The sequence below is a fragment of the Papaver somniferum genome, unplaced genomic scaffold (genome assembly GCF_003573695.1).
Source record: "Papaver somniferum cultivar HN1 unplaced genomic scaffold, ASM357369v1 unplaced-scaffold_137, whole genome shotgun sequence".
In the NCBI taxonomy this organism is placed as follows: domain Eukaryota; kingdom Viridiplantae; phylum Streptophyta; class Magnoliopsida; order Ranunculales; family Papaveraceae; genus Papaver; species Papaver somniferum.
The window spans coordinates 16,048,748-16,120,836 of NW_020622934.1; the positions used below are offsets into that span (position 1 = coordinate 16,048,748).

At 37.7% G+C, this 72,089-nt stretch overlaps 2 protein-coding genes and 1 long non-coding RNA gene across 6 annotated transcripts; 1 reads left to right on the plus strand and 2 right to left on the minus strand.

Moving 5' to 3' along the window:
• Window positions 1-7,209: 7,209 nt before the first annotated feature.
• Window positions 7,210-10,177, minus strand: LOC113335032. Of its 3 annotated transcripts, none has more exons than XR_003353137.1 (7): window positions 9,559-10,177; window positions 9,124-9,197; window positions 8,643-8,718; window positions 8,390-8,544; window positions 8,164-8,289; window positions 7,415-7,504; window positions 7,210-7,327 (listed from the first exon to the last, which is right to left on the minus strand). It is a non-coding gene; the product is annotated as an uncharacterized LOC113335032 (long non-coding RNA). The 3 variants fall into 3 exon arrangements; XR_003353136.1 differs by having other exon boundaries at window positions 9,124-9,203; XR_003353138.1 differs by lacking the exon at window positions 9,124-9,197 and having other exon boundaries at window positions 9,559-10,176.
• Window positions 10,178-22,185: 12,008 nt separating this feature from the next.
• On the plus strand, window positions 22,186-23,657 carry LOC113334874 (1,4-dihydroxy-2-naphthoyl-CoA thioesterase 1-like). The gene is made up of 3 exons (XM_026581098.1): window positions 22,186-22,453; window positions 22,547-22,735; window positions 23,277-23,657. Exons 1-3 carry the CDS (start codon window positions 22,277-22,279, stop codon window positions 23,427-23,429), a joined length of 519 nt encoding a protein of 172 aa, XP_026436883.1. The 5' UTR covers window positions 22,186-22,276; the 3' UTR covers window positions 23,430-23,657.
• LOC113334873 lies at window positions 22,367-25,589 on the minus strand. Of its 2 annotated transcripts, none has more exons than XR_003353012.1 (5): window positions 25,203-25,589; window positions 25,068-25,118; window positions 24,831-24,968; window positions 24,585-24,700; window positions 22,367-22,789 (listed from the first exon to the last, which is right to left on the minus strand). XR_003353012.1 is itself a non-coding variant. In XM_026581097.1 (5 exons), exons 1-4 carry the CDS (start codon window positions 25,494-25,496, stop codon window positions 24,598-24,600), a joined length of 582 nt encoding a protein of 193 aa, XP_026436882.1. In that variant the 5' UTR covers window positions 25,497-25,589; the 3' UTR covers window positions 22,367-22,789; window positions 24,585-24,597. The 2 variants fall into 2 exon arrangements, 1 of the variants encoding a protein (XP_026436882.1); XM_026581097.1 differs by having other exon boundaries at window positions 24,835-24,968.
• Between the last annotated feature and the right edge of the window lie 46,500 nt (window positions 25,590-72,089).

The window sequence follows — 72,089 nt, forward strand, 5'->3', positions numbered from 1 at the left end:
GGAGATCAATGTGTCTACTATTCTAGAAATATAAATAAGTCTCTGAATCCACGATTGAACAACACAATTTTTTGAGTAAGCACATTCAAGAATTTCATCAATCAACCAAGAACTTATTTGAACTCAACGATTCGCAGAAAACTTGCAGAAACCCACAACACATCCACAATCCTTGATCATCATTGATCTCACACACTTCTCAGCTTCCCTCCTACAAATCAACCCATCTCCCTCTTTGTGACCGAATTGACTCTGGAACGACCATTGACTTGGTTTAGGACGATCTCTCGAACTCAAAGTACTCAAGTGCAGTGCATCTGTTTGAGGTTAAGCAGTTTTCTCGGTTAAGGAGTCTCATCCGCACGGTCGTCTCTTCACTTTCCTAAAAAACCAGCAAATCGTTTTTCCCCATCAACAACCTTCCATCTTAATACGGAATGTTTACGTTCAAATTTAAATTACTAAGTCGTTGTCGTGTTAGGACTGGTTAACTATTTAGATATGATTTATTTCGAGATTGACAACATTCACGGGTTCTGTAACAATTCTTTACTTTATATACCTTGACCTTATATACTCAAACTAGTTTCAAAAAGTTCATATATGAGGTTCTCAATTTTTCTATCTTCTTAATCTCTCTTTCCTTTTACTATGGTAGACCATATAAATCTCTACAAACATCTACGTGGTCTTTCATTATCTCATCGTTTTGCAAATCACAGTAATGTAGGAACCCTTCCAACCCATCTTGCATTCATTAGATACTTTGGCATTAAAAACAGTATTTTAGCTAGGGTTTTCTCAACTGACATTTTGAAACAGTGGGAAGTAATAGGTGTTTTGAACAACTTTTGAGGAGTTCATCTAGGATTCCAAATAAGAGAAGCAGACCCGAATCCGTTCATCATCACCTTTAGAATAGCAGCAGATTTTCACTGAATTTCAACTAGTGGTCCTTGGTACCCTTTTGGTAATGTCTTAGCCGCTACAACTGCATATCAAGGAATGAGTATTTCTACTAGTAAGGTTAAATATATTTCGTTATGGGCTACAATTTCAAATGCTAAATCTGAACATAAAACACATGAAATGCTCGGTTTAATTGCTAGTAAAACGGGTCAAGTTTCTCGAGTGTGTAGGGGGTTCTGAAACATCTGATTATCTGCCAAGAGTTCTAGTTTGAGTAAACATAGAAAAACCTCTCACTGATCATTTGCTCATCAAAGTAGGAAACTATCCACTAACATCTATCTATTTCAACTACCTAAACCTTCCCTCCAAATTTTTTGCTCATTGCGTACGTTTAGGACACAAATTGGCAACTATGTTATTTTCAATGGTCCTTAGAAGACATCTATGATATCTCTGTTAACTCTCCTTATCCGAGTGATGATATGAACTGGTTAAATGGAGAACTAGTTCAACTTTGGGATCCTAAAGACAACTTCAACAGTTATGGAGAAGCAGTGCCAGTAGACTCATACCTTAACATACCAGGGTACGTGAAACTTTTACTGATATATTTAGGACTTATTTGGATGAAGAATCAGCTTTCCAAACTAGTCAGCAACCTTATGAAGTATTAGGACCATTTATAGTTGATGAACATATGCCTGCAACATCTTCATCTATTTTAGGCAAAAGGACTTTCCCTTTTGACCTTCTTGGACCGGATTCTGAGGATGAATCGCTCCGATCTGCTAACTCGTAAACTTTTCGAATAATCAATGAGTCAGATTATCTGAATCGGTGCCTCAAAATGGGTCTGAGATTTTTGAGGATATACCTAATCCGGTTCAGCTTATTGGGATAGTATCTCCTTCTCTTGTTGGTAGAAGGTTTTCATTTTCATATTTTGAAAATTTTAGGGATTCATTTGAATCCCCAATCTCTGTTTCCTCTTCTACGATCTCTTCTCGTGTACCTGACTCATCTGCTAATCATGGGAATCAAATCTGCATTGCATCTTCTTTCAAAATCCCTTTAACTCAGCCAAAATCTGCTTTTAAAATATCAATTTCAGATTTTTTGTCTTCTTCTTCTTCGGAAAAACATTGCTTTATTCCTTCATTTGATGGACGGGTTTACAAAATCAATCAATATGGGTCAAATATCTTTAAACATGAAGCTCAGTCAAGTGCCTATTTACCTATTCCTTTCCCAGACCTATCCCCTTCAAAGCAACAGGAGGCGACATAGGTACCTCTCATCAAACTTTAATAGTTTAATCTTCAAGCTATTTACTTGCATGTTTTCCTTTCTATAACATAACCTTGTTTTAAATTTCAATTCATACTGTGATTGCTTTAATCTTTTGAGTAATTTAGTTAAATTCAAGTGAATTCTTGTTTGTCTGATTTTTTAGATACACTTAATCTGGTTGCTAGAAGTCTGTTAATCCCTCAACTAATTAGCTTCATAATGAACATACTTGCATGGAATGTGCAAGGATGTAGAAACCCTTTGACTCAAAACCATTTGAATAATCCTATTCGTACGGAAAATCCTGAAATTCTATTCATTTTTGAAACAAAAAATCAAAGACCTTTAGTTAAAAAGTTAGTTTCCTCTTTCCCTAACTACCACATTGTAGATCCAATAGGCATTGCAGGGGGGATAGTAGTAGAATGGATTGATGGTTTTCATTTTGAGATAGTACAATGGAACGTAAACATGATAAATATAATTGTAAATACTTCTTTTGATACGAAACAATGGGGATTAACATGTTTTTATGGTAGTCCATATCCTTCTACAAGGAATATATCTTGGGACTTCTTAGAAAAAATTAGTATACGAATTTCTCAAAGGAATATGCCCTGGATAGTCATAGAAGATTTTAATATGATCTTTAACCAATCAGAAAAATTAAGAGGACTACCCTACAACAAATCCAATAGTGAACACTATACCAAAATCATAGAGAGATCTGGTTTACATGATTTAGGCTATACTGGTAATGATTTTATTTGGGACATTCGTAGAGAAGGTAACCAAAACATACAAAAAAGGCTTGATATAGCAGTTATTAATGCAGATTGGCACACATAATTTCCAAATGCTTCTTTATCTCACATGGTAGAAGTAGGATCAAACCACTGCCCTATTTTACTCACCTTAGACACATATTTCTCCAAATCTGAGTGGGTATTCAAATTTTATGATACTTGGTTTAAAAAACCCTCATGTATTCAAGTGATAAAGGAATCCTGGAACTCCATCTCTCGGAAGAAGAAGCCTCTTCTAGTCTAGTGCAAAATCTTAAAGCAGTAAGAATGAACTTATTGGATTAAAAAAAGAATATTTTTGGGCTACCTTCTAATAAGATTAGTAAACTTCTGAAAGACATTGAAAGACTCAAATTGAATAGGATAACTGAATACTAACAGAAAAAATAAAAGAAAAGTTAAAAGAACTAGAAGTACTATACGATGCTCAGGAATCCATAGCTAAACAACAATCAAGGGATAATATAATTGAAGTAGGTGAAAGAAACACAAAGTACTTTTATACTATTACTCTAAAAAGAAGAAAATAGAATAACATAGAAAGTTTAACAAATAATTAGAATGTAATAACAAAGGATAAAAAAGAAATACATAATATTTTAACCTCTTACTTTCAATATTTTTTTTACGGAATCTTCTTCTGAATCAGTTATAGCAAACCCCATTTTTAATAACATTTCTTCTGTTATCACCTCTGCTGAAAATTTAAATATTCTGCATATCCCTTCTATGGAGGAAATCTTACTAGTTTTGAAAATCATGAATCCCAATAAATCTCCCGGTCCAGATGGTTTCCTAGTAAGTTTCATTTTGCATAATGGGAATTACTGGTAGCACAGGTAATTGAAACAATTCAAAAAAAAAAATTAGAAACAAAAGTATGGACACTGACTTAAACAAAACACACCTCTTCTTGATTCCTAAGACAAAACATCCGAAAAACCCTAGTCAATTCCGACCAATAAGACTTTGTAATACTGTCTACAAAGTCATAGCAAAAATATTAGCCAATAGAATCAAACCATATTTGGAAAAACTTATTTCTCCCTTTCAATCTGCCTTTTTATCATCTAGACAAATATCTGATAATATAATAGTGGCACATGCAATTATTCACTCCTTCAAAAATAAAATGGCTAACACAGGAGGTCTAGGAATTAAAATAGATATGTCAAAGGCCTTTGATAGAGTGGTTGGTTGTCATCCAAGCAAAAATAATTTAAGTTCTTTCATTTCACAATAATGAATAATAGTATAGTTATAAGAACATATTCGTTCTACAGGGAGATATGGGTTGTTATTCGTTTTTGAAAACTTAAGTAACTTGGGGGGAATTTTTGATTTAGGTCTAAAATAATTAAACTAATAATAATAACAAAGAATGAATAAAGAGAATCAATAAGTTAAGAATACTGGTTAAGGGTTGATCATTAATCATAATACATGCACTTCGACTAATAACTGGTGTTGTCACTCAATCATTCATTATCAAGAGTCCTAAACTATCCCATCGAGAGCATACTCCGGTAAATTCCTTATATCATCACATACCATAACAATGAATATGTGAATACTACTCAGTGAACAACCTAATGCAACGTGCTATTATGTTTAATCCTCCAAGAGCCTTAAATCTATGAATTAGACTAACCCATGCAATAGAAATACTACGAGTAAACTATTTAACATAGGTCAAGCTTCTACTTGCAATTACACAAAGGTTTTGAATACAATTGGTAATCACAATATGCTACTTATGACAAGGTTTATCAATAATTACGTACCTCAAAACCCTAGTCTGGCTATAGATATGCATTCATGGTCATTTAGTAGCGCTCCTAAACAAACAATCATACAATCATATGCGATAATAAATCGTAGAACATGACAATAGTAATTTGATTGAGATAACAAAACCAATATATTAATTTAGTAACATGTTTATGATATCCGACTACATCCTTAACCAATATGGAGTGTTTAGCTACTCATGGATTTCTTAAAATCCATGGAAAATAATATAAAGAAAAAGAAAGCAAGTCCTAGGTACAATTGTGATGATCAAATTTAAAATCGCCAAACCCTAGCTCTTACTCTTCTCTTCCGGAAAGTATGATGATAAAAGATAATCCAAAAGATCTCCAATTCTGCCTCATAACCTGTCGCAAGTCTGCCCCTCTCCAATAGGCTACGTCACTTCAGCTAAAAGCCCAGCCCACAAATTGAATTAATCCTGTCAGTGCTCACGGCAAACACAATTTTTCCTGACTCTACCTACGGATGGAAAACCCCTCCGTATCTTCTACTGACTTCACGTATGGCTTGAAAACCAAACTATATTGACACCTGAGAATACCTACGGTTTGAAAGCACCACCGTTCACTCCATTGCAGACTCTCTACATCACTGCCATTAATCACAATCGAACTCCCAATGATCACACCCATCAATCACCACTGCCAATGATGGCAGCAGCGTATTTTCTTCTTTTTCCCTCGATCTTGTCATGACTGCAGTTCCCATCACCAGCTCGAACTCATCACTGCATTACAACTCAGCTCGAGCTCTTCTTCATTATCGAGAATCAATGGCAGCAACAGCTGGAGTACTCACCGATCAGTCATCATTACTCTCAGCTCATCTGCAATCAACCAAACTCCAGCAGTATCACCATCGCGATCAATATCTCCTTCCGTTTGCATTTGAATGCAAGCATACTTTGTCCATCACTCTGTCTCTGTCAACAATCAACAGCTCCACTCACTCCTCTCAGCAAACAACATCATCATTTCTGTCAACTACATTATCACAGACTCCCATTTGATCCGAGACAGCAGCTTTGTATTCTAAAAGTACCATCTCATCAATGCAGCTACCTCGGCTTAGTAACAGAACTACACCAAATTCCCGGATTAGTAATTAACCGTTACTAAAACGAGTTGTAACGGCTCTAGCCTTTTACAAAAATGGGTTTTCCTTTTTTGTAACGACAACGGGACCGTTACGAATTCTGGTTGTAACGGCTTCAGTAACAGCTGTGGGCCGTTCGAAATGACACGTGGTAACAGCTGAGGGCCGTTACTACTTTTTTGTAACAAAGACGTCGTAACATCTTTAAGCCGTTACTACGTGGCAGTTTAGTAACATGTCCAGCCGTTACTACGTGGCAAGTTGAAACAGCTTAAAGCCGTTACGAAGTTTTTTGTAACAGCAAAAAAATTACTGCCAGTCAACCTTGACCTGGTCAAAACCAGTCAATAACGACCAATTTTGACCAGGTCAATATTGACCGGCAGTTCATTGTCGGCCTGAAAGTACGCCGGAATTCCAACTGCATACACTTGACAATATCCATCGTCCACACACAATAGTTTCTTCCATCAATATATTCATAACATCACGTTCAATCAATTCATATCAAAAAAGAACTTAAATTCTCGAAGTACCAAATTATATTTTGTGAAGTATCAGACTCTAACGGAATACATTAAGTTCCAAATCATTTTTACTTGTAAGTTCAGCTCATACACTACATAGTAACTTACTCAAAGCTTGCAGATACTTCCCAAACACTAGTTGCCAAGAATTCTTCATCAAGTTCTTCATAATCCCTCGCTTTAAGTTTATAACGCCCAACCCATACTACATGAAACCAAACCAGAAAATCTATAAGAAAGGCTACCAAATTTATGAAATTTACAAGCATAAAAAACTGAACATCTAGAGAGGTCACGGGATCTCAACATGGTATTTTGCACAAGGCCACAGATTCCACCATCAAATTCCTAACTACCTTCAATATTTCGATAACTGCTACAAGATTGAAAGAAGTTCTATATAAGATGAAATTAAGCATGATTTAGTAAGCGTAATATTATATGTGCCACTAGGCAAACAACTGTACATGTTAATCCATGGATCATCCACTGGCGCAACAAGCAACAGTCAAACTAGAATAAAAAATTGTGTGTGTTGTTTTCCTTTTCCGCATCTCTGTTGACTCGTCCGACTAGCTTCTATACATGTAAACAGTTATGTATCACACAAACGACTACAAGATGCATTTATTATTGGTAGAAAAACATGCTTGCAGTTATGTATCACACATAAGATAAAACAAATAAAATACAATCAACAGTGAACAAAAATCACAAGTGAACAAATAACTATAGTTCTTGGTAGAAAAACATGCTTGCCTTGTTAAGTCCAGGTCCAAGAAGACAATGAATCTGCTTGATAACAGCCTCTGAGGCTAGAAAAGCATGGAACTTCTTTGCAAGCTTCTTGACCAACTACTCAAGTTCAGCTTAGAACTCATCCTGCAAGCAACAAAGATATTTAACTACCACTTTCTGGTTAAAGTTAATTTAAGTCTGAACAAATACAAATAAAATGTAAAAGGTTACCTCATCAAAGTCTGCAGCGGCTCCAATGGGGTTTGACTTCATTGCAGCAGCTCCAACAGTCTCTGTTGTAGGCCATCGACTCACAGGCCTCTGCAACAAATCAGACTCTCATGGTAAGAACACAACGAAGATATAACCCAATGAAAATTTGATAAATCGAACATGATTATTCTAAGGCAGGAATGTACTCAAAAATACTGCAGCACTTCATCCCAGTAGATTAACCTAGGAATTTCACCAGTTAACTGGTTCTGAACCCAATCCCTGATATAGAACCAATCAGCAACTTGAATTGATTTACAACTAATTGGAATGCAGAACGTGCATTCTTCGGTGCAAGATTGCCCAGAAGATTTCCTTTGACCAATCGAATAGCAATACCATTACTGATAACAACCAATACATAAACTTGAATTATATAAATGGTTGACCAACGACTTCGCAAACGAGGTCGGACACATCTATGAGGTTGACCAGACCAAGCCAAATCTCCAATAATCAGAGAACGTCTACTGTCTTATTTATCAGGTGCTGAACATAATTGGAGTTTCATGGTCTGGTAACAGAAAATTTTCCCGCACAAGACAGCTAATCCAAGTACATTAGCCGACCCAATTTCATAGTCATACACACATTTAACGTATCTTAACATGCTTTCTGAGTAAATACCAGTTGTACCATACTTTACACAGACAAATATAAGAAATATTTCAACCATGAACCATCAAATCTAAGACCAAATAATACACCTCAAATAGATTTCGTGTTGCAGGATTGCAAAGTGAGACGCATGTATGTACGTATCAATTTAGATTTGCATCGAGAAAAGTTTTCTGCCCCATTGTACGCTTGGCCTGCTTCTTCTTTTGACGTTGCTATCAGAAAGCACATAGCCATTACACATGTCAGAATAAATTAGACATGAATGTAAAGAAGAAAATTACTAAGTGGAATATAACAGAGTTATGAATTTACCTGATGGTAAGTAGTCCAAAATTACAGAAGATCCTTCCACTCTCTTCCATTTAACCCATTGGGTTCATCAGCAAGACACATTCAGTCTGTGTCATGGGGTGCTTAGTGATTTATTTTCCATTAACTTTTCATGTTCCTATATATTCCACAGGCCTCTGCAACAAATCAGACTCTCATGGTAAGAACATAACGAAGATATAACCCACTGAAAATTTGATAAATCGAACATGATTATTCTAAGGTAGGAATGTACTCAAAAATACTGCAGCACTTCATCCCAGTGGATTAACCTAGGAATTTCACCAGTTAACTGGTTCTGAACCCAATCCCTGATATAGAACCAATCAACAACTTGAAAAACAAAACTTAAGAAATTTGTAAATACAATTAGCACTTCAACAGGGTAAATCTATGGGATTGTAAACCATATGACATACAAAATAGCGTAAAGCAACTTAGACCAATTTACGATATGGAAGTAAAGTAGGGGAAGTAAGTTGTCCTTCCTGCTACAAACACATAAAAGTGCAGTGGACATCCAATGAATAAATCCATTAGCTGTCATTAACCTAATTGATCTAAATAGGACCTATTGATCCTTGCAGTAAATATGACCATGCCAATATAACAATAAGATAACTAAAAAAAATACACTAATGTTAAATTCCTATTGACTGAAGGAATTTTCATTTAAAATAGTAATCTCAATCTTATATCAAGCATGTATTCCTTACCAAGAGGCTCCAAAAAAAACCAAACTTCTCCTCTTGTTTCACCTCAAATTGGTACTCATGAGCGCTCATTGCTGCTATTACTTTCAACCAACGGATATATGCAAAACAAATTAAATTTTTTTTACAAAACCCTGCATTGCAAGAAATTAACTAAAGCACACTCATTATTAAGCAACTACTTAGTCTTCATTAACAGTTTTCGACACAAACTAACCACAATTCTATAAATAAAAAACCTTCAAGATCCAATACAAACAACTTTAATAGCTAAAACCCATCTTTTCTTACTAATTTAGTGATTACAACAACCTATTTAACATCCAAAAAACACATAACAACTTATAACAAGCAGTATACACACAAAAAGATCTTCAAAGATATGATTCACACCCACATTAACTTAAAATCAACGTAATAGAGAAGAAAAAATTATACCAGCAGTAACGAAACATCTGTTGTATTGTATCCTCTTGTGATATCTACCTCAAGGCTTCTTCTCTTGTGAGTTCTCCTCTAAGTTTTCCAGCACAATTCACAAACAACCAGTTATTAGATCCACACACACATCAAAAAATGGTGTAGAATTGAGATTGAAACCGAGAGGTGAGTGAAATTAAAATCACAAACAACCAGTTATTAGTTTCCCTGAAGATCTTATTGAGAAGCCCTATATATCTGAATATGGAGGTGTCTGAAATTAAAAAAAAAATTACTTAGGGTTTACAACTGAAATTAAAATTTAAAGAAGATTTACTTAGGATTCTTAATCGAAATTGAAATCTAAGCTAATGAAGAATAACAAAGTTTCTCGTGAAATCATCTCTCAATTAACAGCAACAAAAGCATAACAACAAAATTTGATTTAGGGTTTTATTTCTTCACCATCTTCGCTAGATTTAAAGGAAAATCAACTTTTAACTTTCCTCAACCTCATAACAGCGAATCTTGTGATCGATTTTGTCTGAGAAAACAAAGAAGAGGATGGAGAAGATTTTGAAGAAGAAGCTGCGTCGGGAGCTTTTGGAAATGGAAAAAGAAGAAGAAGATAAGGAAAGTAGAGAGTTATGGTTATACGCATGTCGGGATATTATGCCACCTTGGCATGGGAGGAAACATCCTTTAAGAGCATCCACAGTGGGCGAGTATAACCAAAAATTTGGGATGAGATCGTAACACAGTGGGACGGAGTAAAGATCAAATCCCAACCAAAGATCAAAATCCAGACCAAATATGGTCGCGACCAAATCCCAAATTCTAATATAGTCAGACGTAAATTTAAAGTACGCTTGTTAACGGGCGGAGATTTAAATTAAGCCCGATGAAAATTCAAATTAAATAAAAAAGAAAAAGAATGAGGCGGACTTTTAAAGTCCGCCTGATGAAAGTTACCAAAAATGGGGCGGACTTTTAAAGTCCGCATGATGAAATTTTAATGGGGCGGACTTTTAAAGTCCGCCTGATGAAAGTTACAAAAAATGGGGCGGACTTTTAAAGTCCGCCTGATGAAATTTTACGAAAAAAAAATGGGGAGGACTTTTAAAGTCCGCCTGACGAAATTTTAATCATGTACCGTTGCGTCACAACACGGACTAAACCCAAAATTTGGTCTTTTTTTTGATCTTTGGTTTTGATCGCACCACTGCAGTTGCTCTAAATAAAACTATGTTGGGAGGAAAAAAAACCCAAGTGTGACCACCCTTGTGTTACCAAGCGTGTAACTGGCACGCCTATAAAACATTGTAACGGCTTAACCCTGTTACGAATTCTTAAAAATAGTAACGGCTTCGGGTCTGTTACAAATTTTTTGTAACTGGAATTTTGTAACGGACACAAAGCCGTTACGAATTCCTGTTACGAATCCCGAAATTTGGTGTAGTGATACCTCCTATCTTCCTTGTCCGTGTAACTCAAATTTAGATACATTCCAACAGTTATGATCACCGTTCTTCATCATAAAAACTACTCCGGCAGACACATCTTCGCAAACCAATACATCCTTCCCTCACTAACAGCTTCGAAAACTTATTTCGTTCCTGTGAACCCAACCACTAATCGAGAAAATACTTCAGACTCATCCATTCGATAACCACAGTGCCATTAACTCCATGCTGTTTCCCTGATCGTGAAATGAAAATAATAACGAGTCGTGTACTGGAAGAAGGTAGTGAACTGTGGCAGTCTCGAGTAAATAAGGCCGGTGCCTTTAGCAGTTCTGTGTTGTCTCTTTTCGACGACTTGATTCGCTTCCAATGCTCGTAACTTCTTCATACAAGGTCGGAATGACCCCATTCTTTCGTCGTTGGCTTCGTCTTTTCGTTTTTCTCAACATGATGAGAAGAAATATCTGATTTGGACGAATTCCACTTCCTTTTGGTTAAGATAACCCCAAATACCTAAGAAACTCAGAACAAACAAAATCAAAGCATACTGATATAAAAACTACCAATAAAGCGAAGCATTTGAGTACCTAACTAGTGCAAATATTGCACCTATCATAGAGTAAATTGGAATTTCCTACTAACTGCCCTAAAAATTTTTGGATTTAATACCGAGGTCCGCCAACTTATAGAACAATGTATATCCAAAACTTTTAATTCTAATCTGTTAAATTGAACTCCTGGAAAGTCTTTTCAGCCTTCTATAGGTCTTCGCCAAGGAGACCCTCTATCTCCATACTTATTCATAATTTTATGGAAATATTTTCAAGACTCCCCCTCTTTCAGGAGCAAAATTTTTGATTGCATGGTGTAAAGATAACATCCAGAATTGAACCAATCTCCCATTTGTTCTTTGCTGATGATTGTTTGCTCTTTGTGAAAGCTGATACAATTGCAACTTGTAGTAAAGCTTCAGGTCAGCTAATAAATTTTGAAAAGTCAGGTGTTTTCTTTAGTAGGAAAGTGAAACCAAAACACCAAATAATAAAGTATAAAATGTTAAAAATAAAATATATAAATCTTAAGGACCCTTATCTAGGAGCGCCTCTCTTCGTGGAAAGGTCAAAGATTAAAACCTTTGCACCTATCCTGGAAAGAGTGGAATCTAAATCTAAAGGGTGGAAAGGATTATTTCTTTCTCAACTAAGTAGGTCAGTTCTGAACAGAGCTGTATTTTTTGCATCCCATCTTATCAAATGGGGTGTTTTCTTCTGCCAAAACAGATAACTAATAAGATAAATGCCATTCAAAGAGATTTTTGGTGGGGAAAAGATGTCGGAGGAAAAGGTTTCTACCCAAAAGCGTTGCCTTCCCTTTGTAAACCAATTCTTAGAGGTGAATTGGGGTTTAGAGATGCACGCAAGTCTAATCTTGCAATGCTGGAAAAATTTTCTTTGAGAATGATGACGGAACCTAATGCACTTTGGGTGAGAACCATGGGCTCAAAGTATTTTAGGAACAATTCCCTTTTTAGGACTAAACACTCAGCAAGGGGTTATTATACTTGGAGAGGAATTAGACAAGGCTTAAAACTAGTTCAAATATAGTATATGGGAAGTTGGTAATGGACAAGACATTCATATTTGGAAGGATAATTGGATACCAGAACTAGGGAAAACTATTCAAAACCTTTGTAACTCTAGTAGTAGTCACTTAACAAGAGTCTCAGACTTGATTAACATAGAAACTTGTTTGTGGAATCTTTCTTTGCTCACTTCTATCTTTCCAGCTGATATTGTGCAAAAAAAAATAGTCAAATAAACCTCTTCAAGGATAATGAACAAAATCTTAGAAAATACCAACTCCATTGGACCCTAAATAGATCAGGAGAGTTTACAGTAAAATCCATGTATGAGAAATTGAATGAAAGTGGTCTAGATATTGTTAGCTTATCTTTTCCAGAGTATTTCTGGAAATCTTTGTGAAAACTCAATATCTCAGAGAGAATTAAACTTTTTTATGGAAATGTGTACAACAAGCTTTGCCAACTAATGTTAAGCTCACTGGTAAGGTTAAAGATGTGACCCCTCACTGCACTATGTGTAGAGTAGAAATAGAAACAACATAACATCTTCTTTTCCATAGTCCTTTTGCTAAGGAAGTACGGAATAATGCTCCTAATCATGTTACTCTAAATTTAGATACCTCAGGAAAATCTTAAATCTCTGTAAAAGATGGATTGATAATCCTAGAACTGATATTATCTATTAAATTGCTTCTTACTAAAATGTGATTTATTTGGAAGGAGAGATGTGATAGAGTGCTAGAAGATAGATCTAAGTCTGCTAAGAACCTAGCTTTAAAAATACAAATACATGTTGAATTTTGGTCTACTAGGAAAAGAAAAACTACTAAATCTAAACATTTTGAAAGGAAGAAACTAGCTTCAAGTAAAGACAATCTAAAGATCAATGTAGACGCAACCTGTATCTAAGATGTATTACCATCTACTTATGCTTTAATCTTGAGGAATGATGCAGGAGAATATGAATGAGGAAGAGCAGTGAAATCAACAGGGTCAGGTCCACAAGAGGCATAAGCTATGGGAGTACTGCAGGAGGCTATTTGGCCCAAGGAAAAGAAGATTCAAAACTTTAGTATTAACGGAGATTGTGAAACTATCTTCAACTACATCCATGGAAAAAATGCAAACATCTCGTGGCGTGCTAAAGCCTGTCTTAATGAAGCAAACAAAATAGTTCATGTTTTCACCAATTTTTTGGGTTTCTTCTTTGTTCCTAGACTAGGAAATCAAGTTGCGGATATTTTGGCAAAGTCTGTGAGGCCTTTAAATTCAACTGTTGAATGGGAATACTCCCCGCCTGTTTGTAATTTAAGGCAACTTTTAGTAGATAAATCTAATATTGGGGACTCTCACAATCCCAGATTAGATGGCTCTACTACTTTTATAACCATGGATCTTTCTGAGTCTTAATCTTTTAATGAAATTTCTTATTTACAAAAAAGAAAGATGCAGCAAGCCGACAATAGATATGACACGACAGGTAAAATCGAATTGCACATATACACCATTTAAAAGAAAAAAATTAATTACTGGATAAAGAGTACTTTTACAAGAAACTAGTTGGAATCCTAACAAGATGAACTCCAACAATGTACTACATTAGTTGAACATGTTGCTATGCTATCCTATCAGCGAGCCTCATGAGAAAGCAGCCAAAGGAGACGAAATGGATATGTGGCTGATTATGTCGAGCTATCCCTACCTTTCATGTAAAATTTTGTAATATTGCGCCATCTGAGACTCGACCCTGATACCTCTGGAGCGCATCAAATATGTTAGGAACGTGGATGACCAGTTGAGCTAGCTACCCATTTTAGAATTTAGAATTTCTCAAATTTAACCGGTCGAACATGTTTAAAAATTTTCTTTAAAAAAACATTCTTAATATGTCAGACTCAGACTAACTAAGAAGCACAAAGAAAATTTTGGAATCACAATTAGCATCAGTATTATGGGTGTCTTATCCAACAATACTGAAGGTGATGCTTACCAATATACTAATTTTTCTCTCATTGGGATGTCTTTTTCAGAAAACTGTGTCGGACCAAGAACCTAAAAAGACTACATAAGTGGAGAACAAAGAGCTACTAGAGGAGTTGAACTATATTTGTGTAAGGACCCTCAAGCTCGTCAACGCTATGTGACCGGTTAAGAGACGATCAAGAGATGATTTACTCGTTAATGACTCGATTAGTTAATACATATTTTAATTAATAGAAATTAATATAATAACGATCGAGATAAGAAAATAGTATCACTAGTTAGATCTCAAAAAGTTATGCCAAACGGACTACTCGAACGTGTCATTCGGATATCGGAAGAACAAGAAATCATCATATTTGTATGAAGGGAAAATCAGTGATTTTGCAGTCTAGCCGCCTTGGCTGCCCTTATCTTTTGGGCGGGTGTCTTTAGCAATCCTGGTGGGCCTTATCCCTAGTCAATCGAGAAGATAAGTCTAATATCTTCTTTCTTATTCTTCATTCTTCTCTTTTAATCTTCTCTTCTTGTTTCCTTCTTCTGTTTTCGCCTCCGGTGATTCTGAGAATGTTTTGAGTTTGTGAGATCAGAAATTTAGAGGAAACAATAAGAATTATCTGTAGGTGGTGGCGTTGTTTAAATAGTTGCTTTAGATTTACCAGAAAAGTAAATCAGGGGGAGTCAGATTAAGTTTTAGATTTGATATTTGGGTTTGTATTCAATTGGAAAGCAAATTGACTCAGTGTATCTGACTGACTTCAATCAGTTCAACTCAGAACAGACTCAGTGGATCGGACCTTTGACTTTAGACTTGATCTGACTTTGATTAGTTGACCTGACTCGACCTTTGACTTTTATTGACCGTTACTAGACTTGGTTGGTCTAGGCTTTAGATTAATGGGATGGTTTAGTGGGCTTGGGCTTAAAGATGTTTTCCTATCTTGATAATTTGGACCCCTTATGGTCCGAATTGACCTTTGGTTCCTTCTATAAAGTTGTAGATATTCTTAAGACGTATCTGATGGACTATAGTCAACTTAATTGAATTAGTAAATCTTAGATGAGCTAAAGATAGATAGTGAAAAGGTGTAGAACCATAAATGGGTTTAGAACCATTAGATAGTTCACTTAACTTATAACTAGAGACTTGTATGAGTTTATGTTATGAACATGGTGTGAACCTGTTGGCTATATTATTGGCATGCTGGTGTGACTAACAACTACTCTTTTATTAACAATGAACGATTCAAATGATGATCTGGTGGATCGCGGATCTCGAGGTAGGAGTGGTTTGCCTTCAAAACAGGTGGAAATTCTGTAACCTTCTTGTAATCATTAAGCTTTATTTTATCTGCGAGCATGGAGATTCTTTACTATCGGTGTGCATAATTGCGTGTACAGTATGTACTATTCCTGTACCTTGAGTATGATGTATATGTTGTAACTGTATGTACGATGGTTGTTATGAATGTGTTTGTGTGTGATATGCATTGTGAGATTTCCCTGCGAGGAGTGTCTGTGTTTCCCCACGGCTCTTAGCTAAGTTAAATAAGACGGTAATTCATCCGTCGACAATATTATTTAGTAGGGCGGTAATTCATCTGTATGCTAAATTATTATATCTATTTCATTAGTAGGGCGGTAATTCATCCGTTATAGTATTATTGCTTATTAATATAGTAGGGCGGTAACTCATCTGTTTTAATATTACCTAGTAGGGAGGTAATTCATCCGTTATGATATTATATATACTATTTTATTTGAGGGAAATCACTCGTGTGCATATTATACTTGTTTGTCTAACTTTCTGATCTTGATGGAAATATTCTGAATCATAGTTTGTATGGGAACTCTGTGTGGATGATGTTATTATTATTGGTTAGGGTTGTTCTCGCGTCGTCTTCTCCAATGAGTTTGGCGAGGTTAGGATAACACTTGATTCTTGTTGCATGAATTTCCGAATGTTTATATTCATTACTCTTCTTTTCAATTTCTATTCCTAAAACTGTGAATCATGTTAGTGATTACTTGGAAGTTATACGTTTTCTTCGGGCACCCTTTGGGATGATGTGCTCACTTGTTCCCACTTCAGTTTCAATAATATAAAAGAATGGAGCGCGCGATGATATCCGTTTTCGTAGCTTAGTGCTCTACCGAATTTAGTGTTGTTATGTATCATTACTATATGTATTCTTTCTTTATTCTGTAAAACAACACATTTATATAATTATATAACATGAGAGACTTTCAAACATATTGTGTCAGAGAGTTTGGGTTTGTTTATTAGCACTTTGTGTGAATATGGTTCTTAAGATCGATAATCTGGATTTGATGCTTCAAATAGGTTGTAATCTTATAGTTAAGCAGGTTATATGGGGCGTCACACTTTGAATGGGGGAAGAAGTTGTAGAAAGCCAACATCAACGTTCAAGCTCAGGAGGAACCAATTCTGATTGAAATTGAGGGGGCATGCAATGGAGAAGTTCAAGGTAGATTTCACCTAGGCTTTCACTAAATGAAGGGTGGAAATTTTGAAACAATTGATATCTTCTTGGGTAACCTTACCAAAGTAGGTTATGATCAAAACAAGTCGGCAATCAGTTTAGCGAAACTTTCTATTCACTCGTTGCATTTAGACAATTTAAATTGGAGCGGTCCAAATCTCCTAAGTTTGTTTAATTTGCTGCAGTCAGTTGATACTGGTGATCGTAGAGACACCACAAAAGTTATGTACTCTAATGGTGGTAATATGCATGGTGTTATCCTTAGTCATGCAGTACATCAAACAACTTATTGTGATGGTTGCGCCTTCTGCAGTCTTTTCAATTTTCTAATATAAAAAAAAACATTTTAAAATTGTGTCTGAATATCATACATAATTCTAAAAACGCTGCCATGTTTGAAGTTGGCGGGTGTTTGAACACCGCGAGAGAGTAAGATGAACTTATAGACATATCTAGAATGTGACTGAAATGCGCATAAAACTAGCAAGGCTTCTCTTAAAAACAGCCCATGCATTTACCAACCACTCATTTAAAATAAGTGTTTAAGCTAGCCAAACATATTATAATCGTTCTACATGGCCCACAAAATTATACATATTTAAAATAATAAGATAATCATCAAATCTCTAAATCCACAACAAAAAGAAAAACTTAATTATCTAATTTTCATAATTGAATTAATTGAATTTATGTAATATATTTGACATAATTGATATTTTTTTTAGTGTGATCATGATTGAAAAAAACCATCTTATATTTTTTTTATTTTATTTTTAATAAATTATGTTAATGGACTTCTCATAAAAGAATCAAAACCTTAGTTAAGAATTAGGATTTGTTTTGTTATAGGGGATAAGTAAGAATTAAGGTTTATAATTGGTCAACTTTTATGAGAATATTAAAAGAACAATTACAATTAATTTCAAATGCGATTAAAAAAAAGAGCTAGGGTGTATTTTGATCTTGAATAAGAAGGAGAATTTATGGTTTTTTCTTTTTTCTTTTTCTAATAAGCAAAGGTTATATTAAAAAACAAATTATATACAAGCCTAAGAACAATGCATCACAAAATTACATATGGATGATTGTATCCCATTAAAACAAGACTTGATTTACATAAACAAAATTAAACACATCCTTATCCAAAATCCAAAGGAAATAAGTCTGTTTTATAAGCAAAATAAGTTCCTCAACTTCCATATCCATATCGCTGAAACCTTTTTCCTTCCTTCCAAAGGTGCCAAAAACAATATAAATCACCGTCCACCAAATCTCCTTACATTTTCCTTCAAGATTATTAAGTTTCCAAGCCTCAAAATGTGTCTTCACGGTACAAGGAGCAACCCAACAAATCTTGAAAGCATTAATGAAATGCGACCATACTTCAAAAGCATATTGACAACACAACAAAAAGTGATCACTATTTATTCCTCCATTTTACAAAACAAACACTTATCATCTTGTTATAACATGCTAAAAGTAGGTAAGGAATCATGAAAATTTGCCCAAAACATGAAACTCATCTTATGTGATACGTTTCTTTTCCATGAAAACTTCTCAAAGTCGCGCACATCATCCTAACTCAATTGTAATTCATAGCCTTTCTTCACTGTGTAACCGCCTAAAACATCCACCGTGTATTCATTTGCATTTGAACTATGAACAAGCCCCAAGTTGTTACACAATAAATCTCATTGTTCACTTGTATACAAAATTAGGACTTGTTTGGTTTTTTTATTTTAATCTTTGCTTTTTATGTTATGGTTAATACATGCATATGAGCCCTTAAGCAAAACATGTTATTGGTACAAGAGCTTTGTGAAGAAAAAAAAATGTGAGGCCTGCTCCTCCACACATAGGGCCGACCGAACCAGACCAATAAGGAAGAAACCGAAACAAACCATTTAGATTTGGATTGGTTACGGTAAAAAAAGTTGAAAACCGACGTTACTGGTTTGGTTTTGGTTTGACCTGGAAACCGAACCAAAAACGATTGGAAAACTGATAAATATAGGTTGTTGATTAAAGTCATATAGATTTAATCTACCCCGTCCATTTTGTAAACCTAAATTCTTAAACTCTAAACCTACACCCCAGACAACTTCATTTTTTCCCCTCTTCTTCTTCTGTTCGTCTCCAGTCGCCAGAAGCAAAAAAAAAACCTCTCAATTTTCTACACCACCACACCAGTCCACCACTATCTCCATCCATAATGAAACCACCACCCTAGTTCAATCTTCTCTTCGTCTTTAAGCAGTACCCTCGTTTTTCTTCTTCTTCTCAATCTTCTCAGTTCTCAGATGTACTGAAATTCTCAAACTTAGAAACATCTTCTTACTTGTCACATAACCGAATCAATTATATAGGTCGATTATTTTATTATTATAAGGTACTTCAACTCGATGATGATGATAATTTTGCTGATTTAAGATTATAACTTATAATTTTAAAAACTAGGGTTTACTAAAATTGATTTTGCATAATTGATTTTGTAGGTTCCCTTTGATTCAATCATGGAGGATTCACAATCAACACCCGTTGGTTCCTATTTCTCAACTAGTTTGGGTTTGATTCTGGTTTTGATAATTAGTTTGTGAATTTTGGATTATCAATTTTGCTATATAACAATCTAACAGTGAACATAATAATAGAGTAGAAACAACTAATCATATAGTTTAGTTTAGGGGGTGTAACATAACAGTGAACATATTAACAGTGAGCAAAGTTAACTTATGTGGTTTGCTTTTTTGTTTGCCAAATTGCCTTAGGCCTATGTAACTTCTCTTGAGCAGATTTGTTGCGTTTATTTATTACAAAACTAGCCTTGGGTTTCTTAGTGACCCTTCTTGTTTTGTTTTGCAACTGTGCTTGTGATAGTGATGTATATAAATTATATGATGCATCCAGCACCTTGCATATAACAGTTTGGCCTGATTCTTAGGTCTCATTCTTGTTAAATTTATTTGAATATGATGATGATAATGGTAACAAGACAAGACTTAATCCCATGACTTCCGGGTGGTTGTGAGATGAGTTGAATATTCCTAATTAGTTTTCAAAGGTTAGTGCAAGTTGCAGTTAACCAATCTGTCTAAGGTGAACATTCCCTTCTCTAGTATAGACCATTTTCTTAATTTATTTCTGTCAAGTACTTGTATGAAGCATTTGAATATAATGCATCAACAACAACATAATAAATATTCCTTCACATACTGATTCCGGGCTGCTAGGAATATGATTAAATGTTGTGAACTGAATAAATCGTATTCTCAAAATCCCCTTTCATTTTTTTCATGGATAGTTTATAAGTTATACACATCCAGTTTCTTTAAAAAGTTCAGGTAATCAGGCTAGTGTTGAGCCAAATCATTTTCTCAAAGGGTATTTGAGCATGTATAACATCTCTAGCAGGCTAGTGTTTTCTTTCTTTCTTTCTTTTCACTGTTACCATTTTCATGTATTGATTGCCATCATGATAAGCAGAGATATACCTGAATTAGATTCTAACTATCAGTTGCTTGCCATCATGTATTCACTGTATACTCTAGTTTAACTGTTTTGTGAATGGTCACTTGGGAGCATTATAATGATTGATGTTAGTTGATTAATGCAGTTAGCAACCCTGGAAATTCTGAAGCTATCAGTTGATTTTGTGGATGCATAGCTGGAAAGTGTCGATGTTGTTTAGCTGCTATGGAGACTGTGGATGCTTAGGTGGCACTGGCTTAGTGTCATTTTTTATATAAGTTTTGGTGAAACTGAAAGAAGATGTAATCTTTATCTTTTGAATTGTGTTTCAGAATGTTATGAATTTGGATTGTGTATGGAATGTGAATGTTTGTAGCCTGTAGGTACGTTTAAAAAATTTTGAACTATGGTTTTTTTTTTTAGATTTGAACTGTCAGTTTCCTGAAACTGACATAACAGCCGGTTAACCGGTAACCGATTGAATAAACCGAAACCGGCTAGAACCATTAAGAAACCGAACAAATGGTTAATGGATTGGTTTGGTTTAGATTTTTAGAAACCGATAGTATTGGTTTCGGTTTTGGTTATTGAATATCTGATCACTATTCAAATGGGTAGATTAAATGTATGATTGGGTTATTAACTTAACCTGCGAGAGACGGGGAAAAGGATTATTGTAACATGTTTGGAAAGGCATCCGTTACTTACTCCTTTGGAGAGGCATCAATTAGGTAGTGCCGTTTCGTTCAATTTGATATGAGACCTCATATGTCACAACTGTTCCAAGGTTGGAATATACTGATGGCTTTTCATATGGGTTTCCGAAGAGACACGTCTGTATCTTTTGCACTCTATAAAAAGGGGTTTCAAGTGGAACTTAAAGACACAATATTCAATCTCTTCTCCTTCTTTCTTAAGTGAGTAGTAATACCGAATAGAGTTCAAGGGTGATTTGTCGACTGTTGTTGATCGCTGGTCATGCAAAGACTTAATTGTATTCTGGGAAACGGTTTGCATTCTATCCGCAACAAACTCTTATTGAGTGGGAGCAAATAACGTTTTAAAAAAAGCGATTACGTGAATTCAAACCATTGATGTTTCTATTCCATGCCCTAAATTTCCAACATTAGTTTGGCTGGAAACCGAACCGAAGCCGTCCATGAATAGTGCTATCCACACAGGTACGAACGTGTTGAATCCCGGTCGTTAACTACCATCTCGGATTCCGTTCGTATTGTCAAAAACTCAAGATATTATTATCAAATCTGCTTCCAAAAAAAAAATAAAAATAAAATCATCAAATTTGGTTAGTGGGTGCATAAGTTCCACATTTCTTTTCCCACCTACCACCTATCTAGTTGCGATTTAATATTAGAGAAATACAGTTGACTGCTTCTTACGAGGAAAAGGAAAAATCATTTTTCGTGTAGCTCTATGAATTTTAATTCACTAAAACAGTCGTTCGCTGCAAAACCTACTTCCCCATAACAAAAGTGGTTCATATCATGTCTCGCAATTTAATAATATAAATATGTCAGTTGTTGACATTTACTGTTGTAGGGTGACCAAGACCGGGGGATCCTTCATGCTTTTTTCAATGACCCCAACAACTACTGCAATTACTAACTTGGTGGAGGATAAGGATATACACGTATATATAGTTTGTGTGTGCCTGCGTTGTCAGGGAAGGAATTAGTGAAAGAGAACAAGGAAAAAAAAAAGTTGGTAACAAGGAAAAAATGGAGTCGTCTTCGTCATCGTCAGCATCATCAACAAAACAACCAATATGGAACGAGGAGAAGAATAAGAAGACAGCAGATCTGGATTCACCACTGAATGCTATCGGTTTCGTGATTGATGAAGTGTCACCAGAGAAAGTCAGTGGCCGGTTACAGGTTACAGCAAAGTGTTGTCAGGTAAAAATATAAGCACAAACTTTAGAATCAAACAAGATATTCAATTCTGATTCATAGATATCATACTAAGCTATTATCTGGATATAAAAACAGCCTAAGGTGTTACATGGAGGAGTATCAGCGATGATAGCTGAAGGGATAGCGAGTATGGGAGCTCATATGGCATCTGGTTACAGAAGAGTAGCTGGTATCCAATTGACCATCAATCATCTCAAACAAGCTGTTCTTGGTGACCTTGTCTTTGCTCAAGCTTCTCCTATCAGTCTTGGAAGAACTATTCAGGTTCACCGCCTTCTTTTCTACTCTGGTTTTTTTCAGTCTCATTTCTCAATCAACCTGCATAAACAAGTACAAACTCCTAAGTTTCTCCGAAAGAAAGAAATTGGTTGGGAAGCTGACTCCACAACCACCACTTATTGGAACTGCAGATAGAAAAAAAGAAAGAAAGATAAGACAATATTCTCGTCACTGTCTCTGAGATGGGCCATTGGTTAAGCTTATCTTACTAGTCATTGTTGACTGACTCTACCTCATAAAGGGCATTGGTTTTGAAAAGATAACTGAGAGAGAATGTTAGGTGAAGGGTAGAGTAGGTACTCTTCAGCTAAAACATATTTCTGCCAACTATAACACTACTTGACCAGTTAATGGTAGAAAGTTAGTTGCTCATTGCATTTCAGGAGCAGTTGCTGATAAGGAACGGAACGTCAAAATAATCTTGACCACTAAAGCCGTCACCCTCTTAGCTTCCCTCGGTCTTGAATATATGCAGTTGTCTGTACTTGTTTCTAACCTTATTTTCTGCCTATCTTTCATTTGCTAGGTATGGGATGTGCAGTTCTGGAAGATGGATCCATCAAACTCGGAAAAGAGAGTTAAGATAGCCTCATCCAGAGTTACTCTTCTATGCAATATGCCGATTCCGGATAATGCCAAGGATGCAGCTGATGCTCTTAAAAAGTATGCAAAATTATAGTTGAAAGCTCCTTTTCAGAGCCCTTGTTGTTGTTAATGAATAACAAGAAAACAGCAATTATAAATTATAAATAATAGCAAAAAATTGGAGCCAGCAAATCTAGCGGGTATCTGTTGTGCTATTTCTGTTTAGCGAAAACTCGTTGCACATAAATAAACATGGTATTCGTGTACCATATGATTTAAATAAATGCAATGTGAAATATATTTGACTGGGTTCGAATAGCTATATACACATTCGAATTATGCATCTTGTCTGGCATCCCCCTTCCTTGACTAGCTCACGCAGTCAGGTGTTCTATCCTCTACAAACCTAAAGCTTGCTAATAAACATGAAAGAGATAAAATAACACCCATCAAGAAGCAACCGGCCACAGCCGTTTCATAGACACTCATCAGTAGTTCCAATATGCAAAACAGCTTAGTTAGCAAATATAGATAACCCTACGAGTTGGAGAGAAATCTCTGCCAAACGTAGTAAAACAACTTCATTAACAATCTCAGCAACTTCATTAACAATCTCAGCAACTTCTTCAACACTCGCAAAGTAAGCCAGGACAGGAAAATAAAATGAGTCCTATATATTTGATATTACTTGTTGCGATTTTAGAGGGTCATTTGGCCATCTTACAGTCCTAACGTGAGCTACAAGCGCAAAGCTATCCTAATATAGAAAATCTATCAACTTGACTGACAGGCAAGATTCAATTTGTAATCATAGTTGCCCTAATTTACCAGTAGAACTACACCATACATATTTCACTATCCGGGTACCACCCACATTAGGTGCAGGTGTGTAGACTGTAGAGGAAAGTTACACAAACTCCGAATGTAATCAGTCTCTGAAAAGTCAGATGTTCCAGCAAGTAAAGTCAGATGTTCCAGCAAGTATCAGGACATGAATTTCACTACTCGAGTCGCTCCTAGATAGATCCTAAGTAGCCATAATGGCGGCACAGTCTACATAACTATGTTTTTCGGCTACTTTTACAAATCTCATTTGCCTTCAAATATCAAGAACCAAAAATAAAAATGAGAGAAGTTGCTAACAAGGCACGTGAGTAGTGAAAGACTATATGCATGATACATGTCAGCATTCTCCATACACATATGATTAGATAGTATTTACAAATTCTAATTTCAAAATCCATCTTACTTGGAGTTGCCTATCATGAACTGACACCACAATTCTCCCTCCCTCCCTCGGCATTCCGTTGGTTCCTCCTCTTTCCTCCACCCTTCCCTCCATTTTGATTACCAAATATCTTTTGCCTTCAAAACAAATACAACATTTCAATTACAAAACAAATACAACATTTCAATTTAACATCGCAATCCTACACAGCATATCCCGGAAAACCAATAAACAACTCCAGTATAGGCACACAAATGAGCATTCTACCTACTTGATACCCCCAAGTTGTTGAGTTAACTCAGTAATCTCCAAACCAGATAGTTTGAGCGACGACAATGTCCCAGGTACTTCTTCAGAAACCACTTTGGATAGTTTTTCCATTGAAATACCCAATCTCCTCAAACTCTGCAAATGTTTTACTAAACTTGATTAGTACACAGTATAATGATGAGGGATAAACATGTAATTAACCAAATCAAATTGACATGATCATTAATTACTTACAGGGAGAGCTGGAATTGATACAATAATTAACGAAAGAAATGATCCAAATACCTGCAAATATTGGCAAGTAACAATGAGTCTGCAAATGTTTGCAAGTGAAAAAATATACATAATTACTGGAATTAGAAAGTTTACCATAGAGAGAACAAAGAGAATGGAAAATAACCCTAATTTGGGTGTAGGTTGTAACCCTAGACCTCTTAATGTGATGGGGGCAGTAGAGGTTAATGATGAAGAAGAATGATTCGATATTGGGGCAACTGCACTAAGATTTGATTTGGATTTCCCTGCAAAATTTGCAGTTATTTTTGCCGCAAAATAAGTATTGGTTTTGGGACGGAGTAGTAGTAACGGAGTAGGAGATTGGTGGTGGCGGAGATGGTTGAATGCAAAGATTTGGTGGTGGTGAGAAATGGAGGAGTGTGACATTTTTGAATCAAAGAACTTCAGAAAACTGAAGAGGCACTAAATAGTGGGGAGAACGAGGTTTACTGAGGGGAAGAAATGTCTTTGGTCATATCCGGATCCGGTGAACTTGAGGTATCTCTAGTCTGGGTTTTTTTTGTTATTTATTATTTTTTTTTGTAAATCTAAAATGTATTAATAAACAGCATAATTACAAAGTAAAATAAGTAAATAAGAAAAGAGATCAGAAAAACTCCAAAAACTTATTGCGTATTTCTGGGACGATTAAAAAAAGACCCATTATATTTGGAAATTCCCAGTTTAGAACCATACTCTCTTTGTTGGCAACCAGGATTCTGCAAGAAGGAAAGAAATGTTGGAAAATGAGGTACCAGAGGATGAAATATCAAAGAACAGAAAAGAATGCTGTAACACCAACTTTAAGGCCTTGTGATTCTTTTCGGTAAATATTTCGACCATTCCCAAATAATTGGGTAGTCCAGTTGGTCAATGAAATAATGCTTCTAGGATACAGTGAAGCCCTTACAACGTTGTTGGATTCGAGAGTTGTACTCCCCTGGCCCCACCGAAAACATACAGTTATTAGATTTTGATCACTTAGAGAGAAAAGAAATCAGAGATTTTGATGTGTTTCTTGTTCAGATAAAAGAAAACAATCACTATTATTTATAGGGTATATGTATCGTTCAAGATGCATGTTTACTAGCAACAGATACCTCCAAATGGTGGCTTTTGAGGAAGAATACTTCTTTTCGAATTCAAACTGTTTTGAATTCAAATCAGGTCCAACCGTTTTATATAAGAAGAAAACAAATACCGCGTACAACCATTTTATAAAAAAAACCGCATGATAAGAAAGGTCTGGACATTTTATATAAAGTACGGCTGGGTAACTTATGATACTATTGAAAATATCCAACATTCTCTCCCTATTTTCAAAGTAAATTAAAAAATTTGAAATAAGAATGGTTGCATCACTCATGTGATTGCCTACATAGCTGTAGTTACCTAAAATCGGTGAGAGGCTCAAGTGGGATTTTAGGGTTTCTTAAAGTGAGTTACGGGAGGTTGAGCATGAACAGTCTTCGCCTAATAAACCACGCACAGTGGCTGTTCAAAGGCTGCTTCATTCAGAGGAGAGGTTAGGACTGGTCTTAGGGAGGGACGCAGATGAAGAGAGAGATCAGAGAATTCTATGGTTTGAAGAAGAATTGCTCTGGGAGGTTATGACAAGGTTCTGTGTTAGCTTGGAGAAATAGATGACATATTTATAGCTGAATTCTCTAGTCTCAAGTCGGTGAAGATAAGGATTGCTTGTCGTGCCGTGCGGAGCAATTCCCCCGTATCTTTAGGAATAGATAGAGATAAACTACATTGAGTTTATCTCATTATTCCACCGCCTTTACTCTCTTATGCGGTGAGAAATTGGTCGGGTATTTCTTACATGTGTCGTAGACCGCCAGACCAAAACCCTAATTGATATCCCTCCATTTGTGTGAAGCTGAGTCATCCTTTGTGATGATGTGTTGAGGGAGAAATATTCTCTTTAGACGAGTTGGCCAAGATAGAGAAATATTCTCTGATTTGTGAGAGTTACTAATACGAGTCACGTGAAAAAGCATGGAATGCCTCAGGAATCGTGTGCAGAGTATGATAGGAGCTGAGGTTTAGCTACCTCTCTCCATGGCCAGTCAAATATGTCATGTGGAGACCGTATTATTGCTTGTGGGTACTGTTGTTGAGCATACGGAGCTCAAGAGAGCTTATCCACGTTTTTTGATAGACATGTATAGTTCAGGCTCAATTTACTAGCCGTGAGTGTGTTAGAGAGGCTGAGAAATAGACTTGAGCCCTAGGTAAGGCGTGTACCTATCATGGGGAATCTTTGGCCCTGTCTGAGATATCCTGAGAGATTTGAATCTCTCCGAGATTTTGCGGAGCGATGTGAATACCTCCGGGATTTTGTGGAGAGACGTGAATCTCTTTGAGATTTTGTGGAGAGATGTGAATCTATCTGGGATTTTGAGGAGAGATGTGAATCTCTCCAATATTTTTCAGAGAGATGTGAATCTCTCCGAGATTTTGAAAAGAGATGGGAATCTCTTTGAGATTTTGAGGAGAGATGTGAATCTCTCCGAGATTTTGCGCTCCGCAATTTTGAGAAGAGATATGAATCTCTCAGAGATTTTGCAGAGAGATGTGAATCTCTACAAGATTTATTGAAGGATTTGAATCTCTCTGTTTTCAGCTAGGATTCGTCCTGAAGAGTGACAGAAAGGGATTTGTGCGCCCGATTAATGTCTCTGCGGGACTTTGGCTCACTTTTCTTTGACCAATGTATCTTACAGAGATACACTAAGAATCAACCGTGTCTACATGATGGGGCCGACAAGACCAGTGTATATGGAAAGGATGTTCTAGGAGTCTGTCGAAAGGAACTGGAGGCAGAATAACCAGTGTATCTCGCGTGGATGTACTAGGAATTATGCAGAAGCCTTGGTAAGTCTAGTCAAATCCTAGAGTAGACATTAACAATGTATCTCGCGATGATGTACTAGAAATCAGTCTGTGATCTCAAATAGGGTGAGTCGTGCTTATAGGATACGTGTATGTTTCCGCTCTGGGTCATAAGTCCGCCGGGGAAGTTTTTACGAATCTACAGAGCCTACATGACCAGCAGTATCTCGTCGAGACCAAGGTTTTGTGGTGTAGATAGTTATCACGTCAGTCTAACACACAGAAGGTCTCCAGTTCAAAGCAGAGCGAAGCCTTAATTCTTTAACCCTTTGTGTTATTTTATTAATAAAATACATATGATTTAGAAGAAAAAAAAAGTATCTCATCGAGGATGTATACTAGGAATTATGGCATCACAATCAGATGCGTCTCGTGAAGACATGCTGGAATTGTGGATGTTTTGGTTCATAAGTCTGTCGGGGATGTTTTTCGCTCTACAGAATCTACGTGACCAGCAGTATCTCGTCGAGGATGTGCGATAGAAGTCACGAAATCACGACCAATAGTGTCTCGCGGGGGCGTATACTAGAAATCTTGGCTATGAGTGCCTTGGGGACCAAGGGCTTAATTTCCATCGTGAAAGTTGAATTTTTTCTATGGTCTTGAAATAACACTTTTGCTCCTTTTCAAAATTTCACCATCTACCTTAAGTCCCCTACTCAGAGTAGAACCTTGATTGTTCTATTATGATGAGCATATATAGATGGTAACAAATCATTCATACGAAATTACGATCCGCTTGTTCTTTTAAACTTGTAGAATCCCCGAATTGATGCTTAGTCTTCGCTTTGAACATGAAATCAACTCTGGACTTGGAATTTCTTGTGAATATTTATGCTGGGAAGCGTTTATCCGAGTGTTGTAATCTTGTGACCGTGAAATCCATGCCCTGGGCGTGTAAATTTACAATTAGGGATTATCTGATTAAAACCCTAATTTTCAGGTTTGCAGTTGATCGTGTAGACAAATGTTGTGATGCTATGAGACGCGAAGCTGATTATGGCTATTATAACCATTAGTGAGAATCTTGAATAGTACTGATCATCTGGTCATATTAGGTTTTATGTGAAAGAAACCTGGTCTAGGATTATAGAACATAGACAATATCTCGAGCTGATGAAAACTGAAAGTCATGGCATATCTTGTTGTCTAATTGGAAGATCCATCTTGCGCCAAAATGCTGGATGTGTAAAAGTTTTTTTACGTGAATCTCGTGTATGAAGATGTGTATGCATATGGTACCTTATTATTCGGCAGTCCCCCATAGGAAAGGGAGATGGGGCTCAGTCCCCAGTTCTTTGAGATTGAAGCAAATACTTTGATAGAGTTGAAACTTGATCACAAGTTAATAATGACTTGAAACTATGTTTTTAAATACGCCACACTTTGAATTAGGATTTGTTGAACCAGTCTTTCCTGCTGCATAAAGTTTGTATTTTTTGCAGGAAATTGAAGAACGATACTAACGGTGAACGAGTTGTTGGCTTGTTGAATATATACTTGCATCTTCTCTTTGACTTGAGCTTGGACTTTAAAGAAGTCGTGATGTAGTGATACAGGTGGTACTTAGCTTGCTCGGATCTCTGAGACTTCCCCGGGATTTACTGGTTAAAGATCAAAGTAAAATTAAACTTATATTCAGAATTAGAGTTATGGGTTTTGATTCTTACTCTAGGAGAAGAGATCTTCTACCCCTGGATTAGCTCTCTTGCAAGGAAAAATATAAAAAGGAAACACCTAACTGCAAAAACGATAGAACATCAAAAGAAATTAAATCATTTACAATACTAAAAATTTATCAATTTATGAAACAATAAAAAGATTGATATTACCCTGCTGATTTTAGGTGTAAAATAACTACATCTAGTGTTACAGAGTAAATGCTTGTGCTGCTCGCCTGGGTATGATCCGCAACTATAAAGCTGAGATGATTAAACTATAAGATGTGGCTTATTTGAATGATAATCATTCCTTTACTTTACTTATACCCCCATACGGTTTGAATTACTAAGACCTTATGCTGGTATGTTGCTTGTGAGTGAAAGCATACAAGTTATTTTTTGATTTGTAAAATATGAAGGTAGATAGTAATAAATGAGCTCACTTATAATCTTATACCTCATAACTTAACTTAACCAGTTAATAAGCTCAGTGCATGACATTTTTGAGGTTTTTTGAGAATTATTCTCTATTCCCGTAACTGTCATGTAGATCATTTGTTGATCACAAAGGTCTTTCATAATTCATACTTAAACAATGGACCTGTAGTGCTCTTCCGAAAGAAGCTTTTGCTTTCTCTTTTACTACCATCAAAGGCCGTCATTTTCTTATGGTATAAAATATTCTAATACCATATGAGGTAGATTTATTATTCATATACAATTCCACTCTTAATAAAATGGTTAAATCTTAAAGTCATTTTTTTTTCTATTGGCGATCTTAAAGTCTTTACCTTCGGTTGCAGCTTCCATGGACATCGAAGGATATTCGATCTCATGGTTTCTCTTTGGTATCTAGTAAGTTTAATTTCAATAAATTTGGTTGAACTTTGAGATCGGAAGTCTAAACGTTTTTTAATGTTATGTTTTTGATAATCAATTTTGTTCAATTGTTTCTTTCGCAGGAGGACCATTGAACCCGATGAAAGATTCTGTTTGGAGATCAATTTTTTTTCTTTTTAATTTACATAGTTTGTAATTAGAGATATAAACGTATTACGAGGATAATTATTGTAATCAATCAATGATTCAAAAACGCCGCAATGAAATGTTTCTGTTTTTTTGGAAGAATCCTTTTTGGAATGTTTTTCTTTTTTTTTTTGCTTTATGTTCTTAAATTAAAATTAGTACCGTGTAGAAAAAAGAAAAGAAAACAATATTCTTCTGATAAAAAAAACGAAATCAAATATGGTAACCCCAAATTGACTCACCAGTTCTGTCATATGCGTGGCAACAAATTTTAAAAATATAATAATATTGAATATAAATAAAAAATTAAATCAAAAATATATTTTTTTCCCTCGTGCTATTGCCTCACTATCTGGAGTGGCAAAAGACTCAGCTTTTTCTACAGTATAATAGAGGTGTGGCTATAACTTCTTGCCACCCAGGTTGTTGCCACAGGTGTGGCCAAAAATAATTATGTGGCAATAGGATTTAGCCACACGAAATATAGGTTCTAGCCACATGAATGACGTGTTGCAATACACCATATTCCTTGTAGTGCGCCTCCAGTCTGATTAGTGGTTGACTCTTCGGGTTTGTTCAACAGCTCTTCTTCTTCTTTAACTGTTTCTATGTCGTCCACAGGGAAATCTGCTAACAGGGTAGACAGTGCGTGTCCCTTTTCTGCAGTTATGGTTTCGTACTTGATTACATACGCTCCCAGAAAATTTGACCATATTGCCAGTCGGATGGAATCATCAGCACGCTCCAAGATTCTCTTCAACGGATATTCAGAGTAGACTACGATCTGTCTTCCCTGGAAATACGTCTTGAGGGGTCATGATGCATGCAACAATGCAAGTGCTATTTTTTCAATCTTTTTATACCGTGTTTCCGCCCATGTCAGAGATTTACTGACGAAGTAAACAGGTTTTTCATGTTCTTCAGTAACAAATAGTATTGCACTTACAGTGTTATCTGTTGTAGCTAGATAAACTCTGACAGGTTGCCCAGTTTTTGGACTCACCAATACTGAGTGGGGGTAGATAAATACAGTTTGATTTCATCGAAAGCTCTTTCACACTCTTCCTTACAACCAAAGTTCACTGCTTTCCTCAAAAGGTCAAATAATGACTTGAATTGATCTGACAAGCGCGAAATGAAACGACTTAAAGCTTCTAATCGCCCTGCTAGATTCTGGACCTCCTTCTTTGTTCTTGGGGAAGATATATCTCTGATGGCTCTGATTTTCTCCGGATTCGCCTCGATTCCCCTGTGGGTCATCAAGTATCCAAGGAATTTTCTCGCGGATAACCCGAATGAACTTTTTGATGGGTTGAGCTTCATGCGGTATCGTCTCAAGATATCGAACGTCTTCTGTAGATCGAGAAAATAGGACTCCTTTTGCTCAGATTTCACTACCATATCGTCGATATATACCTCCATCGTCTTCCTAATCAAATCTTTGAACATATCTTCTACCAAATGTTGGTAGGTTTCTCATGCGTTCTTTAGCCAGAACGGCATCACAGTATAGCAGTAAACTCCTTTGTCAGTCACAAAGGAAGTATGCTCTTGATCTTCTTCGAACAGACGTATTTGGTTATACCCTGAGTGATTGTCCATGAATGACAGTTTCCCGTACCCTGAAGTTGCATCCACCAAATCTCTTATCCGCGGTAGTGGGTATGGATCACTCGGACATGCTTTATTTAAATCGGTAAAATCGATACAGACACGAATTTTACCATTTTTCTTTGGAACGGGCACAACATTAGACAACCAATGAGGATACTGTACTGGTCGAATAAAACCTGCTTCCAAAAGCTTCTCGACTTCTGCAGCAACTCCATCTTTTTTTCTTAGCGCCATATTCCTAACTTTCTGACGAACTGGATGAAACTTCTCATCGATGTTTAACATGTGATAGGCTACGTTCGGATCTATTCCAGACATTTCAGCAAAACTCCATGCGAAAACGTCAACATTTGCCCTTAATAGTGTAATCAAACCATCACGTTTGACGCAGGAAGATATGCCCCTAAGAACGTGGTTTTGTGCTTCTCATCCCCAATCTGGACCTCGATCAGTTTCTCGACTGTTGGGGGTTCAGCCGCATCCTCTCCCATATATGATTCTGGAGGGAGAGCGCTCTGTAATTGCTATTTTTGTTCAACTCGCAAGATATGATTCGCGCTAACTTCTGACTTTCGGTATTCGTCCATTGCGTTCTCGTGACACTTGTGAGCAGCCATTTGGTCGCCTCTCACCTTTACGACCCCTACAAATATAACAAACTTCAGACACTGATGGTATGAGGAAGTGACTGCACAGATCGCATGCATCCAGTCCCGTCCTACAATTGCATTGTAGGGTGCTCGACAATCCAGCAACAAGAAATTTCCCAGAATTGGCTTGTTTGCTACTGTAATCAGCATTTTTACTTTCCCAACAACTTTGGTTACTTTGCTACTGAATCCGATAATTGGATTTTCGTCCTCCTCGATCAAGTTGTATGTGAGATTCATAGATGAATAAGCTCCAGAAAATAGCACGCTCACAGAGCTTCCTGTATCTACAAGAATACGATGTACTCGGAACATCCCTATCCAGGATGATATGACGATAGCGTCATTGTGGGGAGCGTAAACATCTCTCAGGTCATCTTGAGTAAACTCAATCTTTGTGCATCCAATCTCCAGAACTTCTGATCCTTCTCCACTGGCGAAATCGATGTGATTCGACATGTACCACTCTTTTAACTGCCTGAGCTTTCTCCTGGTCTCGTCTTCGGATGCCCGCCTGGTCATAGAGTGGATCCTGGAGTGACTGACGTTTATCACATGTGATGTGCCTATCTATCTAGATCCTTTGGCAAAATCCTTCTTCACATACTCTTGCATCTTTCCAGCGTCGATCATCAGCTGGACTTCGATCTGTAAGGTTCGAAAATTCTCGGTCTTGTGACCTATATCCTTATGACAATTGCAGTATTTGTTTTTGTCACGTTTATCACGCGTCTCTGCTGGCAAAGGTCGAGGGGTACTCAAGTATTTGCCAATTTTCACATACAATTCTGTTAGGCGTACATTCAATGATGTCAGCTTCAAATCATGTTATATCTGATATCCTAATTCTTCCCGTTCTCCATGAGTCTTCTCTCGAACTTCACCTCGATCGTTATTCTGTCCACTCGAACGGTTCATTAACTTGTCTTTTTTCCATCATTTGGATGATTGGATGATCTGTAAACTTCTCTGGTTTCTTGAGCTTTCGAATCATCCTCAACTCGAGCATATTCTTCTGCTCGATCATACAGTTCTTCCAGATGCTTTGGTGGTCTCTTGACTAAGGAACCGTATACACATCTTTGATTATACTAGTACGCTTGTTTGTAAGCCTCGATGGTGACTTGATCGTTGGCTCCATCCACCTCGGCCAACTCTTGCTTGAAGCGTCGAGTGAACTGTTTAATGCTTTAATCTTTCTGAATTCCCAGAAGAAACAACGAGTGGCATCCCTTTTGGTCGCGTCTGTTGTATTTGTAGTTGGCACGGAATTTGTTAACCAGCTTGTGGTAAGTCCCGGTCGACTGTGCCCGGAGCTGATTGAACCACGTAATTGCTCCGCCAGTTAGTGACTGTGGAAACATTTTGCATATCAATTCATCATTGAACTGCCACAGGATCATGGCGGTTTCATAATGTAAGACGTGCTGATCTGGATCATCTGTTTTCTAATCGAATTCCGGCAGTTTAGGGACTTGAAAATTCATTGGTGAACTGAAATTTCTGATATTCTCCTTGAAAGGAGCCCCGACGTCTCGATGCATCATGTCCAACTTATCTCTCTGGAGTGTTTCTTTGATATTATTTTCTCGATCATCTTGTGAAGGCGAGCATCAGTTACTGCCTTAACGTCGCCGTCAGAAGAACTGTCTTCCTGCTCATACTCACGTTCATCTGGAACATCAATTCTGGATCTTATTTTTCTTCTTTGAGAACCATTAGATCCATTTCGGCTCCTATCTTTCTCCGAACGAGCATAGTAATCCTGCGAAAAATTCTCTCTCATCGTACTGATCTCGGATCTCGTCTTCGTCATCCCTGCGGCGTTTCGAACGGTGATGGTTCTTGCTGTACTTTGATGAGTTGCAGCTGGCCAGGCACGGTCATCTTCTCGCTGGTCTCGTACACGCCTCCTTCTAGGTAGGTCTCCAGTGACCACCTGGTGGTTTCTCGATGGAGTTTTCTCTGGTTCATCCAGATCGATCACTTTCCTGGACTGGTCAGCAGCATGCAGGTTAACCCGATTTTCGAGGCGCTCCTACACAGATCGACCCTTCCTGTTTTGATCAAAATTTGTCAATCGGTTTTGACGGTTCAGATCAACAATCCTTGATCGAGACTGGCTCACACGTTCTAATCTCAGGAAAGCGTTCTCTTTCTACACCTCATGCAGATCTTCCTCCGTACTAGGATTTGCAGTTTGTCCATCTCGTATATCTGTCCTATCGTCATTCCTCCTTGACGGGCTGCCAAACACCAGTTCTCTGTTCACTCGAGCTCGCGGATTTCCTCCATCAGGTATGGGGTCAACATCCATCTCTTCGTCTTCGATCACCGGTCGTTTTTCTCTTTTCCGACTATTCGGATCTGGGGATCTGTCACGAACTCGATCGGATCTCGATCTATTTTGTTTCCAGTAGGAACAACGGGTGCTGATTGAACCTCGTCTAGTTCAGTTACTGTGCGTTGCGGATTGCTAGAAGAAATGATCCTTCGTGTAGTTAGCTTTAGTTTTTCCATGATGTCGATCCGGGAAAAACACGATCTCTTTTCTCGAATCCCCTTGGAGCGGCGCCAATGTTTGGATAGTAAAATATTTTTACCTCAAACACGAATCTTATGATGATTTTGATATTGATCGAACTGTTACCTTTCTCTTCACGTGAACAATGTTGGGGGGTACCTGCAAAAACCCTGTGATGCTTAAAGGTTGTAAACCCATCTATTTATATGTTGCATATTAGGGTTTAACCCTAATTTCGAGATAAGCATAACTTGCCCTCCAAGCCTCCTGGAATATTCTAGAATATTCCTAATGTGACTTGGCCAACAATCCTTCCATATATGTTCAGAAACTTCCACTAGGGTTATGGAATTAACAAGGTAATGAATCGTATATAACCAAGGCCCAAAAATAAGTGTTATAGGCCAAGCCCACATAGTGGAGCAGAAACATCATCAAGCCAAATGAGGATGGGCTGAAAAATTAATGAGTCAATCGACTCAACTCGGTTGTGAATCGATGAGCCAGCTCAACTCGTCCGGGCGTAAACATCCTCCAGTTGTAACGTGTGGGGTGGAAATATCCGAGAAGTATGCAAACTTGGTAAGCCGTGAAGTATCGAATCATAACCAACTGTTGCCAGACGGGATTGGCGTACGGAACTGACGGCGCCGGGAAAAACCGCTGGCGACCTGCTAAGATAAACAGACGCCGTTAGCAGTTAACGGTATATGCTAATGTTGTCGGAATATTCTAACGGTGTTTCTAACTTTAACGGAATATGCCGACCGTACGACAGAATACTGACTGTTCCACCATGTCATCGCTGACTGTACTGCATGCTGACGTAACGTTCACGTTGCTGATGTGGGATGTTGACGTGTCACCATGGTGCTGACGTGGCATTATGTTGATACTCCGATTTGCTGCTATGGCAGAAGTGCTGACGTGGCACCAGTGATGACGTGGCATAAGTGCTGACGTGGCACCAATGCTGGCGCGGCTATAGTCAATTGCCACCTCCTTGTCTTGACTTGGATATTTGTACAAGAGCTTCTATGTATAGTGCTTGTGAGTCCTAGTTAGTCATACTTTGCTAATAAGAGGATCATACTAAGCCCAATGAACCTAGATAAAAGGAGGAGCTTTTTAGGCCAAAGTTAGCCCATTTTTGGTATAAAATATTAGGGTACAACCAATTATATTAAAAGGAAAAAAAATCCAGTTATCATGTCATTGGAAGACGCTTACAATTTTCTCAAACTCTATTAGAATCCATGTTAAAACATCAGAGAACTATAGTTTGTTTAATCAAAATTTTGATCTCAGAAGCATTCCTTTGGTCGAGCTCCAAATTAATACTCCATTGTTCGAAATCTAATTTCTGTCAGCGGCATGGTCTGCCAGGCCGTCCAGTGCTTGAATTACATCTCTATACATGTGTTAGAGTGTTCTCTGTAGGATCGCTTGCTTCGAGTGGTTATTGCATATTTCTTAGGTACCAGGGTGGTTTTTCTCTTCTAATGATGTACAATATTTTTCGAGTATGTTTCAAAGCAGACTCTATTCCATTAATTGACACATCCTCACCTTTCTGGCTGCCATTAGTTAGCAATGCCGAAGTCTTTGCCATTAAAACCGCGACGATTCCTAAAGGTTGTGTCATTAATATGATTATTATTAATGTCCCTGTATCTCTGCAGAAAACCTCCTTCTGCATGATCTGGGTGTCCTCTAGTCTCTCCATCAATATTTTACTTTAGTGCATTCAAGGTTGGGTGATATCCATCCCACTGAAATTGTTGTTCATCTGTCCCATGGTCGATTGGTGTTTACCTATGGTCGCATGCTTGGTAGTTAAGGAGGTAACGCGGAGTTTGCGAAAGTGAAATCTTGTTGTAGATAAAGTTTTATCTTAACGACGGATGCTGGTAGTTGTGGTTGTCGACGATAAATAAGTTCATTTCTAGCTTACCAAAGAAACCAAAGTAGGTGGTGATGTAGGAAAGTACTTTTCTTTTGAAATCTGTTATAGGGGCTGATGAATCTATTAGAGGGGCTACTATAATAAGAAAAAATAGGGTCACTAGTAAATAATTCTAAAATACCTTTATCTAAAGCCAACCGTAACTCATTAATCCAACCGTAACTCACTTTTTTTGGTTTTTCGAAACCAACCGTGACTCCTTAAATCAAACCGTAGGTGATATGTTTGGTTTTTCGGAACCAACCGTAACTCAGTTACGGTTGGCTTCTGAAAACCAAAAAGCCAACTGTAATTAGTTATGGTTGGCTTGTGAAAACAAAAATGCAACTGTAACAAGTTACGGTTGGCTTCTGAAAACCAAAAAGCCAACCGTAACTCGTTATGAAATCGTTTTTTTCGAATTTGATTAAGAAAATAACATACTTCAATCTCATTTGGAATAAATTGATTTTGGGTCGTTGATTAGAGTTAGAGAATTATGTTTGTTTGTTTTTTTTCTTTTTTAGGTTTGATTGATAAAAGGGTTATTGATGATGATTGATTTTGATTGTTGTTGATGATGACTGATTTTGAGTTATTGTTGAATTTTTGTTGATGATGATTAATTGTTGAATTTTTGCTGATGATGATTGATTTGTTTTTTTTTTTTGAAGGAAACATATATTTATTAGTATTAATCCTCAAAGAAATTGAGACGTTGCATAATACGATAAGGAGGTTCATGATGAACCCACCATCTGTTTTGAAAGTTTGAAATTGCAAATTGAACTAAGTCATGAGCAATTGAATTTGCGTCTCTAAGAACAGTTGTGAAACTAATCTCACTGAAATCCTTGACGCGGTCTTGAATTGAGAGAACAGTGGAACGAATACTCCATGGAATATCATTCGTTTTCCCTATGATAGCTTTAGAAATGTCCTCAACATCCCCTTCTATAATGATCTTTGAGCCTTGTCTTCTTCTCACCAGTTGAGAACCAATACCATAAGCTTTAGCCTCTGCAACCATCGATGAGAAAGAGTCAAAGCAAAAAGCTTTGCTGCCCAAATTCCTACCAGACGAGTCTATTGCTACAGCCGTTGCAACACCTTTTCCATCTAAGTAAGCTACATCTACATCAATCTTGATATGGTATGGTGGAGGAGCTTGCCATTTATTTGCATTCTGCTGGTGAGTTGGAATTGAAGAACAATGATTTATAGCATGATGTAAATCAAATTCTTAAAGTCTTGTAAGCTTTATGAATATACAGAGGCACTGACGTTATAAATTGTTAAATACTTTGTCAGTCCGTGTTTTCTATATATTCCACAAGATGCACAAACCTAGGTTTAGCATAATTACCTGATCAGTTTGGCTTAACCAAAATTGAATAATGTCCATCGATGAAGTATCCATTGGAATATCGATATGCAAAGGGCTAGCTTGAAAAACTGCCTTAGAGAACTGACAGGAGAACAACAAATGTTGAACAATTTCCTCTTCAGAGTTATAAAGAGAACAAATATTTGAAATATGAGTGTTGAACTTTGTTAAGTTACCGTAAACTGCCAGCCCATTATGAAGAACCTTCCATATAAAAGTATGAATTTTTTGTTCAGTTTCCATCTTCTTCCAAAAATTTTTCCAAAGAAAAGAAGAAATCAATGAAGTTGTTGCCACATTATCTATAAGGACTTTATAGTAAGATTTTGCAGTGAAGATACCTGACTTGGTTTTTAACCAAACGAGTTTATCTTCAATTGATTTGTGTTAAGGGATATAAATGTCTGGTACTGCTTCTACATGCTCTGGCTAAAATATCTAAGACAACAACTCAATATTCCACATTCTTTGGCCTTGGATAAACAAATATGAAACAACTTCTACTTGAACCGTTGACTGATCCAATCTTGTTGGTCTAAATCCCGGTATATTTGGAATCCATGGATCGTTCCATATATGTATCGAGTTACCAGAGCCAATAAACCAGCAACAATTATTTGTAAAAATCTCTTTTATTGAAAGCATATCCTTCCAAGTGTTTGAATCTCCAGGTTTTGGTTCACAATCCCAGAAAGACACATAATGAAGATATTTGGCTTTAGATAATTGCACCCAAGCAGCATCATCAGTTGTTAAGAATCTCCAAACCAGTTTGGAAACTAACGAAATATTAATTTGTTCCATGTTTATGAGACCTAAACCTCCATCTTCCTTTGCTCTTGCCATTTTATCCCAATTGATGAAGTGACATTTTCTTGTGTATATGTCATGACCCCACCAGAATGCTCGTTATATATGAGATATATGATTAATAACACCATTCGGCAGCTTACTAGTTCCCATTGAGTAGATAGGAATAGCAGAAAGAACGTTTTTGGACAAAACTGTTCTCTCAGTAGAGTTGACAAAGAACGATCTGTAGCCTGCCAGTTTGTTATCAAACTTTGAAATCAAAGGTTCATGAGTTTCATTGTTGTAATCCAACTTCAACGGGTATGAACCTAGATACTTTTCACTCACATTCATTTCTCTAACTCCAAATTTCTGAACATTTCTCCACTTGTGAAAAGAAGAACAACCAGTATTAAAATGAATTGAAGATTTATAGTAATTTATAATCTGAACTGAGAAAGAGGAATAAATATCTAGGATTTTCTTCAGTTGATTGATATTCATCTCTGAGTTTTTCCCAAAGAAAAATAAGTCGTCAGCAAACATGAGATGACTAATTGAAGGTCCTCTGTTATTAAACCGATATCCACTATATAGATTCAAATCTTCAAACTTAGCCATAAGGAAAGACAACCCTTGAGAACAAATAATGAATAATGCTGGAGATAATGGACAACCTTGACGCAACCCTCTTCCACTTTTGAAATGTCCATAATGAGCTCCAATCACAAGAATTGAAAAAGTAGTATAGTGACACAATTCATTACCAGATTATAGGAATGATCATGAACACCCATTTGATGAAGCATAAAACTAAGAAAAGACCAAGAAACTCGATCATACGCCTTTGACATATCCAGCTTGAGAGCAAAGTATCCCTGTTTCGACTTAGACTTATGCATTGAGGGAAAAATTTCTTTAGCAATGACAATATTATCAGTAATTTGTCTGTTTTTCACAAAAGCATTTTGATGACAAGAGATAAACTTATCCAAGTAAGAGCTCAGTCTAATAACAATTATTTTGGCAACAAATTTATACAAAACATTGCATAATGAGATTGGTCTAAACTCCATTGCAGTAGTAGGAGTTTTGACTTTAGGGATTAAGCTGATATGTGTATGATTTAACTTACTCGATAGAACACATGTGCTGAAGATGGATTGAATGAATTTTGTAGTGTCCTCTCCCACTATGTACCAACATTTCTTATAGAAGATTACTGGGAATCCATCCGGACCAAGTGAACCAAAGGAATTCATTTCTTTGATTACCTTCCATATAAATTCAGGTGAAGGAATTGATGATATAGCATTATTTGCAGTTTCATCCAGAACAAATGAAGATTCTTGTAAATCAGAAGGTGGTTGGATACCTAAATGTTCTTGAAACAAGTTTTTGAAAAAATAAATTAACTCATTTGCTATACCACTCGTATTAGTAATCCATTGTCCATTGTTAGTTTGAATACTGGAGATATTGTTTTTCTTTCTTCTTTGTTGAAACGACAGATGAAATTGTTCTGTATTTTTATCACCCGTTTTCAACCAAATTTGTTTCATCCTTTGTTCCCGGTATGTAGATTCTATTATTATGTATTCATTTAGTTGATCAGAAGTAATATACTCTTGTTGTAACGTTGCCACCGTTGGGTTGAGACCTTGAAGAAGAAGAAGAAGCTTCCTTTTTAACTTAATGATAGTGTTTTTAATGCAACCAATTTTATGTTTGCTCCAACTTTGAAGGAAACCACCCAAAGACGCCAGCTTCCCAATTAAATCCCCAGATAGATTAATATTCCAAGAATCTAAAACCACCTTAAGAAAATCCGTATGAGAGCACCAATAAGCTTTAAAATTGTATGATGGAGGATTCCGAGCAATATTTCTACAAGTATTAAGTAAAATTGGCGAGTGATCACTAAAAATTATTGGAAGATGCAAAATACCTGATCTCTCGAACATCAAGCACCAATCAGAAGAAGCTATTACCCTGTCTAGCCTTTGCCTTATTAAACCTTGGATTTGTCTTCCATTTGTCCAAGTAAAAGCTGGACCAGAAAAACCCAAGTCTAGAAGATGATTTTCTCTGATGAAGTTATTGAAATGAGTTATTCTGCAGTTCAAGGATTGATCACCTCCAAACTTTTCTCTTACTGAAGAGATTGCATTAAAATCACCAATATAACATTTAGGGCCTTGTATTTGTTGGGAATAGAATGATAGACTCTGCCAGAAGTTTCCTCTATCCAATCTATTTGGTGAACGATAAACACACAACAGATTCCAATTTCGAAACGCACCATTTTTTTTTTACTTCAAGATAAATTAAGTTTTTAGACGAAGAGATAACTTCAGCTTGAATATAATCCTGCCATAACAACCAAAGACCACCACTGCGTCCTAGAACCGGCATAACACAAGAATTAGAATAACCAAGTTTACGAAGAATTGGACCAGAATCAGCTTCAGATAATTTAGTTTCTGATAGAAATACAATACTTGGTTTTGTACTTCTAAGGAATGATTCCAAAGTTTGAATTGTTGGGTCATTCCCTGACCCCCAACAATTCCATGCAAACACTAACATGGACCGTGTGGCCAATTAGGGCTAGCCGCCTCCGCCCATTGATCATCTGAATCCTCCTCGAGTCTTGAATCCATCTCTGATTGTGTGGATCCATAATCGATGCGTAGTCCATCCTGCATTCGTCTAGTTCTACTTGAATCTCTGTTGGTAGTTGGTTCCGAAATAGTGTCAATGCGAAGTTCTCTAGCCATCGATTTCCATTAATGCTTTCTGGTAATCTTGGATGATTGTCTGGGATTCCGTAGAACCCATCCACTGTCACTATTCTGTGGTTTATGGTTTGGCCTGGATAAAAGTTGATGAAGATTCTCATTGATAGATTTGCTAGAAACCTCAGTTGATGAAGACTTTAGCTTTTTAGTAATAAATTGAAAAGATTTTGCTACTTGGAAAGACTGTGAACTTTTGTAATTAAATTGAGAAGAATCTTGTTGTTGTTGAAAAGCAATTGACTTTCCTTTAACCAATTCTCAGTTCATGTGTTGAAGACAAGGAATTGAAGTAGCTTCTGGTAACGTATATCTTTCTCGATGAGAAATAACTGGAGAACCATTAACTGGAATGTGTTTAGCAGTTAAGGATGTAATCGAAGATGATTCCTGATTGGATACTTTTGATTTGTATTTGAACTGTTTAGTAACCGTTTGATTTTTATTGTTCAACACAAATCCACATTCTGGTAACCGCTTTTGCAAGTTATCCCCAGTTTTGGACGACAGTTCAACTGATGACGTGGATTGTAAATTTCCTGTCATTGATGAGCTGTAGTGATGACTCATCATCCCTGCGATCTCTGCTTATGCCGAACTCCGATTAACCAAACATTCAATTATTTCATCTTCCTGACCAATATCTTCTCCAAGTTCTTCAAGATTATTGGCAGAATTCTTTACCGAGGCATTAATTGATCTCTTATATTTTGGAATAATAAGATCATAAGCCTGTTGTTGAAGTTCTGGAGGAAATTCCTGGTGAACTTTATCCTTAAGTTGATGAACCTTTGGGCACATTTTCATCAGGTGACCTAGAAGACCACAGAACAAACAGAACCTAGAGAGTCTTCCGTATCTGATTTCAACAGTTATCTCCTGTCCATTTGATATAGGAAATTAAATATAATATTTGAGTGGTTGTTTGATATTCACCGTATTCTTGCAAATTTTACGCAATTGCGAGCCTCTTGAGTGGTGATGGTTCTATGACTTCTAGCATGTCTTATTAATCCTTGGATAAATTTTCTATCCAGATAATTAACTGGTAAACCGCGTAGTTGTGCCCAAAATTCTACTTTATCAAACAAATATTCTTGGGGTAGTTTATTAGGAATACATCTCTCCAAAGCCAGTAAATCATCTCTTGTCACCCAAGGGGATGATTCCATTATAAATTCAGAGTCTGAATGAATCATCATAATATTTATGTGATTTTGCCCGGGAGGGAGGGAGGCAGTAAAGAAGCTGAAAAAGCGGGGGTCTAACAACCACACCCAATATTTCGTTTAGGCAATCTGTATGGAATAAATCCAATATAATTCCAAAAGAATCAAATAGACAGTCAGAATCAATCAAGGAAAATATATCCAAGAGTTATATCTCAATTTGTCAAATCAATCTGCAATCGAACAGATATAAATCTGTGAGCCAGATCAATATGAGAAATAACTTGGATGGTACCAAAGACTAATATCCAAGCATCAATCAATTTCAATCAACAACCAAAGGTTGGATTTACCAATTGAAGGAATGAGATTATATCAAGTGATCTGCATTCGATATGGTCAAGATGTATGGTCTTGATGTTTATGGTGCACTACATTAGAGATTTTTGATTCAGATATTTTCGTAACTCTCATATATGTGAAAATAGCTCCCATAGTTTGATTACGAAACCCGACAGTATACAACCATTGACTCAGGTGTTCTTTTGCTGGGACTAACCTCTCTTCATGAGGATAAATCTTTATCGTATAAAAATTCCCTTCAAAATCAAATACTTCCTTACTAGATTCAAACTCTTGACTCTGGAGTTTTCCTTTGGCATAACTCTAATTATATCTGTGTGTGAGATACATAAGAGAGAAGAGCAAGTGTGAGTGAAGATCCTCCTGTGTATGATGTTAACGGTGTGTGCGAGAAGTAACTGGGGCCTCAAGTGGAGCAATAGAATTTTGTTTTGATAGAATTCTCAAACACAAGGTTAATTCTATCACGACCCTAATTTCGTCATAGGAGACTTGAGGTGCACTTGTGTGGTATGCATGGTAATCCAGATACGCATGAGATGTTGTTGTGCAGGAGAGATCTTGACTGTGATGATGAAATACTTACCTCCTTGCCTTTAATCATGTAGGGTATGAGCTAGGACCTTTAATTTTAGAAAGATTCCCAAATTAGGGTTTACTTGATCAAAACTCTAGTTGTTCTCTTCTGGCAAAATATTGAGCTTCGAATCTCTACAGGAGTTTGTGAAAAGGAGACCTGAACGAATCCTTGGGTATCCGTGAGGTTGGTGAGACATGATGAGAAAATCTGGACTCCATTTTTTAGAATGTAGAATCTTTTTCTCAAAGAAGTTCTGAATGCAGACTTGTATTTTTCCTAAACCCTAATTTTCTTTTATGATGCATTCGTCTTGAAAAGGTATGTTGGATAGGATTTGGAGGCATGTCCTACCCTTATACGAATTACATCTTGTGTGGTGAGATCTCGTTCGATTCTTTGTACCAATCAGACACCCTTTTTCGGAGAAAATACCTACTTTTGAAACTTAAGGGTATTTTCGACAAAAACAATTATGAGCTTGATTTTACTTGGCATGATAAATACCATAAGATTCCTAGGAATGTTCACGGCTTGAGAGAGGGAGATAGGCACGTCTAGTCCTGCTTTTGGAAATTATGAACTCGAACTTCCCTGTTTGAGCTAAATTTCCCTTATTTTCTATGAAATTCTGCTTTTCCGAGTTCTGTTTCGACCTCATTCTTCTTTGAACATCTATTAATCATAGTATTCACGTGTATGAGGAAGTTGGAATGAGTGGAGGAGGATTTGGTCAGTGTCTGGATGTATTAGTGCCTTCTTCTTTGAAAATACTCAAAATTGTGAAATAAGGGTATTTTGGTTAAAATCCCTTATGAGCTCGTTTTTGTTGAAGAGTTATGAGATAAAAAGCGTTGAGATATGTGTATAGGACCATCCAAGTGAATGGGGAGAGGCTCGGGCCCTTCTCTTTTAGAATAAATCATTTTTTCGTCAAATTCTTGAAATTAGGGTTATCTTCGTCAAAACACTAATTCTCTTCGACTTTGGTCCCTCTCAAAAAGTTCCGAGAGAATAAGTGATGTACCACTGGCCTAGGAGAGCATTCTCACGCATGGAAATGGATAGGCCATGGCTTGGAGAGGTTTTTAGAAGAAAGGAAACTCTAGGTTTCCTTATTTGAGTCAAATTCCTTGAACTTCCTCTTTTGACTCTAATTCTTTTTCCTATTGAATGATGGCTTCCCCTTTAAGATAGGCTTGAAAAGAGAACTATTTTCCAACTCTTTTGGGAGTGCACTTGATATGGAGGTCGGTCCATCCTTCCTTCACATGTTCTGTTTGTATTAGGACTCCTTGTTTGGGTGTTCGTCAGAAATTTCAGTTTTGAGAGACTTGCGTAGAATGGCTGTAGACTCTTCATACGGACTCCGATTTGAGTCCCCGACCCCAACTTTGAAATAAAAAAGGATAGGATTTCTAATTCAAAAAGAATGACTGGATTCCGAGCTAATGAAATCCGTGTATACTTTTGACTTCAGAAATCCCGTATAAAATTTCAGGAGTTTTTTCAGATTTCACTTACTTTGGTGTCAAGGCCACATATCCTAGATAGTTTGTCCGTTTGAGGATCCCTTTGGATATGTTGTTGGGAAGACATAGAAAAAAATATTTTATTCAGGAAGTAACCCAAAATTCGTTACATGTTGTCATCAGTTTTCAAGTCTTCACACTGGAACGTGCGGATGTATGTTTTCGAAAGGAGTCCTTGTTGCGTTTGAATTCTTGATGGATTGAGACTCTTAGGAAACGACCCCTTGGAGTTTTATGACCTAATTATTCTTTTTTATATTGTCACAAGTCATGAATTGAATCTCCTTGGGACAAAATGTGTCCGTGACATGCTTGTACGTTTTTCCCTTAAATACGAATTTACGTGACTTGATGCATTCTCGTCGTGCAAAACACTAGCCGTGTTTTGTATATGTACATATATCTTCGATACTTATACTTTGTTACTAGTTGTCCAACTCTCTGTTTCTTTATTCTCTTAGTGGACTTCTTTTTAACTCCTCTCTTGTTTGTAGAGTCACATGAAAAGCGAGACTTTTATGGGAACAAGTACTCTTCATGGTGAGAACGAGTTTGACTTCGGTAGTATGAGGATGAGGAGGGCTTTACCAATTTCATAGGGCCTTCAGAAAGAGATTTGAGGCTTATAAGTAACCGACCGTCCTGGAGGTGATTTTACGGGATCCATGTCTTCTTTGATTCCGGATGAAAAAATTGTTGGAGTATTTACTTTCATGAGAATAATAACACTGAAAAACTTTTCTTCTGGTGATCTCATAAATCTTGGCAACTTGATGACCATCTTGAGAGTATTCAATATGGGGTGGTTGTCTGGCTCGGTTCTGTTAGGGTCCGTCGGGATGAGTTGGGCTCAAGTCCTCTTTTTTTTTAGAGAGGTTCTTAATCTGGAGGAGCGTATGCTAGATGAAGAGCTAGAACATGCTAATAAGGTGGCTCGAGATACAGAGGCCAAAGTAAAGATGAACATGAGGTAATATATTTTCTCTATATACCTTTCCCCTATGCATCTGTTAAAGGAAGGGGACCCGCATATGTTTCTAATTTTTGCAAACCCTAGTTTTTTCTCATGTGTGAATCTTGAGCAGAGGAAGGATTCTAACGCATATTTTCCTTGGTGTAAGCCCGGTACATGTTTCCATATCTGAAAACCTTAGAAGGGTTTGGTAAAGCCTGGCTTGCTTAATCATGAAAGGAACTCAAGATTTGGCTTGTTGGGTGAGTCCTTTTCTAGATGCGATGAAACCTGAATTGGAACTGTCTTATCTTCGTCCTGAGGAAGTATTCTGGATTGTCTACCCTTGTTAGAGTATTGCTCGGTTAAACCCACTAGAGCTGGTATGTCAAGTTAGTTTTCAATTTTAGTTGCCAAAATGAATTCTTTATTTAGTATACTAAAGATAGTTTCAGACTAGATTAAGTCTAAGAAGTAAAATCGAAGCTATCCTTGATGGATGAATTTTGAAGACTATAAGAAGACATCAACAAGGACTTCATCAACAAAGGTATGTGGTAGTTGATTTCATTTGGATTCTTGTTCAATTCTACCTTTCTAAATCTATCGAAACAAATGCTTACTCTATGGAACAATTCCTATGATGGTAAATGTACATTTATGTATATAAACTCGAGGTTATTTGAGCCACGACTTTTGTGACAATAACCTTTATCCCTGGAAAGGTTCTCATGTTATAGTGAATGAGATTACAAATTGAACGAGCCAAGAATCACTCAATTCCGAGTTATAACAATGAAGTTATGAGTGATTTCTTAAAGTAACAATTATAAGTGTTCCTGTAATTATTACAGTTCGTTAGTAGGAAACAATCCATGAACTGTTTGTAACGGTTCACGGACTTGATCCCAATTACGTGACAGAAGCCATTTTTGGTCATATAATTGATGTTTCCTTATCTAGGCAAGATAATCGTTACTCCAAAAATATTTGATTACCACATAAAAGTGTTTGTCATTCCTTCCTAAGTTAAAATGTGATTTACTCACATAAATATAATATTTGCTAATTAATTATTTTGGCAAGAGTTGTAACTTAGGAAATACTCTCAAAATTAGGAGAGTCTTGAAAAAGGAAAATAGCTTAGCGTAGCTTCCAAGTTATTGTTCGCTACAAATAAAGGGTTCGTGAGTGCTACACGTTTTCATCCCCTTTGGAAAATTTGTGTAAGCTTCATAAGGTTGTTTTCTATGTCTTCTGTTCTTCGTGAACAAGAGTGAGATAATATTGGGGATTACAAAGCCGAGTTGGATTTAATCTTCGTGATTGATTATACAACTTGTAATCTAGGTTTTTCACTTCTTGTCTATTCTAAGGTTTTCTTTTCTGATATAAAACCGTTCAAGAGTTGTTGATCATAAACCCTAGGTTTTGATAGATTTCAGTTTCTGATCGTATACCAACACTTGTTAGTCAAAATCGGAGACTAGAAAGAAAACTTCGATTAAGGTATCTCGTAAAAATCCTTAAGAAGTTTTAAACAAGATATATCTACATTTCTAGTTGTTCTTGTTGTAGAATTATTAGGGTTTTCTTAACTTGGAAATTGATCTTTAGAATCGACTAAGTTCACTTACGAAAATCAGGTTCATGGACTCCTTGTGTGTACGCATACTGATTGTAAGTTAAAATCCTAATCTACAAGTTTGTTTTGATATTAATTTTACCTAGTAATTGTTTTTCTCAAAACAAACACAAGATTTCCAAAACCTTGATTCACATCTAAAGGGAAATCGATTCGGTGTTTTGTGAAAACAAAAGATCGAAAAGTATCAATCGTGTTGGTGCGTCTTCTAAAGAGAACTAACGTTCTGCTAGAATATTTATGAGAAGAATTCCTAAAGAGAATTGGTGTTCTACTAGGAGTTCTATAAGTGCTTGAATACAACTGAAGCGTGTATTACATTTAGTCCGAATAGGTAGTAGGAAATTGGTGTAACAACTTTTAATCAGTGTGTGTTTATTCAGGACTAGGTCCCAGGGTTTTTTCTGCATTTGCAGTTTCTGGTTAAAAAAATTTCTGGTGTCTGTGTTATTTCTTTTCCGGATTATATTTGTTTATATAATTGAAATATCTCATGTTGTGCATAAGTTCAATCAATTGTGAATCCGACCTTTGGGTTGTTGATTAAATTTATTGACACTTGAATATTGGTTTTTGATACCGACCAAGTTATTTCCTATATTCAATCAGGCTCGAAAATTCATATTTGTTCGATTGCGGATTGAATTGAAAAATTGAGATATAAGTCTTTGATATAATTTTCTTAAGATTGAGTCTGACGGTCTAGTTGATTCTCTTGAAAATATATTGGAGTTAGTCCATACATATTTCCAAATGAATTATTGGGTGTGGTTGTTAGACCCATGCTTTTTCAATTGGTATCAGAGAAGGTAAACATGCTAAGACCTCATAAGTCTGTGTTTGAAGCAATCTGATTCTATGGACATAAGTGTTATCTCTATACACGTACCGCCAGCCTTCAATGGCACAAACTATTTATGGTGGAAAATTTCTACGCGTGCTTTTATTCAAGCGCGATATTTTTGAATCATGGGTTCGTATTGTTAATGGATATAATCCTCCATTAGTTACAGTCGACGGTGTAACTGTTGCAAATGATTTGGTGATTACGATGATCTTGATATTCTTGCTGCAAAGAAAAATTCTGATGGATTAAATGCTATCATCCATGCCATTACCCCAGATCTTCAGCACCACGTGACTACGTCTAATAAGTTTAAAGATGCTTGGTATATCTTAGAAACCGTATTCGACGGGAATACCGCAGAGAAAGAAGCAAGGCTTCAAAATCTAGCTTCTGACTGGGAAAACCTTCGCATGACTGATGATGAAACCTTTCATGAGTTTAACCAAATACTTTATCAAATAGTTAACTCCTCATATTCATTAGGAAGAACTATTCCGTAGAAAATTATTGTGTGCAAAATTCTCAGGTCTCTACCATGAAGATACGAGTTTAAGAAACATGCCATTGAAGAAGCAAACGGTCTTTCTACACTCTCCAGAAATACTCTTGTTGAAAAGTTAAAGATCTTTGATAATGAACACCGGTATGGAAAAGAAGTGATTTCTTTTAAAGGTGCAAACAATTCTGAATCCTCTAAGGATAAATCTGATTTGCCAGCTGCTAAGGATGTTACTCCATGAAAATTTAGAAAAATCTTGAGAGAGAGGACAAAGAGTTTTTCTAAAGGTGCAACATCTCTTAATGATGATGTACAATGTTTTAACTGTCGTGGTTTCAGACACCTTTCTTCAGTATGTCCTAGATGGAGCCGTAGACAATCGGCATATGCAACAAATTTGCCTACTCTTGATGATGGACCTGAATATTATGATCACCAAGAGTACACATGGGAGGTTGCATTAGCTTCTAAAAAAATTATTTCGGAAACTGATTCTGATTCTGACGAAGAAGTGTTCCATGTAGATCCAGTTGCTAATAATCTTCTTAAGGAATGTCATCAGAAACTCTCAGAAGCTGAAAGCACCTTTTGCAGTGACAAAGTTAAATATGACAGATTTCGCAGTCGAAGAAAAGACTTGCAAGACCAACTTGATTCTATTGGTGCAAGAGATTATCTCAACGAAATTCGAATGCTTAAAGAAGAAATAGCCGGAAGTCGAGATCAGGAAATTACTCTTCAAGCAAAGCTAGATAACTTGGAGAACATTGAGATGAAATTGTTATTTGATTTGGAACGAGAAAATATCAAAGTTCAATGTGAATCATCCAAGAAGGATCTAGTTATTGCACTCGAAAAGGTCAGAAAGTTAAAAGAAGAAAACTCGAGCTTAAAAGAGAGTTTATCTAGAAATAGCAGCTCAGAAAAATTAACCTCGATATTGGGAGCATGTAGAATTCATCGTGATACACGAGGATTGGGATATGAAGGAATATATACTCCTGGTATTTGCAAAGAGGTAAATTTTATCATAGCTAAATATTCTTCTAAACCAAAACCTTCCACGGTTGACAAAAGTGATGTATCTCTGCCCACTGCCGATGAAGAAAAGAGGAAATTCTGTCAAGCTCCAAAGAAAGCACATACACATTCAGGTAACACTAAATATAACTTTTTCCATTCTACTAAACGTTGCTTTTATTGTGGAAAACCAGGTCACTTGCAAAGGAATTGCAGATATCTTAAACGAGATAAAACTATATCTGATTCTGTTAAGATAACAAGATCTGATGTTCCAAACTGGAGAAAAATTGAGTCTCGTAATTTCAGTTCTTCTAGTATTCCCTCCAGGAAGTTTCATAATTATATTGGGGAGAAAAAGAAATACATTGCTCCAAAAGCTACTCAGAAATGGGTACCAAAGAAGATCAATAAAGTAACGAATACGATTAAGAAGGATCTCCCAGACAAGAGTTCGACAAGGGATAACATCTTAAAAAGGTATGGAACAGTTATTGAAAGTTTCAAGGAAGTTGTTAAATTCCTAGAGTCCATGCATGATTTTGTTTCGAATACCTGTGGTGAGCAAGATTTTGTTCACCTTAACACAATCTGATTGTGTTGGAAGTGCATCCTCACCAAGAAGCCCTAGTAAATGCGGTGAGGATTGCAAAAGAATTGGGGTGCACATATTATGTTGGGTAATTTTTGAATATGTGGAACAATTTGTTATTTCGAGATGAGTTTAACTCGTTTACATATTTCTCGAAATATGTGTTGGTAAGATTTTGCTTTAACCAAGTTCATCTTTACTCGTGACGAAAGTCATGTTGATTATTTCAATAACTTGAAAATCGCTTTGATGAAAAATAGTTTGTGAATAACAACAATATAACATTCTCTAAGAAAGTTTCAATGATTGGAATGAGAGTTTAGAAACAAGTAACCATGTTTGGATATAAACATTGTGTGTTATCACATTTGTGTAAAAGTCCAAAACCGGGAACCCAAATTATGCGTACCCGTACGCATAGCAACGGTTGTTGGAAATCCGGGTAAGTAGTACGCATACTGGCGGAAGTTTCACGTCCGGGAATTTTTGATGGAGTTTGGAAGTAAAAACAAACTCAATCTGGTCACTTAAGTATGCGTACCCGTTTGCATACCTAAGCAGATTACTTTCTAAAATCGGTTTGTTCATGAACTAAAACATTTATATAATAAGGAATGCAATCTTTTGCAAACCGTGGCTATGATGTTCATGAATTGATTCGAGTGAATCAAAATCTATTTTGCTTCAATTGTGTCTTGTATACTTCTATGAGATCTAATCAATTGAACAACTCTCTAACTAGTTTTATTTGAGTCATTTGAACTAGTTATGGTTAAGATGAATATGGCTAAATACCACGTGTATGATTCTTAATTACCTAACTTGATCTGTGATTGAAATTCTTAAGCATAATAGGTTAGAAGCAATAATCAAATCCATCGGATGTTGGTTTTTATTGTCAAAGAAACTTTTCATACACTTATGGTAACCATTCTTGGTGTAAATCCTTGTGGAAAAGGTTTTTCTTCCTTCTAAGCATATCAATTCTTGTTTATAAAAGTTTGTATCTTAGAAAAGATGATCACAATACTTGATCTTCATGATTACATATTGTGTTTTATTACCATGAGATAGTTCTATTTTTTATGTTAGAGCATAGCTCGGTTGAACCTAGGGCTGTTCATGGTCGGTTTTGGTTCGGTTTCTAGCCAAACCAAAACCGAAACCAATACTATTGGTTTCTAAAAATCTAAACTAAACCAATCCATTAACCATTGGTTCGGTTTCCAAATGGTTCCAGTTGGTTTCGGTTTGTCCCAGTGGTTTTTGGTTAACCAATAATTATGTCAAACCAAAAAAAAAAGAAATACACAAATTTACAGATAAAAAAATCATAGTTGCCGATAGTATTGGTTTACACAAATTTATAGACAAAAATAAAATAAAAAATAAAATCAAGAATAGTTAAAGCTTAATCTAAATCTAGAAATCAAAAGAAGATATATAATATATTTTAATTTAGTTGTTGACAAATAAAAAAGAAGGAATACGGGAAGAAAAAAGTCGAGTAGCAGCAGCTGTAGTTGGGGTGGAGAAGGGAGGCGACTGAGAGAAGGAAAAAGAGAAAGAGAGAGAGTATCATAATGAAATATTAGATTTAGGGTTTCTATTTATCCTCTAAATCAATGGGTAGAATCTAATACTTGTAAATCAACGGTAGAAACTAAGTTTAAAAATTAATCGGTTTTCCAATGGTTTTTGGTTCGGTTTTAGAGGTTAAACCAAACCAAAACCAACACTATCCGTTTTCCACTTTCTACACCGTAACCAATCCATTAGTAAATGTTTCGGTTTGGTTTCTTCCTAATTGTTCTGGTTTGGTCTGGCTCCAGCGGAAAACCGAAACCATGTTCAGGCCTAGTTGAACCCACCAAACGTTGGTATGTAAAGTTCGGTTGCCATATTTTAGTGAATCAAAACTCATTTAAAGAGTCGCTTGATTATATGATAGAGTCAACTTCGTATAGGTTAGCTATAAAGTTACTAGGATATGAGACTTACAAGTATTATATGAAGACTTGAAGAATGTGAAGAAGTAAAGAGCTACATCGACGACATCATCCTTCCTCTTGAGGTTAGTAATACTTGACTTGAATTGTTTCATCCCTAACGTATCCTTAAAATCGTGTATATTGAAAACATAACTGCGAAGCTGTGAATGATTATACTCTAGTTAGACATAGTATTAAGGAATTACAATACGAAGTATAACGTCTATCTTTTGAACTTCATATATAAGACTGTTGATGGTGGTTTTTAGCTTAGGGTTAATATTTTAAAACCTTGCATCTACTGTGACGTCACTCTGTAAGGAAACAGAGCCATGAGTATCAACCTTTCCACTGACATATTTATTGAGCCATTCAATATATTTACATGAAATTTATCCATACTGGCGTATGTAGCAACCATCCCAGATGTTCTGTAAATTTTGGCGCCTTACCTATATTCAATTAATATAAGTTTCGTTGAATGCTTTCTATGCTATGTTCCCAGGCTGAACCCTTAATGTTGATATGGCATGACAATTTGTGTTCACTCGCAGTAGAGTAGCACGAATTTCCAAATATCAAGGATAAGGTCTTTGCATAAGGTATTCAATCAGAAAACATACTTCTCTCTGGCAATGAACTTAAATAACTCTGTGTCAATACATAGGATTTAATCAATTACTTTTACGCCTTGCGCAATATACCAGACCTTTCTTGTCGAAAGTAAGCCTAGGAAAACTAGGAAATTAATCCTCCATGAATTAGTAGGTGCAAAACCTTGCCCAGAATCAGAAAAACAAGGAGCCGCAACAACAAAGGGAGGCGTGGCCATGCCTTAGGCTAGCTGGCTCCACTTTCCATTGGCGACGCCCCATCCTAAACCGACCCTATTTCTCTCGACCAATCAGGTCACTTTAAACTCGCCACACGCACATAAGTTGTGGATGGGCCCATACTTGCCGGCTCCATTTCCCATCGACCAATTAGGTTGCTCTAAAGCCGCCACACTCACACCAGAAGTGTATCCACGCCCATGCTTGGTCGTCCCCTCTCCTTCCTACCGACCAATCGGGTCATTTTAAATGCGCCACAAGCACTAGAGGTGTGGCCGCGCTTTATCTTTGGCCGTACCCTTTTCTCGACCGATCAAGTCGCTCTAAAATTTCCGCCATACATTAAAGGCCAAACGCACCCTGCCGCGCCACCATACTAACTGGAAAGCCAAACACGCCCTGCCACAACAACGTGCCACGAGCCAATTTAGACTTGGCCATGCCGCCAAGCCCTAATTTTAGCCACGACGCCAAATCCTATCCTTGGCCACGCCGCCAAGCCCTAACTTTGGCCACGACGCCAAAACCTAGCCTTGGCCACGCCGCCAAGCCCTAACTTTGGCCATGGCGCCAAATCCTAACTTTGGCCACGCCTCCAAGCCCTAACTTTGGCCACGACGCCAAATCCTAGCCTTGGCCATGACGCCAAGCCCTAACTTTGGCCACGACGCCAAATCCTGGCCTTGGCCACGCCGCCAAGCCCTAACTTTGGTCACGGAGCCAAATCCTAGTTTTTTCCATGCTACAACGCCACAGGTGTGGCCACGCCACTATGCCACTGGCATGCCACTATGCCATGGATACGCCAGGCACCACTATGCCAATGACGCCACTTTACTATACAACGTGATATGGCCATAATCAATGGCCATCTTTCCTCAAGAGATGCAATCTCAGCCATCCAAGTTCGCCATCGAACTGACAGGCTTGTGGCAAGTTTCAGGCGACCAGCTGCCTAAATCTAGTGGCCATGGCTACCCAGGAGCCACTTGCACCACCGTGCCACTAGCATGAAAAATCTACGCCATCCATGCCACATTGCCACTGGCATACATCAAAATCCACTGCGCCATCATCAGGTGCCAACAGAAGGTAGCCATAATCGACGACTACCCTTCCTCATAAGATGTAATCTCGGCCGTACGAGTTCGCTACCGAACTAACATGCTTGTAGCAAGTTTTAGGCGACCAGCCAAAACAAGCCTAATAGCATCACGTGCAATTTTCCTGCGGTAAATCCCTTGACTTTGACTTGCCACACGTAGCAAAGTGCTACATGTTTTCCACAAAAACACTCGAGACATCAAACATTTCACAAACTGGGGATGCTCATCAGGGTATTGGTCTGGCGGTTTACAGCGTGCGGAGTGCAATGCGCCCGTTACAACAAAGTGTCATGAAGCGGGAAATTAGTGGTGGTGAAAAGTAACGGTGTAAACGAATTCATTTCCTTCATCATGGAAGCATAATGTCTGACGGTTACACAAACTCACTTCCTTCATCATGGAAACATAATGCCCGACGGTTACACGTTACTCTATTCTTCCACCACTCAATCGTTTCCACTTCCTACGAGACCAGGGTACGTTTCAATATGACTTGTATAAATAGGCTTCACCTATTTTCACCAAACGACAAGTTTTTGGTTGGCAACAACATAGTATCCAGAAATCACCAAGAACTGATAGCTTTTCACTCTGCAAGCCAGTTCCACTTTCTGATACAAGTCATAAAACAAGCCACATCTTCATAATTAACCATTCTGGTCTCAACACTCTCTTTGCTTCCCTCCTTAAGACCAACCCTTCTCCTTCACTTTGTGACCGAAGCAAGCCTGGAATGGCCATTTCTTGGTTTAGCCCAGAATTGTACAAATTGATCTCTCGAATCAAAATTACTCTCGTGCAGTGCATTGTTGAGGGTTTAGATTCGTCTCTCATCTACACACCCAAAATTACCAAAACCAGCAGAAACAGTTTTCACCCACAAACAACATCGACATAATCGTATGAACGTTATTGTGATTACGTATGGGAATGGGTGAATATTTCGTCCTAGGAAACAATGGTTTACATTCGTTTAAAGGAAGTATAATTCATAAACTTGTTTTATGAATCGAAAGAGAAATCGCTAGGCTTATTGGTATTGTTATTCATTGAAAATATTTGTATTACCAATATGTGTGTTTAGTATAACCACTCATAACTTGTTTATGTATCTTGGTAAAACTATTCAAAATGCCTGACTTTTGTATTGGTATGACTTTTATTAGTGAAACTGATCTTAAGTAATAACCTGAGATGGTATGATCGATATATTATAATTGGTATGACCAACTCTAGACATTGGGTAACCGATCCTAGTAAGAGGTGCAACCGATCACATGTATGTGGAATCGATCCTTGTAAGAGGTCCAACAAGTCTTAGTAATTGGTAACCGATCCTATGACTTGTGCAACCAATCACAAGTAAAATACCATAATTATGTGGTAACCGATCCTAGTACCTAGTCAACCAATTTTTGGAAAGATAGTGTAACTGATCCTAGTACCCACATGGAGGTAGAACCGAAGATTTGTTTTGTTAGAACCGTGAAACCCATTAGTGGTGATTTGATAGGATAATAATTCACATAGTTCTTGGAAGTCAGATGAACCAATTCTAAACTCGTTTGGAAGTGTGGAAAATTGGTTCCAAGATTGTAAATATGAAAAAGGATTTACAAAGTAAAGATGTCGACATACTTTGAACATGTGCAGTAATTTTTATCTTTTATTGTTCAAAGATATTCCTTAATAACTACAGGAGAATCCCGGATCGAAATAAATTGAGAATCTTTTAATTAAGGTTTTTAGTTTTTATATGATTTTAATTTCCAGCAATTAAATGCATATCTTTAGAAAATAAAAATTGGTAATGTGCATTTACTAATTGGAGATTTTCTACTGAGATTTCAGTAATTATTTGGACAGAGCATTTCCAGGAATTGTGAAAACCGATTTTGGCTTTAATTGCATATCTTTGAGAATATTGGGTTTTGGAAATTTCTTGGTGTCCAAACTTCCATGGTCTATAAATAATGAAGTTTGCATTTCAAGCAAACTAATCCTCAGAGCCAAGAAAAACTACCTAGTTGTGTTGTTACTGGTGGAGCCGTCTATTCGGAGAGGAAAGTACCCTAATTAGGAGAAATCTCTTACGACCGCTCGTTTTAAAGACTTCTTTGGGATTGGGAAGCTCTACGAGTACCGTCGATGGGAAACTATATAATTTCAGTTTATTATTAGTTTTCGATTTTTTTGATTGACTAATGGTTGTTGAAATTTGATTGCACCTAGTTTGTTTATGCTTGAGAATCTTCTCTTCTGATATAAGATTCACTCAAACTAGATCGAAGTGTCGACGGGGATCTTTAGAACTGTTTGTAGATCTAAAGACGTCTTGTGATAATCCATCGTTAATAGACTCCGATCTGTGTGTGATTGATCACAAGAGATTCAAGTTGTTTGTGTGCAGGTGTTTATTGAAGATCTAAGAAGATTTGAAGACAAAGGAGATTTCTTGTTTGAGTTCATAATCTTTGGTGTGCACAAAACTTGATCGGTTGGGGATCCAACTATAATCGGTTTATCTTTGTGATAATTTTGATTGATTAGTTGAGTAGATCGGCATCAATACATTTCTTTGTGACTAATAGTATTGATTGCATAGTCTAAACAATTACTTTGGTAGTTTTTGAATAGATTGATCTAAGAACCTGACAAAGGAGTTTATTGGGATAAACGGAAGAGCCTTTTTTCAAACTCATATCACGTTGTTTGAAAAGAGTTATTACCGAACAGATTTGTTGTTCCTTTACTATTTGGAATACAAACCAAAGGAATTGTTCCAAGTGCATGACTTATTGCAAGTTGGAAGCACAGGAATACTGAGGGAGCTAGGTGAACTATAGGTTTAGTTGCTTGGTCTCAACTATACGAAGTTGGTTTAGATTTTGGATAGCGTCTTAATTCTGAGAGTATTCAATTCTGGACAAGGTCCCGGGTTTTTCTGCATTTGCGTTTTCCTCGTTAACAAAATCTTGTTATGTCTTTTACTTTTCTATCTCTGCAACTATAATTGTTTTTATTATAATTAGAAGTAAAATACACAAACTTTAATTCCTAATTACTTGATAGAAATCCTATTGTGTTTGGTTAAGTCCGAACCTATCATCAAGTAATCATACTTCGTTGTTGTACTGTCTCGATCTTGTATCCATATTCAATCACACAAGTTATCTTGTTGTCGTATTGTCTCGATCTAGTATCCATAGACAATCACACGAAGTGTGAACAGATTAGTTGTATTATCTCGACTCAGCCCATATACAATCACTTTCGGAGAAATGACTTATAGGTGGAAAAGTTTTAGATTGAGGTATATTTGGGTACCCTCGTGTTTTCATTGTAGTAACACAATCTCATGAGAGATTTCAATGATTGGTCCTTAACTCGTATCTCCTTGTGAGATTTCTAAAATCCAACATATAAATCCTTCTCCCTAGAGAAAGGTCACTCTTGTTGATTCTTTAGGGAATGACATTTTATGGGGGAGAGTTCTTAAATGAACTTGTGCTTAATTGCTATATCTTTGAAGGGAGAAGCGGTTGTGGAACATGTAGGGGTTAACTTGTATCTTAATAAAATCCTTGATGAAGTCACTAAGTTGATACTCTGTGATATCATCTAAAGTAAATTTGATATGTTCTCTTTGAGAATTTCATTATGATCCCACAATTTTCGTACCTTTTCCAATTTATATTGACAAAAAGAGGGAAAATTATTTTGTAGTTCACACTACATATACATATAGTTTACGGATCATTATGTAAGGGGGAGTGATTTTCATTGTGAGATGAAGTATTTACTGAGAGGGAGTGATACATATCACCGTAGTATTATTGTCAAAGTTTGTGATATAATTGAACTTTGATGCTGTGTAATAACACTATGATGGATCTTCAAAAAGTACAGGATGAACACACGCATAGTTGAAAAACCAAGGAAATCAAGCATGTCGTATTTTGGAGCTGTAATTCTTTTAACAAGTACAATCCATATGTAAAATTGTTTTGTCAGCGGATGCCATTGTTGATGAGGTACTTATTTCTATCTCTGTCGTTGTTAATCTGTTACTTGCTGGTCGCTGCCCTCCTCAACTGAGTGAGTACATTGCTAGAGCACCCCTCACACCGATTCTCAAGCCAGACGGAGGTATACACCCTATCACGGTTGGTACCATTTGGAGGCGGTTGGTCTCTAAGGTAGCTGCACTTAGTGTGTGCAAAGACATGAGTGCTTACCTTAGTGATTTCCATTTCCAATTTGGGGTTGGAGTCCCATGTGGGGGTGAAGCTATACTCCACTCTGTTAATCGCTTATTGAATGAGAAATGAAATTTCAATTCCATGTCTATGTTGTTAGTGGACTTTCAGAATGCCTTTAATTTGGTTGATAGAGCTTCCATGATATTAGAAGTCAGATGAAAGTGCCTTTCTATATCGAGATGGGTGGAATTCTGTTATCTAGCCCAGCAAGACTTTATTACGGCTCTCACAAACTCTCTTAATCGCAAGGAGTGCAGCAAGGAGACCCGTCGGTTCCCCTGCTTTTTTCCCTGACTTTACACCCAATAGTGCTGAAGATCTCTCAAACTTGCGATTTGGATTTGCAAGCTTGATATTTGGATGATGGTACTTTGGTTGGAGATACTCTCATGGTTTCCAAGGATTTACACATTATTAGAGAGGAGGGAAGCTTGGTTGGCCTGGACCTTAACATTCGTAAAACTGAATTATTCTGGCCTTCCGTTAGGAGCACTGCTGTATCGATTTTTCCAGCAGACATTAATAGACCTGCTTTGGGAGTTAAGCTTTTAGGCGGCCCGGTAAGTCTTGATCCTCTTTTCTGCAACCAGTTGGTAGTCGACAAAAATTTGCAGTTGATGGACGCTATTCAAAGCTTGAAGGACCCCCAAATTAAGATGCAGCTACTTCGTAGTTGCTTTGGTGTCTCCAAGATTTATTTTACTTTAAGAACGACTGCACCAGATTTTGTTGGAGAGGCTCAAACCACCTTCGACTGTCTCCTGTTTAACTTTGTCCAACAACTTGTTACATATGATGTTCCTGGTTTTGGGGATTTACAGATGCGTGTGGCTTCGTTACCCCTTAAGTATGGTTGCCTGGGTTTATACACGATGCATTATTGTTACCTGGCTTATTTTTTGCAAACTCAGCAGTTACAAGGTGATATTTTACGCAACTATGATGTCACGGGGATGAGTCCTTCATGCATTCTTGCTTTGGATGCGTTCGTCCGTTTTTGTGGTTTAGATTCTTCTTCTCTTTGTGTCGAAATTGTTGCCCCCCATCCTATGAGTAAACTGGCAGCATTGTTCTTCGAAAAAGTGACAAAAGATATGCCAACTAAATTTGGTATGATGAAACGGGATTTGGCTTTATGGAAAAAATAACCAAACAAAGCATACTCAAGACTACCTGATGGCAATTCCTGCAGTGGGTTTGGGTCAAAAAAATTGAACCTCGACAATTTAGCGCAATTCTTGGTTATAGAATGGGTGTTCCATTATTTGCCAAGGATAGCCTTTGTTCTTGTTGTGGGAATGACATGGATATTTTTGGTAATCACCCTATTCATTGTGCTCATGAAGTTGGCTTGAACTTTCGCCATGATTTTGTGCGTTACACCGTGTCAGATATATGTTATCGTGTTGGGGTACAAGCTAAGATGGAGGCTTCTCTTGGTTTCCTTACTAATGATGGAGGTGAAGCTAGGCCTGTGGACATCTTGGTGCTTAATTGGGATAATGGGAGGGATACTTGTTTTAATGTCACTGGTGTTTCGTCTTTCACTGGAAACGGTGTGCAGAAATTTTCGCATGGTGTGGCTATTTCTTGTGCAGTTGACCGCAAGCGTAACAAATATCTTGACATATGTTCTAGGCATGGTTTTTGTTTTGGTACCTTGGATTTCACGACCTTGGGAGAGATCGGAGAGGAGTTTGTGATTTTTCTTAAGAGACTGAAGAATGTTCTTACTAGGAATGATACGTCTTCTAAAGTATGGAATTTTTTTTCATAGAGTAGGAGTTGCTATTCAGAAAAGGATTGGAGCTCAGCTTGTCGCTCGACTTCCAACCATTTTTCTGACCTCTGAGATGTCTTTTTACTAAGATATTATATTTTTGTATAATAATTAATTAGCAAATACTCCCTCCGTTTCAAAAAGACATTCCGCTTTGACTTTGTCAAAATATTAAGCAGGTCGTAGTAGTTTACATGCATACCCTTAGTTACTTGCCTAATTTATTTCAATAAAAACATTAGTAATAAAAACTAACAAAAATTGTTATGGGATTGTATGGGAAATAAAAAAAAGAAAGCTAAAAGTAATGAAGGACATATTTGTTTCCTTAATTATAGAATTTTTTCATTAATATTTTATTTTAGATTGGGCCCATTAAAAAAGAATTTATGAATATAAAACCTTAAGGGTATATTAGAGAGTTTATTGGAAAAAATATGACTATAAATAGAAGATGGACGCAATTTTGAAACAGACCAAAATGGAATAGAGGACGATCTTTTTGAAACAGAGGGAGCATTGTATTTATACGAGTAGATCACATTTTAACTTAGGAAGGAATCACAAACACTTTAATATGGTAATCAAATATGTTTAGAGTAATAGCTATCTTGCCTAGATAAGGAAACATCAATTACATGACCAAAAATGGCTTCTAGTCACGTAATTGGGCTCAAGTCCGTGAACCGTTACAAACAGTTCATGGATTGTTTCCTACTAACGAACTGTAACAATTACAACAACACTTATAATTGTTACTTTAATAAATCACTCATAACTTCATCGTTATAACTCGGAATTGAGAGATTCTTGGCTCGTTGAATTCGTAATCTCATTCACTATAATATGAGAACCTTTCCAGGGATAAAGGTTATTGTCACAAAAGTTGTGGCTCAAATAACCTCGAGTATATATACATAAATGTACATTTACCATCATAGGAATTATTCCATAGAGTGAGCATTTGTTTCAATAGATTTAGAAGGTACAATTGAACAGGAAACCAAATGAAATCAATTACCACATACCTTTGTTGATGAAGTCCTTGTTGATGTCTTCTTATATAGTCTTCAAAATTCATCCATCAAGGATAGTTTCGATTTTACTTCTTAGACTTAATCTAGTCCGAAACTATCTTTAGTATACTAAAACAAGAATGCATTTTGGCAACTAAAATTGAAAACTAACTTGACATACCAGCGCTAGTGGGTTCAATTGAGAAATACTCTAACAAGGGTAGATAATCCAGAATACTTCCTCAGGACGAAGATAAGACAATTCCAAATCAGGTTTCATCGTATCCAGAAAAGGACTCACCCAGGAAGCCAAATCTTGAGTTCCTTTCATGATTAAGAAAGACAGGATTTACCAAACCCCTTCTAAGGTTTTCATATATGGAAACATGTATCGGGCTTACACCAAGGGAAATATGCTTTAGAATCCTTCCCCTGCTCAAGATTCACGCATGAGAAAAAACTAGGGTTTGCACAAATTAAAAACGTATGCGGGTCCCCTTCCTTTAACAGATGCATAGGGCAAAGGTACATAGATAAAATTTATTACTTCATGTTCATCTTCACTTTGGCCTCTGTATCTCGAGCCACCTTATTAGCATGTTCTAGCTCTTCATCTAGCATACGCTCCTCCAGATTAAGAACCTCTCTAAAAAAAAAGAGAGGACCTGAGCCCAACTCATCCCGACGGACCCTAACAGAACCGAGCCAGACAACCACCCCATACTGAAGACTCTCAAGATGGCCATCAAGTTTCCAAGATTTATGAGATCACCAGAAACAAAGTTTTTCAGTGTTAATATTCTCATGAAAGTAAATCCTCCAACAATTATCTCATCCGGAATCAAAGAAGACATGGATCCCGTAAAATTACCTCCAGGACGGTCGGTTAATTCTAAGCCTCAAATCTCTTTCTGAAGGCCCTATGAAATTGGTAAATCCCTCCTCATCCTCATTCTGCCGAAGTCAAACTCGTTCTCACCATGAAGAGTACTTGTTCCCATAAAAGTCTCACTTTTCGTGTGACTCTACAAACAAGAGAGGAGTTAAAAAGAAGTCCACTAAGAGAATAAAACAGACAGTTAGACAACTAGTAACAAAGTATAAGGATTGAAGATATATATACATATACAAAACACGGCTAGGGTTTTGCACGACGAGAATGCATCAAGTCACGTAACTTCGTATTTAAGGGGAAAACATACAAGTATGTCAAAGACGCATTTTGGCCCAAGGAGATTCAATTCATGACTTGTGACAGTATAAAAAGAATAATTAGGTCATAAAACTCCAAGGGGTCATTTCCTAAGAGTCTCAATCCATCAAGAATTCAAACGCAACAAGGACTCCTTTCGAAAACAGACATCCGCACATTCCAGCATGAAGACTTGAAAACTGATGACAACATATAACGAATTTTGGGTTACTTCCTGAATAAAATATTTTCTTCTATGTCTTCCCAACAACATATCCATAGGGATCCTCAAACGGACAAACGATCTAGAATATGTGCCCTTGACACCAAAGTAAGTGAAATCTGAAAAAACTCCTGAAATTTTATACGGGTGTTGATGGTGTTTTTTAGCTTAGGGTTAAAATCGTAAAACCGCAAAACTGACATGTCGTCACTATGACCATTAGCACATTTATTGAATTGATTAGCATGCCTATGTAATAATTACCAGGGTACCTTTTTTTTATGTGTCATGTTCCACAGAACCCTTAACATTGACCGACATCATCTATGCCAATCCCTAATTCTCATGCTACCGTGCCACGACATGCCAACCATGCGAGCCACGTCTACCGCGCCAAGGCATTCCAACCATGCTAGCCGCACCATACGCCAATGGCATGCCAAACCCTTGGCCCCCACCATGCCAAGCCAACCGCACCGTGCCTTGACCCCAACCATGCTATCCGCACAATGCGCCAATGGCATGCCAAACCCTTGTCCCCACCATACCAAGCCAACCGCACCTTTCCTTGGCCCCACCATGCCAAGCCGTCCGTACCAAACCCTTGGCCTCACTATTCCAAGCCATCCACGCCATTGGCCTTGGCCCCACCATGCCGTCCTTCCCTATGCGTCTACCAAAACGAAGGTGTACGACGACCAACGACCACCTTCCATCCTAGATGCAAATCCTAGCCGTCCAAGGTCTCCAAACAACGCATGGTAACCTTTGGCCCAAAACCCTAGTTTTGGCCACGCCAAACCGCGTCAAGGCATGCCATGCCACATGTCCCAATGGCATGCCAACCACCCTGTCGCGCCATACCATGTCGGCCTTCCCCATGCGGCTACCAAAACGAAGGAGTGCGACGATCAACGACCACCCTTCCATCCTAGATATAAATCCTAGCCGTCCAAGGTCGCCAAACAATGCATGGTAACCTTTGTCCCAAATCCCTAGTTTTGGTCACGCTAAACCGCGCCACCTTGCCGCGCCATACCATGCCGGCCTTCCCCACGCGGCTACCAAAACGAAGGCGTGCTACGATCAATGGCCACCCTTCCATCCTAGATGCAAATCCTATCCGTCCAAGGTCGCCAAACAAAGCATGGTAACCTTTGGCCCCAAAACCTAGTTTTGGCCATGCTAAACCGCGCAAGGTCATGCCATGCCACATGTGCCAATGGCATGCCAACCACCTTTCCGCGCTATACCATGCTGACCTTACCTATGCGGCTACCAAAACGAAGGCCTGCAACAATCAACGACCATTTTTTCATTTAAGATGCAGATCTTAGCCGTACAAGGTTACCAGCTCACACATGCAAACCTTTGGCCCTAGTTTGGTCACGCCTAAACAAATCCAAAACCCTAACTTTTGGCCGCACCTAAACTGGGCCATATTAAAGCCATACTGATCATACTTTCATGCCACTGGATACCAAAAGAAAGGTTGCAATAATCAACGGCTACCTTCCTCTTAAGATACAAAATCTCGACCGTTGAAGGTCACCACCGAGTCGGAAAGTTTCCCAAACTCAACTTGCCAGAAAACAACAACATGCTACATGTTTTCCACGAAAACACTCGAGACATCAACACATGTCACAAACTGGGGGATGGTCATTGGGTATTGGTTTGGCGGTTTACAGCGTGAGGCGTACAGTACGCTCGTTATAAGAAAGTGTCATAAGAATGAGGCGGTTAGTAAATACAGGGAATAATGGTGAAACACTTTCTTTTATGGAATATCAATTCCAAGCGTTACCGGTTACCACCTCCTCCCATTTACTCACCCGTTTTCCATTTCTTAATGAGACCAGAGTACGTTTACTTCGACTTGTATAAATAGGCATTACCTATTTCCACCGAACGACAAGTTCAGGTCAGGAGGATACAACACTCAGAAAACATTTGCTAGCTTTCCATCTGTTAGCTTCCCACTTTCTTATACAAGTTGTGAAATAACTACTCTTCCAGAATCAACTATTCTGGTCTCAACCTTTTCTTCGCTTCTCTCCCTAAAACCAACCCTTCTCCTTCACTTTGTGACCCAAGCAAGTCTGGAACGACCATTTCTTGATTTAGGACGGATTTGTATAGATTGATCTCTCGAATTTAAAGTACTCCCATGCAGTACATTGTTTAAGGTTTAAATTCGTTTCTCACCCACACACCAGAAATTACCAAAATCAGCAGAAACCATTTTCACCCTCAAACAATTGATGACCACAGTGGGAGATCAATCTCTTGGTTCCAATACCAATTTTCAGAACACGTTTCTCTAACTCAGGAAGATGGTCGGTTTTAGGGCTGAATTCGTGTCCTCAAGTTCCACTCAGGCGAATGACAATGTTTCCTCCCCCAACGCAACGCCCAACAACGCAATCGACGAAGAAATTCCAAGGCTGACTGACTTGGTGCGGATTCAGGAGATCCACACCAAGAACATGGGTCTAATGAAAGATGCGATTAACATCATACTGGATTTCCTCATCAACTTAACGGCAGAATCGAACGATTCACTTTCCCCGGAAACTCTAGGACTGGGGACTATCATCCCAAATGATCACTCCCAAGTCAACAACTTCACTACTAACCAGAAACCAGTAGGCCAGGAAGCGGCCTCGCTGGTGGAGAATCTATGTGAACTCTTACATCTTTCAAAAGATCAATGGATGGAGACGTTCACCACCGTCAATCAAATAACGTTAAACGCGTCCTTGATTCCTTCACGCTTGGAAACGTCAAGAACACCGGAGATGTCCATCAACAATATCACATTACCGACCACGACATGATGGAAGAGGAAGGACATGACCGGGCCCCACACGTCACAGCCCGTATCAAGGATATGGAATTCAAAAGGGCTCTCATCCAACGTTGTTACCCTCAGGACGCTCAGAACGGCCAGGGTACGGCCGAACGAAGTCGTGTGACAGTCCACTACAATGACCGATTTCGAAGGCAACCAAATCAGCACGTATGGGTACGTCAACCTGAATTTATCAGTAGGACCCGTCCAGTCAAAAGTAAGGTTCGAGGTAATAGAAAAAGAGCCAGATTACCACATGATACTGGGAAGACCATGGCTCAACGACAACAAAATCATTCCTTCGACGTATCACCAGTGCTTGAAAACCATGTTAAATGGAGCAGTCGTTCGCATCGCCGCATCATTATCTCCCTATGCGCCGATCTGCGGTATGGAGATTTTTGAGCCAAAAAAAGGGCCTGCAGGCCACGACCAACAAGGCTCACCACCCTCCACTGCCAAAGTGGACGTCCATTGGAAGAAAGCGATGGTCCTGCACCGCTTCACGGAGAAACCCGGTCTCACATCACCCCTTCGAAAGAGAGACACGCCAGCCTCCACCCGCCAAACCGGAGTACGGCTTGCACCCATACCAAGCGAGGACAGTATTTTATCATGGGTCATGATGAAAAAGGGAAAACCGTATATCAGCGCCGCTGTTATCAATTAACAAGAGAGATTACCGCACAGTCTCTCCGCCCAATGGGATGCAAACGTAGTAACGAGCCGCAAGAGGAAGTACCTGATGCACCACGACAGCTACAAGACGGGACCAACTCTACCATGGATGAACTTGAGGTTGTTAATGTCGGGAGTGAAGAATCTCCGTGACCTATCTCGATCAGCTCGACTCTATGCGTGGACGAACGCGTAAAGCTGGTAGACCTTCTCAAGGAATTTCAAGACGTATTCGCATGGACATATGAGGAAATGCATGTCTTGGACGAGAAGCTAGTCACTCATCATTTACACGTGATACATGGGTCCAAACGGTCAAGCAAACCCCGAGATTTAAAAGCTACTAGCGCATGTTTTCATCAAACTGATTCACCACCCTACTTGGTTGGCCAACGTAGTTCCGATAAAAAAGAAGAATGGCCAGATCAGGTGTTGTGTCGATTTTAGGGATTTGAACAAATGTTTACCTAAAGATGACTTTCCGCTCCCCAACATTGACATGCTAGTAGACTCCACCAGTGGACATGGCATGTTCTCTTTATGGATGGATACAGCGGCTACAACCAAATAAATATGTACGAACACAACGCAAGTAAGACGGATTTTTGAACTCATCTTGGAAACTTTTACTACACTGTGATGCCCTTCGGTTTGAAAAACGCTGGCGCCACATACCAACGCGCCATGACCACCATTTTTCACGATATGATGCATAAGCAAGTCGAAGATTATGTAGATGACATAGTGGTTAAGTCAAAAACTCGGGCAGCCCATGCAGGAATTCTGAGGCAGGTATTCGAAAGATGTCGCGAGTACAAAATGAAGATGAATCTATTGAAGTGTGCTTTTGGTGTCTCTTCGGGCAAGTTCATAGGTTTCCAGGTGACTGCCGAGGGAATTAAAGTTGACCCAGTTAAAACACAAGCCATCCTCACGATGCCACCACCGCGAACCGTGAAAGAACTCCGGAGTTTCATGGGTAAAATAAACTACATTCGCCGCTTCATACCAGGATTGGCTCAACTTGTTGCTTCGTTTACCCCCTTACTGAAGAAATGAGCAAGCTTCGTCTGGACCACACTACAACAGGAAGCGTTCCGGAAGATTCAGCAAACATTATCTTCCCTAGCCATCATGAAATCTCACATACAAGGAAGACCGCTACACCTCTACACTGTCTTTATTGACACTGCTGTCGGAGCTCTCCTCGCACAAGAAGATGACGAAGGGATTGAACATCCCATATACTACTTCAGTCGTACTTTAAGAGATTCCGAACTCAGATACCCCAAAAAAGAAAAGGCGTGCTTAGATTTGATCCACTCCATCCAGAAATTCAGGCATTACCCGCTTTCCCATAAAGTGGTGCTTATATCTAAGTCCGATCTTGTGAAGTTCCTCCTCTCAAAACCGCCCTAATAGGAAGACCGGCCAAATGGCTCCTCCAAATGTCAGAGTTCGACATAACATGCGCTTCCCCGAGAGCCATCAAAGTGAAAGTAGTTGTGGATTTGCTGGCGGCGTTTTCGGGAGAGAATACCATGACGCTACACGAGGACCTCCCTGGAGACTTTCCAGAAATCTCTTTCATCCAAGAAGAAACGTGGATACTATTATTCGACTGCTCCACTACTCCTAACACGGTACTGGAGCATCAGGTGTGGTTCTAGTATCCCCGGCCGGTGAAGTATTCTCGCACTCCTTCAAGCTAGACTTCCCCTGCACTAACAATTCAGCAGAATATGAAGCCTTTCTCATCGGACTGTCCTTGGATAAACGAGATGGAGCCACACGTCTGGAAATAAGAGGGGATTCTAAATTACTTTTCAACCAAGTGAATGGAGTATACGCACTTAAGGAAGTAACCTTGGCCCCATACAGATCCGAGGCACAAAAACTGCTAAACTACTTTGCCGACGCGACCATAATGCATATTGGGCGCATCGGCAACCAACACGCTGATTTCCTAGCCACGCTAGCATCAAAACTGCAATTTGAAGGTTTTGAGGAAACCCTGACAGTGAAGAGACGAATCGTGGCTTCAACATGACTTTCACAACCCGAAAAGGATGAAGTTGGCGACTGGAGAACACCAATTAAGATATTAACAGCTCTCTTTTCCAGGGAAAGGTCAGTCTCAAAACCTTACAAAATTTCTTCATGATCTGAGGGGTGTTATATCATCGAAATCCAGACGGTTCCTTGTCAAGATGTCTTGGAGAGGAAGAAGCACAACAATAACTCAACCGCGTCCATGATGAAATCTGCGGGCAAACATTAGTGGTAACACTCTATCGCCGTTTGCAACGCCTTGGCTACTACTGTCCAGAAATGGAGGCTCAATCTCGATTACTTCAAAGAACTTGTTCCAACTGTCAAGCGCCACCACATCAATTAGAAGTTTTCAATATCGGTCACGCTGGGGACTAGCAGGAGCCATATATCAGTTACCTTCGCGACAACATACTCTCCACCAATAGGAAGGATGCAGCCAAAATAAAACAAAGGTCCGAGAGATTTGTATTCCACGAAGGAATCTTATATCGTAAGAGCTTTGGAGGAAGTTTGCTACGATGTTTGAACGAAGCAGAAATCCCAATCATGCTGAAAGAGATGCACGAAGGCGAACACTAAGGAAAACGGAAATTATTTCTTCAGATACACGAGAAATACTACTGGCCAACCATGGAGGATGATTGATTACAGATTTTTGATTGTGATTGTAGTAAATAGGATTCGTTTCAGACTTGTGAAGGAAATGTAATTTTAGATTTAATAAAATTATATATACAAAAATATTAACAATGGGTGCGAGAGGTAACCAAGACACTAGATTCCACTATTATGCAAAATTGAATGATAAATATTTCAAAACTCTATTCAATTCTTAAGTCCTCTTTTATCTTTAATTCACTATCAATCATACAGATTCTCAAACATTATTTGTAAACCTTAAGCATAAATTATCAAGAGATTAAACCAAGCATAACCTATCAAACTGAATAACAAATAATTAAGACAATCATTCAAATAATTTAAAACTCTGCAAAAGCAGCGAGTAGGTGAATTATATAATTAAATGAAATAGTTACCCATTTATGTTGCGTGAATAGCTTCCTCCATTGCCTTGGTTACGAGGGAATTAGCTCATCATAGTAAAAATGCTCTCAAAATAATTTATTATGGCTCAAAAATGGTTTACAAATGATGAGAATGTGAGAAATACAATAAAACCGGGTTTGTAACAATTATATTTGTTACAAACCAGAGAACTACGACCCTCAGTGACAAAATAAGACTGCTGAAGCTGTGTCGCAAACGTTGTAGCAAATAAGTCTGCCTGATGTACGACCCACATGTGTGAGTCGTTATTAATGTAGCACAACGACTGCTGGTGCAGGTCCGTTCTTCGTGTTCTTCATGTTCATCAGCAGCAGCAGCAGCAGAAACCGAGTTTGGGAAAACTCGAATTTCTTCTTCCCTGGCTCTCCTCAGCCCCCCAGACTCTCGACACCCCTTCTAGTGCCAACCGAGTTTGAAAAAAATTTGATGTTTTTCAAAATTGTTGTACTGATAGTGGTAAAAATATTCGTTTCAGAATTGTGAAGGAAATGGAATTTTTAGATTTAATAAAAATACATTTACAAAAATATTAACAATGTGCGAGAGGTACTGGGACTAAGGATTTGGCTGAATTCACGACACAGGGTTCATTCATATATTCTTTGACAATTTAAAACTCAATAAAATTAACATGGACTCTGAGTTTGCCAAGATAGATTCTCAAAACATCGATTGTAAGTCCTAAGCATGATGTATCAAAACACCTAAGCTAAACATACATCATCAAATTAAATAACAACCAATTAATTCAAATCATATTTCAATTTTAAATTAATGCAAAAGTCATAAAAAAGAATAAAATAAATTACCCCAAGGATGAAATTCAGCCTCCTCCGTCGTCCCAGTGTTGGGTTTTAGCTCCTCATGATGAAAACACGCTCAAAATATATTTTTATAGCTCAATTGGTGTTTACAATGGAGAGAAAAGGAGAAAATGGTGTAAAACTGTAATCTGCGACGCATACAAAGCGTCACAGAATGAACGATAAAACACAAGTGCCGCTGCTGTTTAGACTGCACTGCGACCCACGTCTGTGCGTCTTAGACACTGTTGATAAGCGACTGTCCTTGCGAGTCTGTTCTTCGTGTTCTTGGTGTTCTTCATCATCAGCAGCAGCAGAAACAGAGTTTCATCAACTCTTGATTTCTGCTTCTCTGGACCTCCTCTCGACCGCAAACTCTCGACACCTCTTCTAGGACACCCAGGGAACCTATTTATACCCAACAACGACAAGAAATCACGCTCATTAACTCTCCATGATCCTCCATTACTCGGTGTTAAAAGAAAATATTTTCCGAATATTTTCTTCCCTGAAATGATTCTCCACGCGTAAACAGCTTCTGATACTCCCTTATTTAGATTCTACACGCATCTTCAATGACTAAGTGTCATCCAAACACGAGCATCACACATCAAACTTGCTGAAA

Bases quoted from the DNA above. Each gene is read 5' to 3' on its own strand.
- LOC113334874 (XM_026581098.1), top strand. From the start codon at position 22,277: ATGGAGTCGTCTTCGTCATCGTCAGCATCATCAACAAAACAACCAATA. The intron at 22,454-22,546 runs GTAAAAATATAA...ATATAAAAACAG, and splicing joins TTACAGCAAAGTGTTGTCAG to CCTAAGGTGTTACATGGAGG. The intron at 22,736-23,276 runs GTTCACCGCCTT...TTCATTTGCTAG, and splicing joins GTCTTGGAAGAACTATTCAG to GTATGGGATGTGCAGTTCTG.
- LOC113334873 (XM_026581097.1), bottom strand. From the start codon at position 25,496: ATGTCACACTCCTCCATTTCTCACCACCACCAAATCTTTGCATTCAAC. The intron at 24,969-25,067 runs GTAAGTAATTAA...AAACATTTGCAG, and splicing joins TATCAATTCCAGCTCTCCCT to AGTTTGAGGAGATTGGGTAT. The intron at 24,701-24,834 runs GTAGGTAGAATG...TTTGTTTTGAAG, and splicing joins CAACAACTTGGGGGTATCAA to GCAAAAGATATTTGGTAATC.